This window comes from Balaenoptera musculus, chromosome 20, assembly GCF_009873245.2.
Source record: "Balaenoptera musculus isolate JJ_BM4_2016_0621 chromosome 20, mBalMus1.pri.v3, whole genome shotgun sequence".
NCBI lineage: Eukaryota > Metazoa > Chordata > Mammalia > Artiodactyla > Balaenopteridae > Balaenoptera > Balaenoptera musculus.
The window spans coordinates 22,010,225-22,080,285 of NC_045804.1; the positions used below are offsets into that span (position 1 = coordinate 22,010,225).

General features: G+C 47.6%; 4 protein-coding genes across 15 annotated transcripts in view; 2 read left to right on the forward strand and 2 right to left on the reverse strand.

Annotated features, from left to right (window-relative positions):
- Positions 1–2,803: 2,803 nt before the first annotated feature.
- DUSP3 (dual specificity phosphatase 3) lies at positions 2,804–11,919 on the reverse strand. The gene is made up of 3 exons (XM_036836923.1): positions 11,731–11,919; positions 8,592–8,818; positions 2,804–3,217 (listed from the first exon to the last, which is right to left on the reverse strand). The coding sequence occupies exons 1-3, from the start codon at positions 11,853–11,855 to the stop codon at positions 3,012–3,014; spliced, it is 558 nt and encodes a 185-aa protein (XP_036692818.1). The 5' UTR covers positions 11,856–11,919; the 3' UTR covers positions 2,804–3,011.
- A 1,443-nt stretch (positions 11,920–13,362) lies between these two features.
- CFAP97D1 (CFAP97 domain containing 1) lies at positions 13,363–27,700 on the forward strand. The gene is made up of 6 exons (XM_036836926.1): positions 13,363–13,556; positions 14,055–14,125; positions 14,397–14,515; positions 15,458–15,581; positions 16,124–16,180; positions 27,515–27,700. The coding sequence occupies exons 1-5, from the start codon at positions 13,433–13,435 to the stop codon at positions 16,169–16,171; spliced, it is 486 nt and encodes a 161-aa protein (XP_036692821.1). The 5' UTR covers positions 13,363–13,432; the 3' UTR covers positions 16,172–16,180; positions 27,515–27,700.
- On the reverse strand, positions 24,867–51,598 carry MPP3 (membrane palmitoylated protein 3). 2 transcript variants are annotated; one of them, XM_036836924.1, is made up of 19 exons: positions 51,519–51,598; positions 50,272–50,328; positions 49,910–50,028; positions 49,642–49,719; positions 48,284–48,364; positions 47,907–48,044; positions 44,770–44,851; positions 43,168–43,253; positions 41,703–41,777; positions 38,469–38,665; positions 36,567–36,631; positions 35,113–35,133; positions 34,511–34,552; positions 33,194–33,358; positions 33,019–33,099; positions 29,840–29,933; positions 29,515–29,623; positions 28,012–28,134; positions 24,867–25,983 (listed from the first exon to the last, which is right to left on the reverse strand). In XM_036836924.1, exons 2-19 carry the CDS (start codon positions 50,294–50,296, stop codon positions 25,807–25,809), a joined length of 1,758 nt encoding a protein of 585 aa, XP_036692819.1. In that variant the 5' UTR covers positions 50,297–50,328; positions 51,519–51,598; the 3' UTR covers positions 24,867–25,806. The 2 variants fall into 2 exon arrangements, with proteins under 2 accessions (XP_036692819.1, XP_036692820.1); XM_036836925.1 differs by lacking the exon at positions 51,519–51,598 and adding an exon at positions 51,259–51,287.
- Positions 51,599–68,359: 16,761 nt separating this feature from the next.
- The window catches only part of CD300LG (CD300 molecule like family member g), a 9,653-nt gene continuing 7,951 nt past the window's right edge, over positions 68,360–70,061 (forward strand). For 6 of the 11 annotated variants that reach the window (XM_036835218.1, XM_036835223.1, XM_036835228.1 and 3 more), the window contains exons 1-2: positions 68,360–68,458; positions 69,394–69,720. In XM_036835218.1, the coding sequence (XP_036691113.1) occupies positions 68,416–68,458; positions 69,394–69,720 (370 nt within the window). In that variant the 5' untranslated portion in view covers positions 68,360–68,415. Of the gene's footprint in view, positions 68,459–69,393; positions 69,722–70,044 lie in introns of all 11 variants that reach the window. The other 5 variants (XM_036835217.1, XM_036835219.1, XM_036835222.1 and 2 more) reach the window with 2 other exon arrangements.

The window sequence follows — 70,061 nt, forward strand, 5'->3', positions numbered from 1 at the left end:
TGCGGATTCTTAAAGAACCCTACAGTGTCAGAGCCAAAACGGACCTTAGAGGTCTTCAAGTTGAGTTCCCTTGCTTAACAGATGGTGATTTCTGCTCTCCAGCTCACTCAGAGTGGCAGGGAAACAGACCAGCCGGCGGAAGGTGTACTGCTTTAGAATTTAGAAGAAAACTGTTTGGTGCTCTCATCTGGCCTAGATAGGGGTTTGCTAGTCAAAGAAAGAGATCAGGTCAGAGGAGGGGGTAGAGGCACCCTGAGTTCCTATTCCATCACTTCCCAGGGGTAGAAAGCTATCCAGAAACAGCTTTCCACTCACAGCTGGGCATGTGTTGGCTCAAACAATAGAATTTGATTTTGAGGAGCTACATCTCGTGAAGTAAATATGGCGTTTCTGGGACTAAAGACTATCAAGAAAACCCAAGTTATCAGCAAAAAAAGTAGCCCCAAAGTGAAGGCAGTAATTCTCCCCATGGCCTCTTCTCCGACATACCCCTAACAAAGAGTCCTTCACGAGATCCTGGTCAGCCGGCCTAAGTAGCTGTGGCTGTCCTGTGCAGGGACCACTGCCTGGGCGTGGGGGGGGAGCCAGCCCCAGCTCCTGGGCCTCTTCCGGAAGTGGAGCAGAAAGCTCTGACTTAGGGATGCTACATGTTTCCTAGAAGAAGAGCCACACATTCTGACCCGGTTGGGGACCCACGCTTTTTACTTCCTTGTCCTGGAGCAGAGCCCCGCCGCCCCCGACACCACAGCTTGAACAGCTGTCCTCTGGCCACAAAACTAACTGGCTCTTGTGCACAAGAGCTGGGTCACGGACATGCTCAGGGGCTCATTTCTTGAGGAGGAGTGTAGTATGAGAGAAAGAATTCAGCTTCAGAGAGCAGCCAACCTGAAATCTCGCCTCAGCTCTGCCTTCGAGCTGGGCAGCCCTGAGCGCTACACCCCTACTCACTCTGAACCCCAGTTCCTTTTCTGAAAGGTAACAATACATGAATAAGCCCTACCAAGTTAATAGGTTATTGTGAGGATCAAGATAGATTAAGCGCGAGAGTTATCCGAGCACTGTGAGGGACATAGTGGAGAGAGGATGGCCGTTTCACTTAGGTGGGTCTATTGGGGCAGCCTCGTAGCTGAAAAAGAAGACAGATTCTAGTTTGTTCGGGGCTGCTGAGGTCACAAAGGGGACATCCAGGCTGCGGAGGTGCTGCTTCTGCCACGACAGAGACAATTACACCTGGGTGTGAAGCCCGAGGCACACCTGCTTCTCCTCAACCTAGCTGGAAGCTTGTGGTCAACTCTGGAAAAGGCACATTCCCCACCTCCATACAGTAATAACGCTGCCTGAATTGAAACTTAAAACTGAATTTTAAATATTCAACAAAAGTCCCTGATATTTCCTTTCAGGTAAGACTCCTTTGCAGATTCTTGCAAGTGATCCTACCACCAAGTCAGGCTTCTGGGAGCTTGATACACCCACCAGAACAACACCCTGCATATATTTGGTGCTCAAAAAAAAAAAAAGTTTAATTCCACAAACTTTTATCAGACATCTATGTGCTAAGCGCTGGGGGCAGAGCTGAGGACCACCTCTCTGCCATTAGGGAACCTGAAGATGACAGCCCTGCATCGCCTGCCCTGATGACAATCATGTCAAGTGCTAACAAGACTGTGTTCAAAACAAAACTCCTATATTCTGACAAATGTGCGCACACGCACACGTGTGAGTGTGAGTGCTTGTGCGTTCCAACATCATCCTAAAAAAGTCCTTACAAAGGCTGTTTCTTCTTGTTTGCTCTACCACCAGTAAAGGCTCCATTTGGACGTTCCGCCATGTTTCCTTTCTGCCTGGCTGAGTCATTTTTGCTGCCAAGGCTCCTGGACCTTTTCTGGCAGCAGAGAGCTGTAAGAACTACCTGGGAGTGGGCAGGATGTGAGCCTGGGCCCGTTCATCCCCTTGCTTGTCCAGCCACTGGCTGTGTTGCTCTCTCTCTCTATCACACACACACACACACAGATACGCACACGCGCGCACGTGCACACACGTGCTATAATTGGCCAACTTCCTCCTCCTGTTCTTGGAATAGTAACCGAGACAAAAAGCAGTGAGCACGAGTGGCTTGGGCTCGCCAACACTATAATTCAGGACAAAACCCTTGTAATTCTCCAAATGGTGGGGTTTTTAAATAGGCTGGACTTCAACACCCTGTTTTCTAAAAAAGAAAAATAAAACCCTGCCCAAGGCATCGCTCTTCTAACCGACCAAGTGACCTCTGAAAGCCGGCTACCCCAAAGAGGTGGATTCTGAACTCAAGTCTTCCAAGGAGTCACATTTTTTAAACAATTAATTTAGGAGAGTCCTCCAGGGGCATGTATTTGCCCACTCAAAGGCCTCTTTGTTTCGGTATCTTTAATCCTAAGATTAAATCATTAAAATGCAGTCTCTTCATGGGAATTTCCACCCACGGACAACTGACCCTGAGCCAGCTTCAGACCTCACTACGTGCCTCTGCCTACGAGCAGGGTGTGGACAGCTGTGAGGGGACAGGGGAGGCAGACACGGTGGGGGGAGAGGGGCCCGCGTTTGCATAGTTCCTTTACAGGGCGGGGGTCCCCACTCAGGAGAGGGCCCAGGGGTGGGAGGCGGGGAGGCGGGGAGGGGCCCCTGTGAGCGTCTCAGGCCTTACACTTCCACACACCTCTTGCCCTGGGCCATCCAGGAGAAGCACGCCCGTCACAGGGCTGCCCCCGCTCTGCGCCCCCTCCTCAGGGTGAGGACATCATAAACTGCAGGCACAGGACACACCAGGGAGCAGGAATGCCCTCCTCAGCAAGCTTCTTTATATGCTCCCCAGGGGGAAAGTGGCCCAGGGCTGTGTTGGGACAGACTTGTGGGCAAGTGCCTGGTGATGCTGGGAGCAGGGTACAGTGTGTTTCCTAAACATGGCAGCTTGGGACACCACCACCAGGGCGCCCCCCCCTCCATCCGACCTCTAGAGAAGAGGCAGTGAGGGCGCCCTAGAGTTTCAATTTCCCCTCCTTGACGAGTCTATCATTGAGCTGGCAGAGCTGGGCCAGGAAACCATCGTTGGGGCCGATCTCACGGTTCTGCCTGACGATGCTCAGGGCAGACTTGACATCCATCTTCTGACGCATCATGAGATACGCGATGACGAGAGTCGGGGAGCGGCTGTAGCCCTCACGGCAGTGGACGAGCACTCGGCCTGTGGAAGATGGGGACACAGTGAGCTGGGGCCGTCCCGTCACACCTCGAGTCCAGTCAAAACCCTTCCAGGAAATGCAAATGAAAATTATAATGCAAGGCCATTGTGTGCCCACCAGAATGGCTAAGATGAAAAAGATAAATACAAAACACACAGCATTGGTGAGGATGTGGACAAGCTAGGACTTTGATCTGTGGCTGGGGGACGGGGTGTAAACTGGCGCACAGCTTCGGGAAGCCGTGTGGCAGGATCTACTCAAGCTGAACACATGCGTTCCCCAGGGCCTGGCAGTTCCATCCGAGACCCATGGCCGGCAGGAATGCACGCACACGTCTGCTAAAAGACTGCAGGCAGCACTGTTCACGATAGCCCCAAGATGGAAACTCCCAAAGGCCTGTCAACGGCAGAGTAGATAAATACTAAGTATGAGCAATCTCCAACTTCTCAGAAATAACATGGAGGAAACACACAAACAGGACGTGTATGATCCCATAGGGTAGAAGAGCCAGGGGATTCCCCTGGTGGTCCAGTGGTTAGGACTCCGCGCTGCCACTGCAGGGGAACTAAGATCCCGCGTGCCGCAAAGTGTGGTCAAGAACAAAAACAAAACTTTAACAACAACAAAAAAAGAGACAGCAAAACTGAACTATGCTGTTAGAAGTCTGGATACTGGTATGCGAGGCAGGGGATGTGACACTGGGAGGGAATACGTAGGGGGGTTTCTGGGGTGCTGGTTATGCTTTGTTTCTTGATCTGGGGGCTGGTACATGGGTGTGTGCAGTGCACTGATACACTGTGATATGGGTACTTCTCTATGTGAATCTTCCATTACAAGCAAAAGCAAAATATGACAACCACCCTAATGTCCACCAACAGGTAAATGGATAAACAAACTGTGGTATGTCCATCCAACAGAAGACTACTCAGCGTTAAAAGGGCATTCCTGATGCGTGCAACAGCGCAGAAGAAACTCACAATAATTATGCTGAGTGAAAGAGGCCAGACCAAAAATGCGGACATACTGTGCAACTTCATTTATATGAAAGTCTACAAAATGTACACTAATGTCTAGTGATAGAACGCAGATCAGTGGTTGCTTAGGAACAGAGGGAAGAGAGGGGCGGAAGGGAGAGGTCACAAAGGGACATGAGGGAAATCTGCGGGGTGATGGATAAGCTCATGATCTTGGTTGTGGTCATGGCTTCACAGATGTATACATATGTCAAAACTTACCAAACTCAACTATGTGTAGTTTACTGAATGTCAATTATGCTGCAACAAAGCCATTTAAAAAATAAAAGGTACATGCATGTCAAATAAAAACACAAGAAATCAAAACAAACACACAAACAAAAACACCCTCTCGTGGTCCCCCAAATGTCCCACGAGGCTCTACTAAATCTGCCCCGCCCCCCGCCACTGATGTAATCCCCTCCTCCCTCTCCTCCCTCCCTCCAGCCGGCTGGCAACACCAGCCCACTCCCCATACTCCTTCATCCCCTTCTCCCTGCTTTGGTCCCCCCACCCCCTGACGGGCCACATATCTTTTTCACTTGTTTGCTGTCATCTTCCCCCAAAACATAAGCTCCACGAGGGCAGGGATGTCCATCTGTTTTGCTCCCTGCTGTATCCCCAGCATTGGGTGAAGGAAGGAAGGGATGGTCAGGAGAGGTCAGAGGCATTGTCAACAAGGTTCTTCTAGCCTGAGCTACAAGCCTCGGCTTCTCTTACCCCACCCCCTCCTCACACAGAGTGCTCAGTTCAGGTCCTTGTCACCTCCCAACTGAGCTCTCGCTCTATCTTCACCACCACCAACCCACACTCCAGCTGGAGGAAGCTTTCTAAAATATAAACGTGACCTGCCACCATTAGCCGGGTAGTCTAGTCCCCAAGGTGTGACTTACCAGGCCAACCGCCCATGGCCCCAACACCTTTCCAGGCTTTTTCTCACCTCTGTGCCTTTGCACATGTTGTTCCGCCTACCTGGAACATCCTCTCCCTCTTGGCTACTTGGCAAACTCCTGCTCATACCTTAAGACCCCAGCTCAAGTATTTCCTTTGTCAGCATCGGGACTTAGAACCCAAATCTTTGAAGTCATGTGAATCTGGGTTTAAATTTTAACTTGCTCGTTGTGATGGTTAAACTTGTCAGCTTGGCTTGTCTATGATGCCCAGTTGCTTGGTGAAACACTAGTCTCGAAGAGATTTTGTAGATGTAATGAATACCTCCCATCAGTTGACTTTAAATAAAGGAGATCACCCTTGATAAGGTGGGTGGGCCTCATCCAATCAGTTAAAGATCTTAAGAGCAAAAAACTGAGGCTTCCTGGAGAAGGAATTCTACCTCCAGAAGTCCTGCCCGAGTTTCCAGCTGCCAGTCTGCCCGACAGATTTCAGATTTGCCAGCCCCTATGATTACGTGAGCCAATTCTCTGAAATAAATAATAGCTATATTCTATTGGTTCTGTTTTTCTGGAGAACCCTGGCCAATACACTGGTTATTACTCTATGACCCACCTAAGCCCACTGTGCCTCAGTTTCCTTGTCTGTGCTAATAGTACTCATGGCACAAGGTGGTTGGAAGATTAAAGGAAGCGACACATAAAACCCTTAGGCTAGGGACTTACCTGGGGGCGCAGTGGTTAAGAATCTGCCTGCCAATGCAGGGGACACGGGTTCGATCCCTGGTCCGGGAAGATCCCACATTGCCGCGGAGCAACTAAGCCCGAGTGCCACAACTACTGAAGCCTGCACTCTAGAGCCCATGAGCCACAACTACTGAGCCTGCGTGCCACAGCTACTGAAGCTTGCGCACCTACAGTCCATGCTCCACAACGAGAAGCTACTGCAATGAGAAGCCCGCGCACCGCAACGAAGAGTAGCCCCCGCTCGCCACAACTAGAGAAAGCCCGTGCGCAGCAATGAAGACCCAACGCAGCCAAATAAATTAATTTAAAAAAAAAAAGACTTAGGCTAGTGCCTGGCAGATGGGAACATTCAATAAATAAATATTAGCCAACACTACGAGTCCTCTGCTGGCACCTGGTACCTCCTCTTCTACAGCAGCCTGGCTCTGTGTTAGTGTCGGCCACACAAAGACCGACCCTCCTCTGCCAGAGTGTGAGTTCCTTAAGGGTAAGGACTGTGGGGTACTGATTTTAGATGCCCTACAATCTCTAGCATACACTAGGTGCTCAATAAATATTTGCTGACCAGTTGAGTGAATGAATACCCACCAACACCTCTACACGGGCATTATCCTGAAGGAAATCTGCTGGCCCAGAAACAAACAGAGTGTCTTCCGTTCCCATTACCCTATCCCCAAAACATAACCCCTATCCCCAAAACATAACCCTATTTTCCCAATGCTGATGAGCAGGAACGGGGAGTCCTCCACTTTCCTGCCCATTCACTCTCTGGACAGTGGACCCAAAGTATTCAGAGTGGGGCTTTCCCTGCCCCCGCCCTGGCAACAGGACCCTCTGCAGAGCAGCTGCCTCACCACCTGGAACCAGGAACGGACTCAGCATGCCCAGGGCTCATAGAGCCAGTGCGGAAGGGGAGAGTTCAAAGCCCATCCTTCCAGGCCCTGCCCAGATGCCACCTCCTCCACGAAGCCTCCCTTGATCTTCCCAGATGGAAGTGACTGCTTCCTTCTCTGAGCGCCCCTGGCCACTCCCCTACTCTCCCCTCTCCAAAGTGATGGGCCCCCAGCTCCCCCGAGCCCGGCGCAGTGTTGGAGGCCAGCGCATTTCTGTTGACTCACTTGGCCAGTCAATCCTGGAAGCATTTACACTGGGCATTAGAACCCTTGGAATTCCTTTTTGTCACTGGTGCAGTAATCCAGTGTACCTGCTATGGGCCTGATCTATGTCAGGTGCTAGAGAGACCAGACAAGGGACACAGCAGACCCAGCCTGAGGGCAGGCTTCATGGAAGAGAGGACACTATGCCCAGTACTCAAGCACGAGGTGGAGTCTGCCAGAGGACAGGGCAGGGAGAGGCAGAGAGCGCCTTCCAGACTAATGACCCAACCCACGCGGGCTAAGGCAGGAGGTCACACAAAGTCAGGGTATGTTCCTAGTTGTATGGAAAGAGGAAACCATCAGAGGGCTCTAAGTTCCCTGAATGGATGACCAGTCAATACACAGGAAGAGTGAAATCCATCCCCTTAACTGGGCCCCTTGTTCTCGTCTATACAGGAGCTCAGAACAGCCGCAGAAGAGGTGGGTGAGGTGTACAAGGCAGTGGAGGACCACGAAGGGCCTGATGATAAAGTCTGCAGATTCCCCAGGCAATAAAACTTCCCTCCTGGGCCCCAAACCTCTAACCAGCGGCTAGTAAACTCTGTTCCCTGGAAATCATTCCAGTGGGGAGGCTTCTGGGACAAGAAGCATCAGGGTAGCAGAGACAGGCTAGAATCAGGCGAACAGGGCTGATGACGCCTCAGTGGGGGTCACTCCCCCTGGGAAGGTTTGGGGTGGGGAGGAAGGAAGAGGCTGGAGGAAGCGGCAGGAAGGTAAAGGCAGTTGCTGAGAGAAACAAGCTAAAAGCAGAAAGGGCAAGCGGCCCAGCCTGCTCAGCTGCTGTCTACCCTCTGGCCTTCTAGGATTTCTCTCTGGCACACCTCGCCCGACTGCCAGCACCTCAGCAGTTCTGCTTCAGTCTTACCTTATATTTGGGAGTTGCAGCAAGCATTTAAAAACTGGGCCAAAGTTTGCTGACTTTGGGCCTAAGCTAATCATGACTGCACCCCCTCCCCTTGCCAGGTATTCACGTGACCCATCTCTAGCCAGTGAGATGTGAGGGGCACTCCACTGGGGGGTTTCTAGGGAATGTTTCACTCGCTCTTAAGAAAAGAGAGAAACATGAGGAAGAGATGGCTGCCTCATCTTTTGCTGCACTTTGTCCTGTTGGGAGGTGGTAACCAGATCTGCCGCAGCCATCTTGGGACCATCACGGGAGTCCCCAACACTAAGGGTGGCAGAAGAGTCCTGAAGCCACCACAGAGCTGCTGAATCGACAAGCCCTGGAGCCCCTTCACCTCAGGATTTCTTATCACGGAAAATAATAGATCTTCATTATTGCAGCTATCTGAATGGGGGGAGGGGCTGGCAACTGATTCTCAGCCAAAGTCAGATCAAACACAAGGACCCCGGGGCTGCCACTGTGTGATGGGTTTGTACATCTTGTGTAATGTGAAGCCACCTGATGGGCAGCCAGGTGAGCAGAGAGAGACCTGAAGCTCTCAGTCATTCAACACAAGAGACAGGAAACAACAGGTTTTCCAAGAAGAGGCCTGTCGTGGGCCTGTTTTCTAGAGAAAGTCCAGTCAAAGGTGCCTCCCATAGTTTCCTGGGTGGCAGGTCCCTTACCGTTCTTCTGAGCCAGGGCCTGGTCGATGAAGTCCGCCGCCTTTTCAAAGTAGGCGCTGAGGTTGAACTCCTGTGTGTCGTTGGCCTTGATGCCCAGGTAGGTGATGCCAGAGTCCTTGTAGAAGTTGGCACTGGTATTGACGTGCATGAAGGACTTGCCCTCAGCCGCATTCAGGACATGGGTGATGCCCAGTTTCTGCAGCTTGGGGATGTCTTGAGCCACAGACCTGGACAGGAGAAAGCAGCGGGGGGATGATCAACTGACCACCTGGCAGCCCTCGGGGGAGAAAGATGGAGAAGATCCTAAGCCTCTTGGCCCAGCAAGGACCCTCCATGCTCTGGCCCCTGACTACTTCTCCAGCCCCAGCTTATGACCCTCTGCCCTCACTCCAGCCAGATCTAATTACCTGCCCCAAATAGCCTGGGCACTCTCATGCCCATGCTGTTCCCTCTGCCTGGAATGCCCTTCTCCACCATCTTCATGGAAATGTACCCTCTCATTTCTCACCACCCTTGGCAGTATTTCCTGATCTCCCCTCCATTCAGCATTGTGCTCCCTATACTGTGGTGGTGGTATCACCACGGGGCTAAAAATGGGCTCTGGAGCCAGACTGCCCGGGTCTGATTCCAGCCCTGCCACTTACCAGCCAGACAACCTTGAACAAGCCACTAAACCTTTCTGTGCCTCAGTTTCCCTATCTGCAAAATGGGGGTGATAACAGTACCTACCCCTGGGGTTGTTTTGAGTGTCAAATGAGCTGTTCTATAGACAGAACCTGACACCGTGGTTACTGCCACTATCCTAATGAGCTCCTCGAGGGAGGAACCATGCCTACCTCATGTCTGTATGCCCAGCACGTCCTATGGAACCTGGCACACAGTATGTGCTGAATATGTGGTGAATCAGTGAAGAATGAAATCAGCACATCCCAGGCAGCCTTCTTCCTTGGATTCTAAAGTGCAGCAGCCCCCTCCCATGCCCCAGAGGGATCCTTTCTGCCACAGTCCACTAGCCACGTCTCTGAAGCTCTCTTGGGTGAGTAAGCACTTGGGGAGCAAGTGGCCTCAACAGAACTCTGGGGGTTACAAAACATTCGATCTGAATAGTCAAAGGGCTCCTTTATTTCATCTCACAACAACGTCCCAATTCAAACAGCAGTTTATACTTTACAAAACGCCTTCTCCTGCATGCTCTTGTTTGCCTGTCACAGCAGCCCAGGGAGGAAGGACAGAGCTTAAGCTCTGGCCCGACATGACAGCGGAAGGATGTGCATATGCTCACATGGGCTGCTGCGCAGCAGGGCTGGGAGGAGGCCTCCTTTCTCCTGACGCCAGCCCTGCTGTCTTCCTCCTCACCCTGCCTCTCATGCCCATATCAATTGCAAATCTCAAGAGGCAGAAAATGTGGCTCATCCAGGCTCCTCTCTGCCCTGTGAGCCCTGATCAGGAGGCCTGATTTTCTTAAGGCGCTCCCAACTGCAGGGGGGGGCGGGGTGGAATCGGTACTCAGTCCATCCTCCCTGCTGAGCGCCCCCCACACCCTTGGCTATGTCAAGGGCAGATTTACTTGAGGGCAGATTTACTTGTTCACAACCTTAGTTTCCACTCGGGAAGTGGTGACAGCCCAATGTGCCAAGCCGCCCAAGAGAGCAGGTTTCCGAGAAGGCCAGGGCCACTTGTTGCTTGGGTGGCTGGAGAGGGGCTTATCCTCAGAACTTGGCAATTATCGAGGCCTTTGGCTGAGATTCTGGGACCCTATTTTAGCTATCACGACACTGCACACAATTGTAAAGCAGTGGCTCATTAAAAAGGCACTAAAATAACTAACTTTGAAGAGTCACTATCATTCATCTTCTTTCTCTAAGTCAACATTCAACAACTTTACCACTATCATTGTCATCAATACTGTGAATACTTGTTCAACGTCTGTCACATAGCGATGCTCCAAGTGGTGAATGAGTGATGGATGGATGAGACCAGCCCCCATGAGGCCCAGCCTGCCTTCCAGACCCCCTAGCTCCGTGATGACCCCCATTTCTGTGGCAGTCCTTGACAGACTAGGCATCAGGTCCTGGACTAGGACTACAGACATGAACAAGACATTGACCCTATCCTCACAATCCCTAAAGTGCTCTGGGCCATCATTTCTTCCTGTGTAAAAGAAGAGAACCGGATTAGACATGCAGTCTCTGGGCCCATGGAGCTTAGGGCCTTGGTAACTGGGTCTCAAAAAATCCAACCTGCACCCTCCCAAGGCTGTACAGGCATGGGAATCTATTTTTTTGCATTTGGCTGGTATTTCAGCACCTCTCTGAATGGTTAACACTGGTTTTCTCCTGCTGCTGAGAAATTCTTACTGGTAGTTTGACTATGAGAAAATGAGAAAATCAATTTGGTAAGAACTCCTCAGTGATAAATAATAAATGCATTTCCTGGTGGTGAGAAGGTCGGCAGCCTTTTCTAAGTGATGGCTCAGGTCCTTAGGGGGGGTTTATCATTGGATCGTTCTAGAATTCTAGATAAATCAAACCCTAACTGGAAGGCAGGGAGAGGAGCGAGGAAGCCCGGGCCCAGGTCTCCGGACCCCTAGTTTGCGATATTTCAATTCCCACATCTGGGTCTGCCCGGCCGGGAAAGTTCCACGCCCGAATGTGACGTCAGCCCGTTGCCATGGCAGCGAAGGCAGATATTCCGCGGTGACCTCACTGCAGAACGAGGCAGCTGTCACATGACGAGCGGGCCGGAGACCGGCCGGGGGACAGAGGGCCACCTGTTAAGTGAACCTGGTAGCCCCGACACCGCCCAAGGCCGAGCCCCTAGTGGGTTGTGGCTTCGGGCCTGACGCCGGGCTGCCCGAGCTGCGCCCCGGTCTCCGCCACCCTGCGAAGGAAAGGACAGAGCTGGGCCGGGGCGGGGTCCAGCCCCTCCGCCCTAAGCGCGAGGGTGGGCGGTGACTCCAGCCCCCGCCCAGCCCCCGCCCAGCCCCCGCCCAGCTCCCGCCTTGGCTTCCGGAGGAGCGACCCCGCCCCGACTCCCCCCACCCGCGCCCGCCGACGCCCCCACCCCCAGCCCTCGGGTGGGCGGGGCACCCCGGGGAGGGGCTGTTGGGGTGTCTCGGGGCCCGGGAGCGGCGACTCACGCGTTGCCCACGTAGATCCTGGGGGTGACCTCGTTGCAGGGCTGGCTCGGGAGGCTGTAGCAGCCGGTGCCGTCCGACAGCAGGTCGTTGAGATCCTGCACCGAGAGCTCGAACGGGCCCGACATGGCGGCGGCCGGGCCCTGCACGCCGGGGCAGCAGCAAGCTAAGGGAGAGCGGCCGGGTCAGCTGGGCGGGGGCTCCGGAGCCGGGACCCGCCCCGTCCCGCCCCGGAGGCGGGCCCGCCGGGCGCGGGAAGCAGCGGAGCGCGGGCGGCCAGGCGCGCTCCGCTCCCGGGAAGTATGCGCGCCGCCAGGCGCCAGGCGGACGCGGGGGAAGATCTCTGGGCTTGAGTTAGGGGGCTGAGATGCCGCTACTCCGGAGTTTCGGGGGGGTCCTCTTCCCACCCCCCGTTAAGGCATGGAAGTGCAGTAACTTCACTGGACTAAATGCAGGGCCCAATAGAAGTTTCTCTTGACCGGGGTACACCCTAGTGTCGCTGAATTTTCTCAGGATTACAGGGACACCCGGATTCCGTTTGTGAGCTCTGCCTGCTGCGGACCAGCAGCGTTGGCATCGCCCGGGAGCTGGTCAGAAATGCAGAATCTCCGCCCCAGCTCAGACCTGCTGAGTGAGAATGTGCATTTTATACGCCCCGCTGGGGATCCCTACGAAGGTTAAAGTTTGAGAAGCCCAACTCTGGGGCACATTTCTTCCAGCCTTCAGTGAGAGTTGGCATCGTGCTTAAAGCTTGGGGTCTATACAAGCAAGCATGGCATTCCGGCCCCGGGCAATGACTTAACCTCTCTGAGCCCGTTTACTGAAAAAAATGAGGGTAATAACAGCACCTAACTCCTAGGGTTGTTTGAAAGATTAACATGCCAGGAAAGCGCCCAGCTCTACATAGTGAGCACTGGATAGGCGTTCTCCCTCTCTTCATCAATAAACGTGTAGCGCACCCACTAGGTGCTACACCCTGTGCTAGTGTGGACATGAATCCCGCTCCTTTGCAGCCCTTCCTGGAGCAGCTGCCAGCCCACTGTGAGCCACACGATGTCAGCAACTCATCATTTACTGAGGTCCAACTGCCAGCAAAAGACCATCTCTGTTCTCCACTGCCATGAAAATGGCAGATCCCCCCACCTCTCCAAAAAGCACCTGTGGTCCTGGGAATTCAGGAAACCCCACATCCTGAGCCCAGTTCTGCCACTAACTTGTTCTACAGCAGTTTGGCTGTTGCTCCGGACTTCAGTTTCCTCACCTGTGAAATGAAGAAATTGGATCAAATTATCATTAAGGTCTTTTACTTCTGCAAAAAGCTGTAGTCTCACACCTTCAGGGAAACCATTGCAGTGGAGACTAAACTTATAGCTCAAGGTATGTAACCAAGGCTGGATTTCTTCCCACTCCCACCCCGTGCCATCCCACCCCTCCCAGACACCACACATTTTCCTGCTGCTGTTGGTGGCACCTGCATTCCAGACAGCTGGGAAAGCTTCTGAGCCTCCCCCCTCATCTTGACTGGGTTAGCTCTCAAAAGAGAAGCCCAGGGACAGCCAGGCATGCTCTGGGGCTCCTCCTTCTCCCGGGGGACCTGTCCCTGATGTCATAACTGGATAACTATGACAGCCCGTCATGGGCACAGCTAAGTACCTCACAGAGGAGCCTGGGTGCCTCATTTCTGAAGTGAGACTAGGAAGAGAAGATGAACAATTCCCTGGATTATCTAGCCTACCCTGTAATCGTCTCTAATCATAGACAGAGCACATCATTCAGGAAGAAACTGGACTTTGGCCACTACGTATTTCATAAGAATAGAATACAAATAGGTACGTGGGGCAATTTGAACTGGACACTGCGATTAGGGTTCTGGAAGGGTCCACCTTAGAGATATTGACAGTAAACCAGACCAATAGATGGCTTTGCAAATTTATCTTCCACCAGGGAGTTCATTTGATGGATATGCTCATTTAAACTCTTTAAAGCCAAAGTAAGGTAGACAGAGGATAGGACTTCAGCATCCAGTAGCCAGGCTATTCGTACTGGGAAAGGGTGGGAGAGAGGTTTCTTTCATTCGATATAAAGGATATTTATGTCTGTAAATTTTATTTTTCACAGCCCTCACCATTCTCTCATGTCTGCTCAAAACTCTCCAAAAGATGTCAGTTTGGGAAAGTCAACTAAACCAAAATTCCTGAACTGGATTAGTTCAGAATTCAAACTTGTAATGTTTTAATCAGGGCCATTGTCTAGAATGTAAGCAGGTTTTCTAAGGCTACTAAGAGGACACCTGTGATGTAACATTGCTTTCTTTCCCCCCTCTCTAGTGAAGCCTACTGTTGATACCAAGCCTCCAGTGGTGCACACACATCACATTTTAAAACTGAGCAAACTACAGGTACTTGTCCCTGCCATTATTGATTTTATCTATGTCCTAAAGAAGGCCAGTTTCCCAGAGCCTTCTAAATACCCACCTCACTAAAGATTCATTCATCCTTCTCCTCCCCATACACACCACCCCTGGATTCCTCAGCTTCTCTCCCAGTCTCCACTGTGGCCCCCAGTATGCCCCTTCCGCACAATCCCAGAGGAGGGGGATGCTCAGCCATTGTGTGATGGAGAACCATGTAGCAATGACGTCACCATGACGGGGTGGGGTTTCTCACCAGGGTGAACAAAAGAGAATCGACAAAATCGAATATGAAAACAAGCAACTGTGTCAGAAAATTGCCAACGCCCACCGCGGCCCCGCCAAGGTGGATTGCTGGAACGAATATTTTTCCAAGAGGTAGTGTTCTTTCTCTTCATTTCATTTTCCAAAAGTCAAAATTGACTTCACCTTTCTTGGGTTTTAGTGCCAGAGGAATACTTAAGGGAAGTTATCTTGAGGGATAACCAAAGAGACTAAGTTAAGGAGAAAGAAAACCACCCCAAACAGGGACCTTTCTCTAGCGTTAAAGAGCTTTTTTATCCCTCTAAGAGACTCTTCAGAGTCCTATTCAGAGTTTGTCACAAGAAAGCACTTTTGTAAAATGGTGACCATAGCTGGGACTACAGCACTCTTAAAATTGTTTCCGCAAATATTTCCTGAACTACCATGTGCTAAGCACCAGGACTATAGAGGTGAAATGAGAAGTATATTTCCTAACTCCAAAGAACCCAATGTCAGGTAAGGGGGACATTTATGTAAATAGTTATGCAGTGTGATCAGGGCTACAAAAGGAGTGTATGCAGGGAAAGAAAAGTGGTGTGTGTGTGTGTGTAGGGCAGGGGGAGTGTCAAGAAGTCTTTCCTAATCCTTGTATTCTGAAATTGAGTTGAAAGCTGAGGGGAGTGAGGTGAACCAAAACTTGTCATCAGCCATTTGTGATTTATCTGTAGGCAAGACCTTCATCCTCTAAACCAGAGATTCTCAATCTTGGTTTCACATGATAATGCCTGGGAAGCTTTTGCAAAATGCCAATGCCCAAGCTCCATCCCAGACCAATAAAGTAGAATTTTCTAGTAGGCAGCGGGGCTGAGAACCACTGATCTTAAGCTGAAAAGGCTTTGCACGTTTCCCAGAGTGTGGTCTGGTTCAACAGGTGTAGAGGGCCTCAGGGCTCCGCGGGACAGCTGATTCCCTGCACTTTGGCAGCCTGGATTTATGACATCACGACTTCATCTCCCCCACTCCCATCCAGGAGGAGAACTTTATTCTTCACGCATCTTGGGATTTTGTATTTTTCAGCTTAAACAGAGAAACAAGGAACCGGGAGCTAGTGAGAATCACCATGGAAAACCAGGGCATTCTGAAGAGGCTTGGTGATCGCAAACCCCACTATGACCGCAGGTCGTTGGAGTTAGACTGGCAGGCACGTGGGTACTCTGTGATATTCCTATGCACGCGCAGAGTTTGCGTTCAGAGTAGAGCCAATCTCAGGAGAGACCCCTAAGCGGCTGAGGGTGAAATCATGAGAAATGCAACAATCATTGAAAGAAAAACTACCCAGAGCCTACAAAGCTAACAACAGGAGCAAACCATCCACCAGCTTGGTAGCAAAGCCATTATGCTCCTTGGTAGCAAAGCCATTATGTGTCAGCTTCAGAGAATATCTGGTAGATATCAGAGGATATCAGAGGATATCTGGTATCCCTCATCTCTTAATTCATTCAGGATGAATGGACAAGCAAAGGGGATGAGGGTATACAATTCAGTATGTGGTTGATTTGCTTCATTTAGGAATGGGTCTTCAAGAAGGAAAAAAAAAAAAGCCATCTGCAGTGCTTTTATAAACTTCCACTCCCTGGCTTTGGTCTGGAAGCCTTTTCTAAGCCATCCATAGGATTTAGAACTTCAACTTTCGCATCAGCACCCTGGCATTGACATAAATCTTTCTGATTCTTTTCCTTCAAGAATTCAAGGCGCTATATCAGAAATACAACCAAATATCCTCTCTCCTGAGATGAATAGGTATGTCTTCACATGGCTGCTCTTTATTAGAGAACACGGTGATCACAGTTGATGCCAAAGTCCTAAAAACCGTGTAGATGGAGAACGAGGGGCCCAACTAAGGGGTGGATTTTGCTCTTCTGTAATATTGATTGGCCATCCAGTCAGAGACTAGAGCTCTGTCTTTGTTTCCTCTCTGCATACAAGTAGGAAATGACTGCCTTTTGTCATCAGCTTTGAGGCTTTACGTGAGTCTAAGGGGAAGTGATTTGTTTCAATAAGACATAAACAGGAGGTCTTGTGGCTTTAATATTATGCTAAACTTATATTACAGATCTCTGTCACTGTTCAAAAGTAATATTGTATTGGCATTTTGTATTATTTCATAGTATTAGTAATGACTAAGTTTCCCCGCTCTGCCGCTGCCCTTGGGGAGAAGGATAAATGGACACTCAAGCTTTCCAAAGAACAGTTCTGTATAACTGATGGCTCTCCATTTCTCTCCCTGTCCTCTCCCTGAATACAAGGTTACTCACCATGGAAAAGACAAGAGAAGGCCCTAGGATTTCTTAGCTGCTTAGGATTTCAAGACACTCCTAAGTGGCTGAATGCTGGGTCTTAAGATGCTACAATAAAGCTTGGAACATAAAATGAGTAAGTTACATTTAAAGTACCCATTTAAATGTAAATGTACCCATTAAATGTAAAGTTACATTTAATGAGAGAGAGAAAGAGACAACTTTTTAAAACATACACCATCACCACCACCCCTGGGGGAAGAATAGGTGGGGTGTGATGACCCAGCCACAAGTTCAGCTCTGTCAAAATGGAAAACAAAAGCGTATGAGGAAATTAAGGTTCAGACAACACAGAGAACAAACGCCATTAGTTTCTCCGTGAATACACAGGATTGGAAAAGAATGCTTCATTGAAGTTTCCATGGACTCTGTTTATTTATAGGGAGAAACAAGATTGAAAATGTCAAAAATTTCTCAAAACACATGACAAGACAGTGCTGCATGTCTTCTGTAATTGGTCTAATTATTTTGAAAGAGAGTAGATCTTATATATTATCACAAATAAATAAATGTTTTATTTTAAAATAATTAGATTTACAGGAAGTTGCAAATAAATGTATGGTGGGGCCTCCTGCACCCTTCACCCAGCTTCCCCCAATGTTAACATCTTGTGTAAATACAGTACAGTATCAATCCAGGAAGTTGACATTGCTACAATCTATAGAGCATATATAAATTCACGATTTTACATGCACTCATTTGTATGTATGTGTATAGCTAGTTTTGTGTAACTAGCATGTCTAGTTTTGTGTAAGTACAACCACATTCGAGACAGTTAACTGTACCATTATGGAAATACTCTACTGTACTACCCCTTTTGGCCACAGCCTCCCTCTTCCTCCAGCCCTAACCCCTGGCAATCACTAATCTGTTTTCCATCTCTGTAATTATGCTGTTTCATGAGTGTTACATAAATGGGGTCATGCAGTATGTATCCATTCTTTTCAGATTGGCTTTTTTCACTCCATATAATTTCCTTGAGGTTCATCCAGGTTGTGTATACCAATAGTTCATTCCTTTTTATTGCTGAGTAGTATTCCATGGTAGGAATGTACCACAGTTTATGAATGTACCATTCACCTATTGCAGGACATTTGGGTAGTTTCTAGTTTTTTGACCGTTTTGAGTAAAGCTGCTGTGAACTTTTGTGCACAAGTTTCTGCATGAAAATAAGTTTGATTTCTCTGGGATAAATGCCCAAGAGTGTATTTGTGGGGTTGTATGATAAGAACATTTTAAAAGAAACTGTAAAGCTATTTCCAAAGTGGCTGTACCATTTACATTCCTACCAGCAATGGATGAGTGAGCCAGTTTTTCCACATCCTCAGCAGCATTTGATGTTATCACCATTTTTAATTTTAGGCATTATAACATGTGTGCAGTAACATCTCGTATGGTTTTAACTTGCATTTCTCTAATTAATGAAGTTGAACATCTTTCATATGCTTACTTGCTATCTGTATATCCTCTTTGGTAAAATATTGGCGCATTTGCCCATTTTCTAATTGGATTGTTTTTTTTTATTGAATTTTGAGAGTTTTTTACATATTCTAGATCCAGGCCCTTTGTTGGATATGTGATCTGCAAAATATTTTTTCTGTAATTTATCTTTTCATCTTTCACAGAGCAAAGCATTTTAATTTTGATGACATTCAATTTATCAATGGTGAAACTGTTCTGTATCCTGACTCTCTCATATCGATATCCTGGCTGTGATATTGTGTATAGTTTTGTAAGGTGCTACCACCTGGGGAAACTGGGTAAAGGGTACACAGGATCTCTCTGTATTATTTCTTTCACACATGTCAATCTACAATTATCTCAAAATAAAAAGTTTAAAGAAAAAAATCAATATGTCCAAATGTAAATTCATTTTTAAACTGATTCCAGTTCATCTCAGTTTGAGGAACCATTCTTCTAGACATCCAGGTGAGAAGCCTGGCAGTCATCCTTTACTCCCTCTCTTTCATCCCTTCCTCCTTCCTGCATATTTTTAATCTACCAGTCCTGCTTCTCAGTCTTTGTATGTGCTACTGCCCATTTCAGGCGCTTGTGATTTACAACCGGTATTATTAGTGCAAAAATATGCCCATATCACTTTCTAGCTTAATACCTTCAATGATTTGCCATTCCTTCCAGAATGAGCCACACTTCTTCATATGGCCCCCCTCAATCCTGTTCCTCCTGTCTTGGAAGCCTCCATCAACAGGAATTCTTAGTTCAAGCAACAGAAATTGACTTTGATTTAAGTAGTGAAATAATTTATTGAAAGAATATGAAATAGTTAACAGTATTTGCTAGAAAACTGCAGAACCCAGCTTCAGGCGGCACATCAAGGGACAACGCCCCAAGTCTTGCTGTAGAACTGGTCTGTGGCGCTGTGGCAAGCACAGCTGCCCTTGCTCTATCTAGAACTGGATCTTGCTGATCTGCTAGTGCTGCCTCTGAAAAGTCTTCATTGTCCCCGCCATTTTGTGTTACTATCTCCCAATTCCAAGTCAGTGAAGGTGTATCTGATTGGTGTAACTTAGATCATATGTGCCCATTCCTTATCTGCAAGGGAGGTTGGGAGAATGAGTTATCTGCCTTTTTCCAATGCTGGACATGGGTTCTGCTTCTCAATCTCACCAGAATAGGAAATTTCCCCCCAGTTAGAATGAGGCTCAGATACTAGAATTTCACAAAAATGACAAATGTCTGCAAACTTATATCTCATCATTCCTTGCCTTTTTCAACTAACAGAAGACATGTTTTCTTCTCACCCCATTCATCTGTTGTCCCCTCTAGCTGGAAAATCCATAGTTCTATGTCTTTGCCTGGAAAACACCTATACATTATTTATACAAGAGAGTCCATTCTCTAGGAAGTTCCCATGAACTGCTCAGGTTATATTAGGTATTCTTTTAAATGTTTGGAGATTTTCCTGTTGTCCTTCTGTTATTGATTTCTAGTTTGAGTCCATTAAGGTCAGAGAACATACTCTATATTTCCAATTCTTTTAAAATTTATTAATATGGCCTATCTAGGTGAATATTTCATGGACATTTGAAAAGAATGTATATTGTGCTGCTGTCAGGGGAAGTGTTTTATAATGTCAATTAGATCATGTTGGTTGATGGTGTTCAGTTCTTTTATACACTGGATAACTTTCTGTTCTAGTTCTATCAATTGTTGAGAGTAGGGTGTTGAATTCCCCAATTATAACTGTAGATTTGTCTATTTCAACTTTTAGCTCTATCAGTTTTTGCTTCATGTATCTTATTTATTTTTAAAGCAACTGGTGCTCAATCTTTTTTTTAATGAATTTATTTTTTATTTATTTATTTTTGACTGTGTTGGGTCTTCATTGCTGAGCGTGGGCTTTCTCTAGTTGTGGCGAGCAGGCGCTATTCTTCATTGTGGTGCGCAGGCTTCTCATTGTGGTGGCTTCTCTTGCTGCAGAGCACGGGCTCTAGGCACGCGGCCTTCAGTAGTTGTGGCTCACGTGCTCTAGAGCACAGGCTTAGTAGTTGTGGCACATGGGCTTAGTTGCTCCACGGCATATGGGATCTTCCCAGACCAGGGATCGAACCCGTGTCCCCTGAAATGGCAGGCGGATCCTTAATCACTGCATCACCAGGGAAGTCCCTGCTTCATGTATTTTAAAGCTGTGGTGTTTGGTGCATACACATTTAGGATTGCTATACCTACTTGGTGGAGTGATCCTTTTTACCATTTTATAATGTCCCTCTTTGTCCCTAGTAATTTTCTTTCTCTGAAGTCTACTTTATCTGATAATAATATAGCCTTTTAAAATGATGTTTTTTAAAAAATTGTTTGCATAATTAAGTTTCCATCGTTACTTTCTGACTACCTATGTACACTTGTAGATGACGTATAGTTGGGTCAAGTTTTTTTAATCCACTCTACCAATCTCTGTCTTTTAATTGGCCCTTTTATCCTCCTCACTTTTAGAATATAATTATCTCATGTATTTCCTCTGCATACACGGAGCATCACATCAGATGGGGATACAACTTTTGTTTCAACCAGAAAATATGGATAAAGAAACTCAAGAGGTGAAGAACAATCTATTATGTTTACTTCTATTTTTACCTTTTCAGTTGTTTTTTTCCTTTCTGAAAGTCTCAGCCTTCTGCCATTTTGTTTGGAGAGCTTCCTTTAGCCGTTCTTTAAGGGTCAGTCTCAACAAATTCTGTTAGTTTCCCTTCATCTAAGAATGTCTTTATTTCCCCTTTGTTCCTGAAGGATAGTTTCCTCACATATAGGATTCAAAGTTGACAGTCTTTGCTGTCAGCACTTCATAAATGTTGTGTCACTTTTTCTGGCCTCCACAGTCTCCTTGATAGTAATACTAAAATAGAACTTGTGTTAGTGTTCCTTCCCCATTGTTTCTCCCTGTTCTTAAGATTTTTTTTCCCTTAGTTTTTAGTTTTCAGAAGATTAATTATGATGTATCTTGGTATGGATTTCTTTGGGCTTATCTTATTTTGAGTTTATCAGCTTCTTGAATATGTAGATTTATATCTTTCATCAAATTTGGGGAATTTTCAGCTATTATTTCTTTGAGTACTTTTTGGTCCCACACTTTCTCCTCTCCTTCTGGGACTCTGATGATACAAGTGTTAGCTCTTTTGTTATTGTTTCATGGGTCCTTGAGGCTCTCTCTTTTTCTTTTTTCCCAGTCTGTTGTTCAGATTGAGTTAATTTTATTGATCTGTCCTCAAGTACCCTGATTTGATCTTCTGTCATTTCTACTCTACTATTGAGTTCATCTGAGTTTTTAATTTTACAATAACTTTTCATTTCTATAATTTCCATTTGGTTATTTTTCATAGCTTCTATTTCTTTGCTAAGATTTTCTGTTTAAAAAAATTTTTTTCAAGAGAATTTGTTATTGATTGTTGAAGCATTTTTACTACAATTGCTTTAAAATCCTTGTTAGATAAATTCCAACATCTGAATCATATCATATTGGTATCGGTTGATTTTTTTTTTTTTTTCTTATTTAGTTTGGGGTTTTCCTGGTTTGGGATATGATGAGTGATTTTCTATTGTATCTTGGATATTTGGGTAATTATGTTAGGAATCTCTTAATGCTATTTACATCTTCTATTATAGCAGGTAGGAGTCCTGTTTAGGTGTAGTGTATAAGTTTCTGCTTCTTTTATGGGTTTTATTTCCAATGACATTATAGTTTTCTGAGCCTTCGCAATACTATTCTGGTCGGCTTGTTCTTTGGGTGCTGCCAGGACTCCCACTCAATCCCTGCTGGTGTCTTCTGCAGTGTAAGAAGGTGCTTCCCTGGGCTGCACAGTGTTGCTGGACCACCTTCTGCAGAGGGGCAGGCAGACACTGCTGGGCCTGGGTCTCCTAATATCACTGGGTGGAGGGCAGGGAGACATAGGGCTTCAATCCTGCTCTGAATGAACTGGGCCACCTGCTGGTACCCAGGTGTGGAGCTAGGGCTGGAGCTCCCCAGTAGGTCTCTACTAGGCTTCCCCTTCCCTGTCCTTTGGCAGAGAAAGCAAGCTTTTCTCCCTTCCTCTCTCCCTCCCTCCCTCCCTTTCTTCCTTCCTTCCTTTTTTCTTCCCTGTCTCTGTCTATTGGTGGTTCTGGGTTGCAGGCCTCTCCAGAGCCCAGTCGGGTGTGGGAGATGAAAAGAAAACCCAGTAAAGTCACCACATTGTTGTTCCTCAAATCCTGAGGTTCCCTAATCAATCCACCATCTTCTTTCCAGCTTTCAGAGTCCTTTTATCATTGTCTTTTTAATAAATTTCCAAGGTTTTAAGTTGTATTTAGAGTTGAGGAGGAGGGAAAAATGATTCTACATCACCTTGTTCTGAAACCACAAGCCTGACTTTTAAAGGAAGCAGTTTGAGACTGTATTCAAAGGGCAGGAAAAAAAAAAAAAATCCATATCAACTCCACCAGTTAGAGAAATGCTGCTTATCAATTCTAAACTATATGATTCAAGAATGGGTTTTGTGCATATGTTGGTCTGTAGTTATTAAATAAGTCACCAAATGCTTTCATTTTTTTGGACGCATGATCCTGTGATTGGTGGCATAAATGATGTAACCCTGGGTAAGTGGATGTAAAACTTTGATGGGTCACATGTCTTAAAGCACGTATGTTTTCAAACATACAATGGTAAAAGCACAATCGGCTAATGTTTAACATAGCTAAGCATTGCCTGTGAAGGACAGATGGTTATAATTTTCTTAAACCCATTTCCTTCAGGGAGTGGAGTGGATGGTAGAGAAGATTACAAATTTATGGATCAAGGATGGCAAACAGGATAACTCACTTGCCAGTTCTGCTCAGTTGAGACTGGATACTATATCCTGAAAGATCCAAAGCAGTGCCTACATTCAGCAAGAGAGCACTGTGATCAGTTAGTGCTGTCTGCCACGGGTATAAGAATGGTTGGTGGCAGCACATATGCCCCACCCGTCTAACATCCTTGACCTAGAAAAGCCCTCCAGAGCTCACATTCTCTCTGGTTGTAGACACAGGCAGAGAGCTTACCGGCATTTGGGGGCCCAAGGGGGGAAAAAAGGTACATTTTGAGAGGTATGAAATAAGCAGATTTCTTGGTGTGAGACCCAGAGTGATGGACTTTTGCAAAAATTCTGCCCAGGGGGTCAGAACGTATGTGCTACTGGCTGGAATGGGACTGGGAATTGAATTTACACACATTCCACCAATATATATCTGTAAACAGGTGCTTTTTTTTTTTGTAAATAAGACTTTTCTTTTTATGAACAGCAAAAACACTTTACAAATGACCTGTCTCTGGGGCCCTGTCCATTCTACTCACAGATTTCGTAGCAGCCAAACAGCTGTCAACACAGCTTGCCTTAGAGGTTGAGAAGGCTATTTTGACAGGAAATAAAGCAGGCATCACATTTTAATGCCTTGCTTCACAATACACATGAAGGGAATGATTACTATTTCATCTGACAATTGTGCGAAAATATTAAGAAGCGGAAAATGTCTGTTGTAGTATGAAATACAAAAATAAAATCATCTGTTATTCAACCACTGTGCTCCTACAATGGGGGAAAAAACCACCCAGGTGGGACTTTAGAGTTGGTGAGCATCTCCACCAAGGGGCCTCCCTAGGTGATTTTTCTGGAGTAATTTTAGCTTATGTGTTTTTTGCCTGAGAGCTGAGTTTAGACCCTGGCTCTCCTGAATAATCCACACAACTTGGCATATGCCATTCCACTTCAAAGTGCAGCTGCCCTCCCTGTGCTGGTTCTATGTGGAACAGCTCAAGACTAATTTCACTTGATAAGAATCCAGTACTTTGTAAGTGCAAAGAGGTCCTCATCCTTTTGCTAGAAAGGTCTGAAGAATGTGATCCTGTTAGGTGGACCTACCAGGTTCATGAGCTAGAATGTGGCATAGGTATCCTTGTGTAAGAAGGCAAAAATGGAAATTTCTAAACGGGCAGCAGATCTTCTCCCTGGTGCTTCGCCCTTCACCTGGCCTCCTTTTTTTTCTCATGAGGAAAAGAGCTTGAAAATTTACACGTGTAAGCAGCCTATTTTCCGTCTTAGAAGCTGCAACCACACTGCATATTATTGTAAATTCTAGCTGGGAGCACATTCCTCACTTCTAAGTCCATAATTTAACAGGTAGCCTCAATTATGGGACCACAAAAGAAACAGGCAGTAGAGTATAGTGATTAATGACCATCTCTGGTATTACGAAGACCTGGGCTCAAATACAGTGGCTCTGCCATTTTTTTAAAGCTGTGTGAGCTTGAACACATTATTTAAACTTTTTAGCCTTGTTTTTCTCGTTTGTATAATAGAGATGATAAGAATCCTACATCAGGGAATTCCCTGGCGGTCCAGCGGTTAGGACTCAGCACTTTCACTGCAGTGGCGAGGGTTCAATCCTGGTCAGGAAACTAAGATCTCACAAGCCACGTGGTGCGGCCAAAAAAAAAAAAGAATCCTACATCATAGGCTTGGTGCATCTGTCAAAATCACGTATGTAAAGCCCTTAGCATAGCTCCCGGCACAGAATAAAGATTTATATACATTGGCTATTAATAAGAAATACAATTCTCTGAAGCTAAGATATATCACAAATCCTGTGTGACATTAAGCACTTTTGCTCAGAGACAACCCATCAGGCCCACACTCAGAGTCTATATACTTTGATTTTGACGGTCAGGACTGATTTATTGTGACTTAGGCATAGTTATGACAGGGGGGAATCATCTGGTTTCCCATGATGCAGCAGGATAGGAGCCCCTATAATCTGAAGGTAGGAACAGGTGAGAACCAGGAGAGCTGTCAGTAACAAGAAGGACAAGTGATGGAATAAAATAAATCAAAGCAAGCAAGCGTCAAGTTTCAGAGTCTGAGAATATTTAGAAAAGGCACAAGCAGCCTTACATTCCGCAAGAGTCCCTGAAAACACCACTGTATCATAGAAGAGTACAGTAAATCATGGTGACAGGGAAGCGTGCCTTAGTCTGCCAAAAAAGTTGATGAATCCTCACTATTTAAGAAGGCAGAGAACCACGTTTTCCATTACCAGGCAAACACACACTATCGAAAAGGTTAAAAATCAACATTTTAGTGCCTGAAGACAGGGGAACTTCAATTGCATGGAAAATCCTCTTGGGTAAAACAACTCAACTTCCAACAAAGCTGGATAAATGAAATGTCACTCTGTTTATAAAGCTTAAATACCTCTGCAAATTGGTACTGTATACATTCACCACCACCACCCTCCAAAAGACAGTGGCTACTCAACTTTGGTACAGAGAATCAGGGTCAACTTGCCTGTGATACTTTAATGAATGACATGTGTTATTTTGTGATATGCTCCCTTTCAACTTGTATTTTCGGCTCCAAAGGGGTGCAGTGAAAAGCCACAGACAAAAACCAGCAACAAACAAGACTCCCCACATAGACTCTTCTTGATGATGAAGTTTATGGAAAATTCTGCCCCTCTCGCTTGAGATTCCTTGATGGTAACATGGGGGAGCCTGGACCAGGTGGTCTTCCAGGTCCCCTCCAACCTGGATGTTCTAGGATACAGTTACCTGACCCAACTAATAGGTACCCAGTGAGTGTCCTTGCTCAGCCTCTCTAAGAGCACTCTGAGCTGGCTGTACGCACTCTGGAGGTCCTCCTTCACCAACACAGCGTCTACCAGGTGCCCGTAATGCTGGTCTATGAAGGCAGCAGAGGCGGCCATCTCTTGCTGCTCCTCATCCTGCAAGGAAAAGGGGCAGTTAGGGAACAACTGGGTTGTTCTCCCCCCAAATAAGAAACCTACAGCCTTTGTCTTGGGCAGTGTTCCAACCTCTAATGTTTAGGTGATGAGTGGATGACTACGGCCCTTGAATAACCAACTGGGTTCACAAGAACAGAGCATAGTGATGTTAGCCTATCAAACTTGCAAGAAAGTTCATGGGCGGCAGCCATAATCGTTGTTCAGTCATTCACAAGATATCTACTGAGGACCTGTTAACTGCGAGCCGTGCTTTGGGCGGATGCTGATTCTATATCTGCATGTCTATATATGTCAATATCACACTTCCTGTCCGAAGGTATTTCCAAACTAGCAGTACTATTCTGTTGCATGGCAATTTGGTTCAATAATCACAGGAAAGAACTAAAAATAGTATTCACTATATAAAAGCAAAGCAAGCATTTCGGGAATCAACTAGGGGAAAAAGAAGGAGAATAAGTAACTCAAATGCCCTCTGAAGACTCCTAAATTCATCATGTAGAACTCAGTTCTTCTTTTCATTTCCTCAAACCAGAGCCAAACATTAGCACAGTTGACAAAGCAGAGATATTTAAGAAAGTGCTGGGACAACCCTGACCCAATCCCCCATTTCCTTAGGATACCTGGCTTCTTTAATCAGATTGCTTTCCTGACACCTAACCCTAAGGTATAGACAGCCAATGATCCCTCCTTTACCCAACCTACCCAGTGTTTGCTTCTTCATTCAAAAATACCTCTAGTAAGTAGAATTTCAAGCAGGTAGTTCACTGACTATTAGCTTGGGTTTTGGAAGAAAGGAAAGTGGCAGGATCCACTCTGAGTAAAACTGCAAAGTGAACTTTGTTGCTGGCATTCACCCACCTCCCTTTCTATCTCCTAGTCCTCTGCTGCCTTCTCGCCTCTGCTTCTAGGGGCTCAGTGTTTTTATGCTGCCATGGAGGGGGTGAGATGTCTTCCCCTAAAATGACCCATATTCCAAAATATTCCCTCCCCCTCTCTGTCACCAATCAAAACCAGACTCCTACTTTAGTGAGAGCATCCATACTTTCAGAAAATATGTTCTAAAGGTCTAGGAAACAGTTTTTGCATGCTACCGCAAAGACAGAAGGGACCTACGGGAAGGCTTAGATAACTTCTTCTCCTTGCTTCTTTCCCCCAGGAGGGAAAAACCTAGATTAAATTGGGCAGAGCTTCCCAATTCTATATGGTATCTTGCAGGGCTCCTCTCCTACTCAAAAGCACCCTGCAGTGTCCCACTGCTGCCCCTGGATCTTCCATCCCACTTCCCCCACCCCCTTACACACATATATCCTATAGACTGTCTGCCGCTACTGGAGTTTCCCCTCCTTCAGGCACCCTCATTGTTCATCCTAGAAGCATTTATCTATTTGAGAAATTATAGAAGGAACATTCTTTTCCCCCTAAATCCCTCAATCTTCCTAATAAATATCTGCCCTTGAAAGAACTCAAGTAAATCTCTAATGGAGTAAAATGTGTGACATTTGTTTTGCAGCTGTCAGTCCCCTGAACCCTTTTCCTGCCCTGTAAAGGTGGAACTCAACCACCTGCAGCTTCAGCAAGAGAGTCACGGTCCTGAGCAGCACATAGGAAAGATTCCCCCGTGATGCCCCTTGCCTCCATCTTGGATTAGCTTGCTGAATCTGAAGTTGGTGTTTCAATTAAAACTTATTTGGGTTTGGCTTAGGAGTTCAACAAATTTTTGTGGTATGTCACACTCAGATCAGGTGCCTGATAGATGTCAGTCCCTTAACTTTCCAATGGGGTCCTTAGGTGAGGGAGTGGAGGGTGGGGAACCCAGGCAAAGCCACTCCTGTGTGAATTGGGAGGCACTTCTGGCTGCCCCACCCTGAGTCTTCAGATCACATGACCATCTGAGTCTGGCCAACAGGCAAAACGGACAGATGGTCTTGTATAGAAGGTATGGGCACCCACATGCAGCTAACGGCCCTTTTAGGCCTTCGGAAGAGAAATGATCAACTTTAAACTTACAATTGGGGCTGCTGCATCCTCACAAGCTGGGGACATGGGTGGCGTCTTCCTCTTTTCCTGAATTGCAGGCTTTACAAATATAACGTAGGGTTTAAACTCTGAGGTCCTCAGTTGTTGCAGTGCCTGAGAAAGAAAGTTCAGGAATATTATATACTTTGAAAATATTTTATTGTGAAACGCACTTCTTGAATACTCAGTAATGGTGTGCTTTGTCACATAACCCCAATGGCAAAGGTCCTGATTATACGGTCATACGACAATGGCCTTCATCCGTGCAGACCACCTGCTCATTTTCCTGCCCTTCACTATGATGCTGGCCTCAGCTGGACCCTGAAGGCTCACTTGCCGAGAAAGGAGGTTCCAAAGCCTCAGCTCCGAGAGTTGCCATCTTTCTTAGCTCTGACTACCCTCCACCAAGCTCTAATTAGCCTTCGTACATCCTTCTCTGCCTGCCTAGTCCTGATGGAAGAACCAGCAGGATTTAATGTGTATATCTATTTAGTCAAACGTCATCAATTTGGACTAATGCAAATTTGTGCTATCACACAGGCCTCCTTATGATATTCAAAGAAGAAAAGGTTTGCCAAGCAAATGAAGAGACTAAGAGATGCCTTGAAGCAAATTGTAAAGACTTTAGAAGGTTTTCAATATGCAAATCGTCCTGTTTATTAGTGCATTTTATTTATGATGTAAGGGCCTGTGTTTGGAAACACTGGTATTAAACTGCTATATGTACAGCTTGCATCCCCTCTAAACCAATAAAATCACTTTTCAAAAAAATTTTTGAAATTCAGACTTTTAATTTCCACTACCAACTCCCAGTAAGTCCAAATTAGTGAGGATTTTCCTTTCTGGACATAAGGTGCTTTTTGGAATCCATTTCAAGCCAACTTCTGTAAAATAAAGCCTACAGTTTATGTCATAAAATCAGAGCTCAGCCCCTATTGAGTTCAAGGCTTACAAATTTTTCTCAAAGACAAGGTTAAAAAGACGGTTAAGTCCCTGTGGGGTGTGCAGGACTGGAAATGTCTCTGAAGCACTTCACAGGGTCAAGTCCGCCCTTTTTCCCTTTCAAACTGCTCTCCTGACCACCTCCCTCAGTGGTTCTCTAAGTGGTTCTCTGATTTCACTTGTCCTCGTCGGGGAAGGGATGGCCCAGCTTCCACTGGTGCATTTACATCTAAGTCCCTGACTGTCAGGTCATAATGGACCAGTCGGTGCCACCATCTCCTGCATGATTTACTCCATGCAGAGGTTACTATCTTGGGCCTGTGGGCCACCAAGAGGGTCCCTCCAATTCATGTCATTTTTGTGTGTAGAGGTGCACATTTTGGGGTACAAAAGGTTTCATTAGATTCTCAAAGGGAGACCCAAGGAAATATTAACCACCAGTGCTCTGGAATAAAAAGTGCCTGGACTAAGGTCGAATGTTCTGTAAAATGTACAACCCCCTAGTTTATAAATTCCATTAACAGGAAATGCCGAACTGGCCCAGGAACTCACATCTGGCTCCACGTCCACCAAACACACTTTGTTTTTGGCCATCACAACCTGAATAGCTTCCAGGCTGGTTCCATAGAGGTTTTCCTTATATTCACCGTGCTCCAGGAACCTAGAACAGCACCACAGGAGAAAAGGCCTTCAGCTGCTGAGCTTGCCTGAATTAACACAGAAGGTGAATGGCCCACCGTGACTCCCCCCTCCTCCTCCCACCCTCTGCTTCCCCTGACTTTTCCAGAAGCCCTCCCAGGAGGTCAAGTGGAAGACTGGACAGATGCAAAGACACACAGCTGCATGGAGGCCCCACTGGTCCATCAAGGAAACGTACTTGTTGTGATGCAAGTCGGCCTCAAATGCTTGCTTAGAGACGAAGTGATATTCCACCCCATCCTCCTCATGGCTCTTCCTGGGCCTGGTGGTATCTGTGAAAGAGAGGAGGAGGGTAGCTGGGCAGAGATGTCACAGCACAGCGAGCCTGTGCCCTCATTCCTGTCAGGAGCTGGTCGCTGATTTGTGTACAAACCACCCACCTCCCTCCATCGAGGGTCCCTGTGTGCAGGCACGTCACTGACTTGCACAGCTCTGCGATGGAGGCAAAAGGAGGCCTGCGGTTTTGCAGGTGAGGAAACAGAGGTGCAGAGGTTAAGCACCGTGTGGATGTCCCACGGCTGGGAGCAGAGCCGGGTCTGAACGCTCTCTGTCTCAGGCCAAGCGTATGCCCTTAACCACTCTGCCAAACTGCCTCACTGATGCAGTGGCTTTTAAAGAATCGCCTAAGGATTCCTAGTCCTCTAGGTTTTATTTCCTAATTGTTTTTCTTTTTGAGAGCCAAGGGGGCAAAAACTCAGTTGACCCTGCTGTATGTTTTTAATTTTTTATTCAATTATTTCTCATCTGGGGAGAAAAGACATGAAGATAGAGAGTCCCCTTGTGGACTAGATGTTTCTGCAAAGCTGGCTCTCACATAATTATTTTAAAAATTGATTTATTTATTTATGGCTGTGTTGGGTCTTCGTTGCTGCGTGGGCTTTCTCTAGTTACGGCGAGCGGGGGCTACTCTTCGTCGTGGTGCGTGGGCTTCTCACTGCGGTGGCTTCTCTTGTTGCAGAGCACAGGCTACAGGCACTCAGGCTTCAGTAGTTGTGGTTCACGGGCTCAGTAGCTGTGGTTCATGGGCTTAGTCGCTCCGCGGCATGTGGGATCTCCCTGGACCAGGGCTCAAACCCGTGTCCCCTGCATTGGCAGGCAGATTCTTAACCACTGCACCACCAGGGAAGCCCCCCTCACACAATTTTTAAACACATAGTTTTTTCCCTCTGATTTCCATAGTAGAATCGAAGCACGCACCTCTGGGGAAAATCAGATCCTCCACAGAACAAGAGCACACACGAAGCAACACACAGCTTTTTCCAGAGCATTCCAAAAGAAAAGAGGGGGTCTCAGAGGACAGTGTTTTCTCCCCTGGGGGCCACCCAGGGGATGCTCTGTGTGCTGTGTGACATCTTTGTCCAACCTCTGGCAGAGCTGCTAGGGTCACCTTTTCTGACCATGTCCTTGCTTTAAAACTTTTATTCACCCACTGATTACATTCTAAACACCTTAGATGAGTATATGAGACCCTCTCAATCAACCCAGCCTCCCACTCAGCTCATCTCCCCCGACATCACCCACACTAACTTCCCCAGTCCCTCCCATTGCTATACTGGGTCATATTTTGTCCCTTTGCACATGTTGTTCCCTTGGTATAGAGAACTCTTCCTTCTCTGCCTGGAAAACTCCTACTTACTCTTCAAAACCCAGATAAAAGTCACTGCTGCTGGGAAGCCTTCCCTGACTCACCCGGTTCCTAATAGCAGGGAGAAAGTCACCTATCTGTGGGATTTCTGGAAGCAGGTAGGTCTAGCCATCCAGGTACCCCACCCCAAGAGGATGGGTCTGGAAGTTTCTGAAGGATCCATGTGTGAACAACTTCCACACGTCATGTTTCAGTCCATCGTTTCAGCCTAGAAGGCTGTGGCCCCCCCCAAAGTTCTCCCAGGTCCATCACAGGTGCTTCCAGAATGGCCTCCCCAACCCCCCATGACCCCGCCACCACATCCCTGCCACTTCAGGTAGGATTCTGGAAGACAATTCTCATAACCCATAGACTGAGCTATGAGCCCTGAGGCCCAGGGGAGTGATACGGCAAAAGAAAGAATACATAGGTGCGCTTCCTCAGAACACTCCAGAAAGGTCCCATTACTGCCACCACAGCATCCTTTCTCAGCGGCCATCAGGTGCCCACATTGTATCCCTCTGAGGAAGAGGACTGAGAGTCCCAGAAAGGAACAGCCAAGGACAGGAAGTGGCAAGCAGCAGGTGAGAGGCTGTTGTGTGGCCTCATTAAGAATGTGACTGCGGGGACTTCCCTGGTGGCACAGTGGTTAAGAATCCACCTGCCAATGCAGGGGACACGGGTTCGAGCACTGGTCTGGGAAGATCCCACATGCCACGGAGCAACTAGGCCCATGCGCCACAACTACTGAGCCCAAGCACCACAACTACTGAAGCCCATGCGCCTAGAGCCTGTGCTCTGCAACAAGAGAAGCCACCACAATAAGAAGCCTGCGCACCGCAACAAAGAGTAGCCCCCACTCACTGCAGCTAGAGAAAGCCGGCGCATAGCAACGAAGACCCAACGTAGCCAAAAGATAAATTAAATTAAAAAAAAAAAAAGAATGAGACTGGGGCAGGTTGCCTGGGTTTGAATCTTGGCTCCACCACTTACCAACTGTGTGACACTGGGCAAGTTACTTAACCTCTCTGAGCCTCAGTGTCTTCCTCTGCAGTATGGGATGATGATGATCCTCTTCTCAGGGATACTGGGAAGGCGACCAAGCTACTGCACATAAAAGCTGTTGGTAGAGCTCCTAGCACTCTTCAGTCTCCTCATCACATTCAGAACCAGGACCTCTGCCTACTGGATTTCAGCATCTCCCGCTGTCTCTGGACTCAGGAGTGTACACAGCCACCCTGCCGGACTGGATCCAGCTGCAGGCGGAGTGCCCGAGCAACACTGCTCACGGGCTCTCTGGTTTCCCCAACCTACTCTCTTGCCCAAGCAGAGAGCAGGGGCCATAGGAGTCAGAGTCATTGGGAAGAGGAGGCTGAAATACACCCACTGCTGGGGGCCCCTTGGTGTTGGGCTGAAGCTGCCACTTTACCTGCAATGAGCTCTAGGCTCACCTCCCATCCCAGGCAAGAACCAGGCAAGTGGTCCTCCAGTTACTGCCTCAGAGGGTCCTAGTGGACCACTGAGAGGGGGTCTCTTCCCATCATGCCTAGGTCCCCTGATGTGCCTATAGCAGGCAGTGCCTGGCGGTCCTTCAGACCCAAAGTAAGGATGAAGATGGATACATGGAGTCAAGTCCCCAAGAAGTTCATGTGCAGACATGCTTGCACACACACACACACACACACACACACACACACACACACACACACACACACACACACGGGCCCTCTTACGTGGAACGGCAACACCAAAGTGCTGTGGGTTCTCTGCCACCACCTTCTGCTTCAGCTCGTGCAGTCGGGCTCCCAGAGACCCTGGGAAACAAAGGGAAGGCTGCAAGGTCCCTGCTGAGCTCCCTCCCCACCCCTCCAGGGAGGAACCAGCCCACTCTCTGGAGACGTCACCTACCGATCAGAACCACCAGGCGGGGCTGCTCGCCGGGCTGGTGCTGGTACCTGGTCACCTCCTCGTAGGTCGGCAGCTCCGGAGACTCGGCCACTGCGGATGTCTTTCCTTCCTGCGGGCTTCCCAGTCTCTCCCTGCGGCCCAGCCGGAAGCTCCTCCGAAGACCAGCTTGGGGAGAAGGGCAGGGGGACACTGCGGCATTTGTCCCAGTATCTCCCTATAGACTTTCTCTACCTAGTCAGACCTGGAGGTGGGACTGAGACCCACAGGCCTCTCCCAACCACCTCCTGCTACAGGAAGGGGTTGATCAGGATGGACAGTAATATGACGAAAGTGTGATTACCTGGCATCCAAAATCTAGGGTTCAAAGCTACTGTTTTACTTGGTATGTGACTGACCTCAGGCAAGTCATCGCCCCTCTGCGCCTCAGTTCCCTTATCCATGAAAGGGAATCCAAATCTACAAAGGCAATGGGTGCTCCTAGATTGGATCCTGGATAGGGGGAAATGCTCTAAAGGACATTATTGGGACTACTGGCAAAATTTTGATATGAACAGCATATTAAACATTAGAATTGTATGCATGTTAAATTACCGGAATTTTTTAAAAAAATAAATTAATTAAAAAATAAATTCCCAGAATTTGATAATAGCCCTGGGTTATACAAGAAAATGTCCCTGTCCTTAGGGGACACATGCTGAGCTATTTAGGAGTGAAGGCACATGATGTCCACAACTCTTACATGACTCGGGGGAGAGGGGGTTAAATGTGTACATGCAGAAAAAGGGAATGATAAAGCTAATATGGCAAAGTGTTAACATCCGGTGAATCTGCGTGTAGAGTATATGGGAGTTCTTTGTACCATTCTCACAACTTTTTAGAAAGTTTGAAATTGCTTCTGAATGAAAAGTTTAAAAACTCTTCCCCTGTCTCTAAGGCCTTTGAAAAGATTTGCCAAAATAAAAGAAGTGAAGGTACTTTGGAGATTGATAAAAGGCTCCATTGCTGTATGGGGGTGGCAGAAACACTGAATAAACTACAATTGAGATTATGGTAATAATGAAATCAGGATTAATGTAGGGGTCCTGCCAGGGCACTGCTCCCAGTGGCTGGGTGAAAGTTGGGGTGGGGGACCCCAGGCCTGGGCAGGCTCAGCCCAGCCTCTGGCAGACACAGACTGAAGGAAAATGTGGGTCCCACAGACTCAGCTGCTCTTGAGGGGTTCCTGGGCCCGGATCACCTCTCCGTAACCCAGGAGCCCACGGTGGTCTGTGCATGGGCGGGGGAGGGGGTCTCGGGGGGAGAGCCCCCATTACTTACCCACGTAGTGTCCTTTGAAATACCCCTCACAGTCACAGGTCTCTGGGGACCAAACAGAGAGAGGGAGGCCTGTGAGCCATGCTGGACACACGCCCCAGCCCAGAGGTACCCGGGCCCCGGATGGCCAGGCAGAGCCCTCTGGGATGGAGTCTCGGGGGGCCCAGGACAAATGCCATGTGCCGGCCACCCCAGGTAAACAAGTTCCTCTGTTTCACCCAGTTCTCCATGCTTAGGCCACAAACAGCCTTTCCAGGCCTGGTTGGGGTTCTGGGCCAGCAGACCTCGTTCCAGCCCCTCTGAGTTAGGATCAGTGAGAATAAGGAGGGGAGATTCACTCGCCCTGCTCTACCGCTACCCAGCCAGGTCACGTGGTCAGCCCAGCCAAAGGCCGGGGAGGGCCGGGCCCCATGTCCCCACCAGCTCTGCATGCCTCAAGGAGCAGGTCGGTCCAGCTGGCAGAGCAGGGAGAGGGGTGCCAGGAGCCAGAGGGGCACAGCGACCCCAGAGCGGGGTGGCAGAAGGGAGAACAAGCCCCTCCAGCCCCAGACAGTCTACAGAAAAGGGGCCTGTCCATGCGCACAGGGGACAAATACTGGGCCTACCTTTGTCACAAGGCTGATCATCTGCGGTTTGCACAAAAGACAGATGGAACAGCGTTAGCGGAGGGGAACCGCGAGGCCCTGTGGCCCAGAGGCAGCCGCAGCCTCGGGTGCCTCAGGAGCCCTCCATCTGTCCCCTCTTTCTTTCCTCCAACAAACCTGTGATCTGAGCTGCAGTGCATTATTAAACCAAGACTTGCTCTAATTAGTCCTCCTGTGTGTGTCTCATTAGCGGCCCAAAGAAAGCCAGATCTTCACTGGCGTAAGCAGCCTCAGGGCCAGTTTACTCAGCAGCCCCTCCGACTTGAGAGCAAGTCTGGAAAGGCGGCTGTTGGCAGGCCACCCAGCCAAGGGAGCAGCTCGCCCTAGGATGCCTGCAGTGGGACCAGGACCTGCTCTCTCTTCTCTTGGGTTTGAGACTCTCCTGGGCAAATGCAGGTGCCAGACGACAGAGTGGCACAGCGCAGGGCTGCAGGCCAGCTGTGCTCCGTTCATCTGGCATTGTTCTGGAGCCCCACTTGGTTCCAAGCCCCCCCCTTCCCCCCTACTCCCCGACCCCCAGCTAGGGAGGCCATACCCTGGGGAAGCTTCCTCTCCATACGGGGCTCTAACCTGGGGGCTCTGATCACAGGCCCTCTGGAAACCTGACCCCAGCCCCACTCCCTTGACTTCATGAGCCTCTGTTTAACCATCTTGGAAAAAGGGATGCCCTGACTCCACTACTACCCAGGGCTGTTGTGATGATTAAAAGGCAAGAAGGTAGGTGAATGTGTTTTCTAACAGGTAAGTGATGCACAGAGTAGGGTTGCTAGACAAAATACAAGACACTCTGTTAAATGTGAATATCAGATAAACGACAAATAATTCCTTAGTATAAGTATGTCTCAAATATTGCATGGGAAATACTTATACTAAAAACCTATTCATTGTTTATCTGAAATTCGAATTTAACTGGGCAGCCTTTATTTTTATTTGCCAGGTTTGACTGCTGACTCAGAGGCACGGGATCGCTCACAGCCATCTCCATTCCCTTCCAACATCAGTGGTTCTTAAACTGTCAGGGTCAGAGAGCCCCTTGGGGATCTAATGAAAGCTGTGGAGCCTCTCCCAGACACAGACTCACAGATACACAACACACACACACACACACACACACACACACACACAGTTTGCACAAAATTTTGGGAGTGGTGTTACCATGCCCCCACAGTGTCATCTATGGGCCCCAAATATAGTAGCTCCTCTCCAGGGAATAGCTCTCCGCAACCTACCCCCATTTCCCTTCCTCATCCCTCTCCCCATCCCCTCCTCCCTCAGGAGGCCTGAGAGCTCAGACAGGACCCTCTGTGCCCCCTCCAGCCCAGTGCTTGCTTCTTCCCCACACGAAGCCCCAGAGTCCTAACCCCAGCCCCTCCCTGAACTGCTTCCCTGAAGTGCCATCCTGCCAGTCTACTCACACGGGGGCTTCTTGAGGCTCTGGGGGCTCGGCAGGGTGCCCGTGGCTCTCCGGTAGCTTAGTCGCCTGTGGGGACACAAGGGGATGGGCAGGCCCATGAGCTGGACCAGAGAACCAGTCATAGGGAACCTTCTGGAAAACTCAGGGAAACCGAGGCCTGGAACCCACAGGTGGGGATAGCCTGGCACTCCAAGGGCCTCCTGCTTCACACTGAGTTCCAGTGAAGAGGGACATTTTCACAGGTTCTCACTGGTTCATGAGGAAGAAACTGAGTTTCTTGCTCTGGGAGAAGCTTTTCCAGCCCAAGATGGTCACACACAGGGGTACAGCCCAGTGCCCATGGTCAGCAGTTGGTCGTTACTTGCCCATGGCTGATTCTCAAGGAAAGGAGGTCCCTTCTCCAAACTCACCCGGCCTCCCCATCTCTGAGGAAGCTGGAAAACAGCAGAACGACTCCCAGGAGAAGCCGAGGGTGAAAGTCACCCTAACTTAATGCCCTTCCCCACCCACCCCAGCCCAACGGAGAGGTCAGCCTGGCACATTATTCACTGCGGTCCTGGGTGGAGAAGCAACCTCCAAGGCCTCTTTGAGCTGAGAAAACACCCAGGGCTCCTAGAGGTCTCTAGATTTCCATATATAAATGCAGCTAAAGAGCCTTCCTCCAAGACCTGTGAAGCAAAAGATGCAGATGGGTCTGAGGCTCCCCTGAGGAAATAAAGCAGCAGTTCTCAAACTTCAGCCCCTCAGAATCATCTGGAATATCTGTTAGAACACAGAGCTCAGAGTCTGCCCCTGGAGTCTCTGATTCAGCAGGTCTGGGGCAGGGCCCAGGCAGAGACCGGCATTCTAACAAGTTCCCAGGGGACGCTGACGCACCTGGCCTGGGGACCACACCCGGAGGGCCACTGAAACAGATGAACCCTGAGGTCTGTTGCTACAGCATCATTCCACACCCCAAAAATGGAAGAGGGCTACAAACCCCAGGAGAGGCTTGCAGGTGTAAGTGCCACACCCTCTGACCCAGGATTTACACTTTTGGCAAGCTATCCTAAGGAAACAATTTGAAATATAAGGAACAGTCTATGTGCAACATAATTATTTGCACATAGACTGTAGCAGTGAAACATTAGAGAAAGCGTCAAAGTACAGCCACAGGGAGGAAGCAAAGTCACTTAGGTAGGACCCTTCCTCAGTGAAGCCTTCCATGCTTGCCCGGACGAGGGCCAGCCCTCCTGCTAGGACCTGGCGGGGCCCAGTGTCCTCCTCCCTCACACCCATCACATTTATATAAAGTGTTCGTCTGAACCATGTGTGACTTTTCAGCTAAACTGTAAGCTCCTCCAGGGCAGAAACCATAGTTGCTGCCTGTGAATGAACAGTACATCTCCTGATGAAATATTATATTACCATTAATTAATAGTATAGAATGATATTATTCTATAGTAATATAAGAAATGCTCATGTCAAAATGTTAAGCTACAAAAAAAAAAAAAAAAAAGCAAGACCTCGAATTCTATGTGCACCACTCACATAACAGGCACAGGAAGGAAATAAATTATGTTGTTTAGATAGTAGTGAGACTTTGGGTAATTTTCTTTTTCTCGTCCTCCTCTTCTGTATTTTTATATTTGATTTCTCAACTTGCCCTAAGTATGCATTATAAAATATACATTAATTTAATAACATAGATTTCCATATATCAATATTTATTGAAATCTCAAACAGCCATCACCACTGATGATGGGAGAAGAAGAGCCAACACAAGCATAATTGGTACTTAGCCCAGAGAAGGACACCCAGTGGGCCCCTCTGGCTGTGCTGGCAGAGATTTGGGGCTTTGTCATGTACTTATGCCTCTGGCCACTCCAGAACCACACCCCCTTACAACACACCCCAGACCCACCTTTCCTGGAACTGCTTGGAGGGGATGAGGCCAGCTCGAAGGTTGGTGTCCCCCATTCGCTTGGCCTGCCACCACGTGGGGTCGTCCTGGCTCACCACTTCCAGGACCTGCCTACGCTGGAAGGGCAGGCCTGCCTCCTGGCAGGGGATGGCCCGGTCCTCCCGAGGGTTGTAGTGGAAGAGGGCCCGCATGAACACCTGCAGGGCGAGGGGCTCAGTGAGACAGCCCTTCACTGTGTAAGCACAGATGTGTCTATGCCACACGGAAAACCAAAGGACAACCACCATTCACAATTAGGAAGAACAAGCAGCCTCAAGAATAGAAAGCTGGGACTTCCCTGTTGGTCCAGTGGTTAAGACTCCGTGCTCCCAGTGCAGGGAGCCCAGGTTCGATCCCTGGTCGGGGAACTAGATCCCGCCTGCCCCAACAGAGAACCCGCACGTGGCAACAAATATCCCGCCTGCCACAACTAAGACGCAGCACAACTAACTATTTATTTATTTATTTGTGTTTTTTTTAAAAAAAAAAAAAGGAATAGAAAGTTAATCAGAAACCCACACACCGATTTTCTTAGTGTTCTTCAACCATTTTCAATGTCCCAGTTGGGAAATCCATCAAGAATCAGAAAGTGAATAGCTGGGCCCCATGAATTTCCCTTTCCAACCTAAACATCTCCTTATTGACCTGATCTGCTATCCTTACAACAGCCTCTCAGCCTACACAAAGCAACCATTAGTCCCGGGAGCAAAAAGTAAAGTCAAGCACAATTTCTAACTCAAACGTTATTTCTGATACGCTAACTGCCCCTAATGATGTCAGCAGCCATCTGTAAATAAGTAATCTAGATGTTTTGATAAGAACACAAACATCAATGAAACTACTGTTACCGATTCCTCATCATCACTTTTCAGTGGGTAATTGACAGCTACATATTTGACAGCTCAATCCTGCCTCATCTGTCACATACTGAGCCAACTCCCAACTCTCCCCTTTACCCTGAAGTCATCCCTCTAGAGAAGAGGATGGGAAGACATAGCATTTTGTCACACTTCTTCGTTCTCTTCTATAATTCTGTGGCATGGATTTATTTATTTCTATCTCCAGATTATTACAGCCCAATAACTTTAACAGCAAATAGGAAAAAAAAAGGCCAGAGGGTTTCCTTAGACAGATCCAAATCATATTCCTCTATGTGCCAAGCAGAAAAGATGCAGTTTGACAATAGTAAGAAATTTCTGGCCATATATTATGAGGACAGATACCCTCGTTTAGCCACAGATGTTACCAGGGTCCTAGGCACTCAGAAGAAAGCATAATCTTAAATGGCCAGCCCTGATCAAGCATCTAGCTCAAAGAAAAATATTTAGAAAGGATGGACTAAGAGACAGGCTACCCATTTTGTCCTATAGGAAAACCAAGTCCTCTCCCTGTATCAAGTTAGAACCTGCAAAAGCTGCATATGGAGACCATATTAGCTTGTCCCAGGAAGAACCACTTCCATCAGGTATTGGGTGTGCCCTGTGATTCAACTGAAGGTGCAAATAAGAAACAGTCATATAAAGATGATTTCTTCATTTGCCATAAAAAACTGTCAAAGACATTGTCCACTATTAATCGCCATTCATCAAAATATTTATTGACATCTACTCTGTGCCAAGTGCTGTAATGTCCCATCTTTCATGTGGGCTGGGAATTAGCTTTCTTGAAAAATTGGCATGCTTCCTTCCATACTCTGATGAATTACGTTCATTATTGTAATTCATTATGTTCTCCTTTTTGCCTTGGCTGCCAGAAAGTGCAGATCCAAATTCACTGGGAAATAAAAGTAATGCCCTCTTGCATCCTCCCTACCACCACTTCAGCTCAGGGCTTGACAGTCTCTCACCTGGGCTTTCACAACAGACTCCTACCAGGTGCCCTGGCCCCGGTCTCCACCCTCCTCTACTCACTGCCCCAGGGAGCTTTCCAAAACACAAATGTGGGTGCATCACTTCCCTCTTAAAAAAAAAAAAACCTTTAAGAGCTTCTCACCGCCTATGGGGTTGTAACTTGGGCTGTGGGGGCGCCCCGTATCCCCCGGGGCCTTACTTTTTCAGGGCACCCCAGGCTGACTGCCTAATGGCTTTCTCCAACCACTGGGATCTGCTCTCCCCTAACCTGGCCGGCAGGAACTGCTGGGAATTAACCCCCGGGATGCAGCCTGGCGGGAGTTGGTGTACAGATCCCCCAGATCTCCCAGCTCTTGGGAGGGATGACGGAGGCACGGTCTACAAGGGATGCCAAGCTCTGGAGCAGGATTAAGCTCTGGTTGCCCCCTGTGCTAACTTGCTGAGAACACACCCTTTGTTGCACTGGCTGCCTTCCTTTCCCCACTCCTGTACTGGTATTTCCTGGGGTCACCTCCAAATAAACTATTTGTAGTTGAATCCCTGTATCAGAGTCGGCTTCTGAGATCCTAAACTAAGCAGGGATTATGCTAAAACCCTTAACAAAGCATTCAAGGCCATTCAGAAGGTAGCCTTGACCCACCTCCCCAGCACACCCCCCCATCCTCCCCCTGGAGCCCCACCACCGTGCACTTCCTCATTGACCCCCCCCATACTCCTCTCTGCCATATCTTTGAGCCCCCGCATATGCAGACCCCTCTGCCCGCCCTTCCCTCCGCCTCCTCTTCACCATCTCCATCTTCCTCAAGCCTCACTTCCAACACCCCTACTACATGACACCTTCCAAAGTGCCTCTCACTCTGTACAGAATCTTTCCGAAGCACTTAATCACATAGCAAGGAGAGAATGGCTCGCCAGCCTCCCCTTCTGACCCAGGAATCCTTGAAGCTACTAATCATCCCGGTCTCCAGCATCTGGCTGAGCGCCTGGGCACAGAGGAGGTGCCTACCAAAGGTAGGCTCCACAAGGAGTTAAACAAATGGCAGTTACTTAATTGGTCCTGAAGCCAGAACATTTGGTACCTTCTCCTCCTCTTCACGGCCCTGCTTCTCGACTTCAATTAGAAAAACCTTGTCTTTTATTAGTAAGCTACGTCAAATCCTGTTTAGAAGAGGCCGGGTACAAACAAATAAATCACTCTGTGACTGAATTACAGGTCTCTACTGAGCGCTTGTTCCGAGGACCAGACGGATGATCTCTTCCCGGATGACTGTTTCAAAGGCTGGGCTGGAGTCCGCCGCCCCCGCTGCCCCCCCGCCCCGCCCCGCCGCCTCCAGCTCCCCCATACCTTGCTGTCCTTCAAGCGGTCCTCCTCCTGGGTGGCTGGGATGATTTTCAGGGTGATGGACCCCTGGGATTGCGCCTGAAAGGAAAGAGCACACAGCCGTATCATCTACCAGATCGAACCCTCCATGACGTCACGTCTTACTTCCCAGATCTGGAAACTCACATTCAGAAATAAAGGGGACGTGCTGCGTCCCCTGTGACCCACCCTTCTATGGTGGGAGCCGGCTGACTTAACTAAAGCATTTTCATGCGACAAAGGGACAGAAGACTTAAAATGAGAACCCGAGGACAATGCATGCACCAAGTACAGCTCTCCATCCCTCTTGACCGCTAGTGCCCCAGAGGGCTGCCCTTCTTTCTTTTCTCTCGGGTTATTTTAATAACCTAGTTCAGTTTCATTTTCCTCCTTCCTGCCTGATTTGGGGCTGGTTCCCAAATAGTACTCCCCTCTTTGCCTGCATCTTCCTCAATCTCAGACCACTGCTACCTTCCCAGGGGTTCCCCTCCCCTCTACTGGAGAGAGGCCCTGCACCCCATGTGGGGGGCCCACGGGAAGCACACTGTCAGTCCATGAGAGCGCATCTCACCCAATGCCATCCCTGGCTCCGCATCACTCTGGAACACGAGGAAGTCGGTGCCCAGAACCAGGGAAAGGGGAGTGGGGGCAGGAAGACTGAAGTGTCTGCCTGTAACCAGGACCCCCTACAGCAGGGGCCTTAAAGAGTGGGCCTTGGAGCTTCAGATCTCATCCCGTTTCTGCCCCCCAAACCATCAGAAGTTAGCAAAGACTGTTGTGTTGGGAGAGGATGCCTGAGGATAAAGAGGACAGAACTATGATGGGGGCTTTCTATAATTTCAGTTTTGACTTGAACCCCCAGAATAGACTGAGAAGGTTGTTTCCATCCCAGCACGTGATCCCCTAGAATGCCCTTGCAGTTGTAAAGTGCTATATCCTCTTCTGGATATTTACATCCTAACGATAACTATGCATTGGTTGAGAAACCATCCCTATCCCTGCTGTACAGGAAGGGAAATGGAAACTCAGACTGATTTGATGACTTGTTCAAGGTTACTCAACTGGAAAGTGATGCAGGCAAGATTCGAGGCCAGGACCAACTGATCCCAAAGCCCTTGCTCTGCTGGACTACAGCCTTTTACTCCATATTCCTCAGCCCTTTGGAAGAGGGGACCCTTTTGAGAGGGTCTTCCAGACGGGTCCTCAGGAAAGAAGGCTGGGGGTAGGGAGGACAGCTGTGCTGAAGAGGGGGTCTGAGAGAAGCGGGTGGTCTGGGCGCTCCTTTCCTCCTGTCCCCCACCCTCCATACAGGGCACTCTGTAAGGCCAGTTGGCTTGCGGCCTCCCCGTGCAAACAGGGACACTGGGCCAGATCAGCCCTGGCTCCAGGAAGCGCCCTGCTCTGGGTTTCTGAAGAACCACCGCGTTCCCAACATGCGCGCAGCACAGACCAGAATCTGGCTAATCTCGTCAGGCCGCTTGTGCAGGACCGTGATCCCGTTCACTTCCCGGAGCTCGTCTCCAACGTGGACCAGGCCTAGGAGACACGGGGGCTGACCGTCAGCACGGGAAGGGGGCTGAGGTCCCCAGAGCACGGAGTTCTGGGCACCGCTGGCACCTGCCTGCGGAACCCACTGCAGGGGAGACGCAATATTTAAAGACAGTGGACGGGACTGGGATGAACTGAATTCTCACAGGGTTCCAGGTGCCTCACTTGGCATCCCAGTCTTACAACCACGTGGTGAAACCCCCGGTTTACAAACTGGCAGCTGAGATCCAGAAAAAAGATGCAGCTTGCCCAAGGCCACACTGCTAAGAAAAAATGTAGCCAGTGCGCAGACGCAGTTACTTTGCTGTAGAAACCCTGTGTTCTTTCTGCTATAACCTCTGCTTCTTTAAAAATATCATTAACTCTTCACCTTCCTGGATGTACAGACCTAACTCCAAGAATGTCCCTTCTCAAATTTTACACGAAAACTTAAGGGCACCAGGGAAGATGGTGTCAAGAGTGTTAGACACACCTGTCTGTTGGCCTCTGCTTTAATGACTAGCGTCTCTGCATATCGGCCCCTATTTGCCATTCAGTGCGGACACTGGCCCAGAAGCAGCAGCAGCATCCAGAAGGCAGTAAAAGGTACAGAGTCTTGGGCCCCCCTGAGACCTGCTGAATCAGAATCTGCATTTTAACAAGACACTCAGGCCATTTCCATGCTTGTTAACGTTTGGGAAGCACTGGTCTAGGGGTCCCACCACAATGATCCCCAGAATTCTGGGGCAACACTCCCCTATACCAGGAGATTTGCCTCCCAGTTTAGTTCCTCCATATACCGGTGATTCTTTTTTTTTTTTAACTTTTAATTTTATATTGGAGCATAGTTGATTAACAATGTTGTGTTAGTTTCAGGTGTACAGCAAAGTGATTCAGTTATACACATACATGTATCTATTCTTTTTCAAATTCTTTTCCCATTTAGGTTATTACAGAGTATTGAGTAGAGTTCCCTGTGCTATACAGTAGGTCCTTGTTGGTTATCCACTTTAAATATAGCAGTGTGTACATTTCAATCCCAAACTCCCTAACTATCCCTCCCCCCACCCTTCTCCTCTGGTAACCCTAAGTTCGTTCTCTAAGTCTGTGAGTCTCTTTCACACCAGTGATTCTTAACCTGTGTTCCACCTAAACACATCTGGGACATGAACACCCTCCCCTCAGTAACTGTGGCTTGCTAAGGCAACTGGGGTGTCGGAGAAGGGTGTCCCTGCCCCCCCAGTTAGGATTTACACCAAACTTAACTACCACAGTCCTCAGGTTAAGCCAATGCTCAAACCCTCCTGATCACCCTCAAAGTACTCCATGCCTGAGATATTTCCAAACAACTAAATTTTCTACCGAGCTTAGGAAGGAGAAGAGAATTCCAGCCCCACTCCCAGAAAGCAAAGCACATCCCAAACAGGTGAGTGGACAGGAGAGGGAAAGGAGACCCATGGCCAAAGGGGGCAGGCTGGGGGACCACGGCCGTCACCTCAGCTAGGCCAGCACTGATGCCACTCACCGCTCCGGTCTGCCGCGCCCCCTCGCATGATCCTGGCCACCACGACAGCCCCTGAGTGCTCATCCCGCCGGATGGTGGCCCCCTGCATCAGAGACAGAGCAGGCAGGCTCCTGAGAAGCAGCCCCGAACCTCAGACCCCGACTCTCTGGACCCAGCAAAGCCTCCCCCCGCCACCGCCCCATTCCTCTCTCTGCCACTCCAGGGGGCAGATCGGTGGACACCTTTCCAAGGCTGAGGATAAAATAAAACCCACATCTCAAATTAGTTTAGCACAGCACTTTACAGTTTAAAGAAAGCACGAGAATGCTGTCACAATCTCGTTTGAGAGATGAGGGACTGGGGCACAGAGAAGGAAAGCAACTTCAAGGTCACCCAGCTTTCTGTGATGCCACACCCACTGCTTTCTCTATTGTACTGCAGCCTTTGCCTCTTGCAAAGACATTTAATAATGAGGAGAATATGTGCCAGCAAATTCCCAACCTTCCTCTAACCAAGCACGGGGTTACCAGGCCTTCTGTTGTTGCCAAGGGGAACCAATTATGCCCCAGCCGGAGCTCCGGGACCAGGATGGGGCCCACGAAGCACGGCAGAGATGATATCTAGGATGAAAAAGGCACTAGCAAGCCCTCAATTTCGTGCACCACACAGACTGGACTGTGGCGGGGCAGGGCAGCAGTCAGGAGCTGGATGGCCCTACCATTTACTAAGAGTGTGTGCCCTTAGCGAGGAAGCTCCTTATCTTCTCTGCGACTGTTTCGTCTGGGGTGTGGGAAAGCGTTTAACTCACAGGGTTGTTGCAAGGTTGACATCAGGTAATGCATGCAACGCACTTAGCACACGGTAAGTGCTCAATAAATGCTAACCACTTGTTACTGGCTGTAAGTGCAAACCACTGGCACACTCATTATTAACTTCATTCAAAGTCCATAAGATAAATATTGCTGGAAAGAGAGACCAGCAGCTAAAAACCCTACGGCTTCTTGCCGCCTAGACTTTCAAACTTGCCAGCATCTCTATCCATCCTTTCCTCCTTTCCCCCATCTCAGGGGAGGGGCTCCTCCTGGCTAGGCTGCCCTCTATCCCTTCCCTCCCTCTCCTACATTCTCAATGCCCCCTCCCCACTGGCTCCTTCCCCTGGTCCTAAAAATATTATCAAGTCTCTCCCATCATTAAAAAGCTGGCAACCCCATCGGGCAGTCGCCGGTCTCCATTCCTTTGGAGCAAGCTTCTCAAGGAGGCAGCGCGCATCTGCTCTCTCTGCTTCCTGCCCTCCGACTCACTCCCCGCCTGCCTCGAACGCACCAGCAAAGGCACCGACGACCCGCCAGCTGCCAGCTCGCCACCCTCAGTCTTCTCTCTCTCATCTCCTGTCTGATTCACCCTCCCGCTGGAATGCTCTCTTAGCCTGGGCCCTGGTGACACTTCTCTCCCAGTGCTTCTCAGTGACAATTCGTCTCCTTTGCTGAGTCCTCCTCTATACGCCTTCTAAATGTTGATTAAAGGGCCAGGGTATACGCTTTACCCAGGTGGTCTCAACCTCTCGGGCGGGGTGGCAACCCCTCCTGGAAGATGGCAGCTGCCAAGTCTGTATCTCTGCACACGTAAGCCTTCACCTCCTGGATATTTCCACTTGCGGGCACACAGGCCTCTTGAATTCAACGGACCCTAAGTTCCTCCTTGTAATGGTCCCAGTGTCCACCCATCATCCTAGCTGGACACCTGGGCCTTACCCAAGATGCCTTCCCAGACTCCTGCCCAAGCTGGGGCGGGCACAAAGTGACATTAATTTTATTTCTGAAATATTTCTTGGATTTCTCTTCCCTCTTCCCACAAACCGAGGTCAAGCCCTGTTTCTGAACCTCACGTATTTGGCTCCTACCCTCAAATTGGTCCGCCGCTTCTGGTCTCACCCTCCAGGCCACTTTCTACTTCGTAGCCAGGATGATACTTCTAACTGCAAATCTGGCCATTTTGTTCCTCACTTACAACCCTTCAATGGCTCCCCACTGCCTTCAGGATCCAGCCAAGCAACTGTGTGTTGTAATCTGGACCTTTCCGCTCTCCCACTGATCTGGCCTCGCCTCTGTCACACTTTACCTTCAACTCGGCAAGTTCCCTGAATATAGCAGGCCGTTTACCTTCCCATGGCTTTGCTCATGCAGTTCTATGGTGGAATGCCTTTCTTCTTCCTCTTCCTTCTGGAAAACTCCTGTTCCTTTTTTTTTTTTTAGAATTCAGCGTGGGCATCACCTCTTCCAGGAAACCCCCAGTCACTACCTCCTGTGAACTCCCAGAGGGCAAGGACTAAGTCTTAATCCTGCCTGCACCCAACACAGCGCCTGGCACACAGGAGCGGGGGAGATCACGATACGTTTGCTGAGTGGATGGATGACTGGCCCATTTTGAAAGTAAGGAAACAGAGGCAGAGGAGAAGCGGCTCATCTGAGGTCACTTGGTGAAAGTTGACAATAAAGAGGGCCAGCTGTGGTATTCTCTAGGGCAAGCCCTCAATTCTCTGAACTGCCATTACTTCCCTCCATCTCATAAACAACTCTGTCCCTTTGCTCAGTAAATCAGTGCTGAACCAGGACCAAAATGATAACAATCTGTCAGCTGAGGAGAAGAATGGCTGCTGCCCTGAGCTTCCTCGGAATTCAGAACAAGCTTGGCCAACTTTTTCTGGAAAGGGCCAAATGTAAATATTTTATGCTTTGCGGGCAACACAGTTTCCATTGAGTCTGCCATTGCCACGTAAAGGCGGGGCCCCAGACAATATGTACACGAACGGGATGGCAGGGCACCAATAAAACTTTATTTACAAACACTGACAGTGGGTGGGGTTTGGCCCTTGGACCGTAGTCTGCCAACCCCTGGTTCAGAGCTGATGACCAGGGCTGCCCTGCACAGCTGTGCAGGTTCTTGACTGCACAAAGGAGCTTGACCACTGTGGAGGGAAGCTGTAATCACCCAGAGAAAGGGATACTCTGCACACAAAGATGTCACAGGGACTAGTGGCAGCCCTGACAAAGCTGCCATCACTCACTCCGAAGACTTCAGGAGGGTCCTTTCCGGGGTTTCTGGGTGGGTGGAGGTGGGAAACAGGGAGAGGGTGGGGCATAGAGGTGGGGGCCACATACCAGGGGTTCCTTGTTTTTCACCAGGCGGACAATCTTCACTGATTCTTCATCAAAATCCTCATCAATAGTATCGGGCAGAGGGGGGAGAACAGGGTCAAAATTCTTCTGGGCAACCGTGTCATGTACCATGAGCATGGCCTGTCAGGAAAGCAAGAGAAAAGAAGGGCTGGCCCTAGAGCTTACATGGGTCTGGGGGACCTGGCCAGGCAGTGGTTTGGGGGGTCTCGAATCTCATGCCAGAGAGACAACCACCCTGGACGCTGGCACTGAGGAGCGCTTGCTCAGAAATTTCCTCAGTCTCACGGCCAAGCGCTCCCTCCTGCCCTCATCCCAGGAGACACAGATGTGTGGGTGGCCAGGGACTGCGGCGTGACTACCCTGAGGTGAGGGGTGGACAGCAGGTGGAGCAGTTCCCTCTCGTCACTGTGCATGGAGGCGGCCTGCAGCTCCTCCATCACCTGCGGGGAAAGGAGAGAGAAGGCCACAGACGGCTGTGGGCGCTGCGAGCCTGCTGGGAGTCGCCCAGGGGAAACCCTGCTCCCTGGGCCTCAGACCCAAGGGCCCTCCCAGCCACTACCACAGCACCAGGGGGCACTGGACCCTCAGCCACCCCAGGACTGACACTCCCAGGGAAATCACACCAGAGATCAGAGACCCTGAGCAGCCTCTAATCCTAATGGGAGCTAATTTACTAAGCTCTTCCTGGGTGCTGTCTGCCTTATGTGGATTAACTCTCACAAGGAACTCGACGGAGCAGGTACTATTGTTCTGCCATTTCAGAAGTAAGAAGTAAATGAGACAGATTACATATCTTGCTCAAGGTCGCAAAGCTGGTAAGTGGCACAGGCAGGACTTGGGCTTATTTGGCTCTATTGTCTGTGCGCTTCACCACATTTTCCAGATGAGGAAATTGGGGCTCAGAGAGGTTAAGTCACTTGCTTACGGTCACAGAGCTAGTAGCAGAGGCAGTGCTGAGCCTGGGAGCCTGGCAACCTAACCAGCTCCTAATGGCATTCCACAGCCAAGAAAGGCAGGGGATCTGCCCCAACCCCTCGCTAGGCCATCTCCTGGGGTTATGTGAGTTTATTCAGAAGCCAGCCTTAGTAATCAACCGGGACAGCTTTTCCAACCACACAACACAGCGGACAGGTCCACAAGAAATGAGGAAGGATTCCTTTAAAAAACAAAGCCTGGAAATTCCCTGGCGGTCCAGTGGTTGGGACTCGGCACTTTCACTGCTGGGGGCCCGGGTTCTATCTGGGCCAGGGTTCAACCCCTGGTCGATCCCGCAAGCCACACGGGTACAGCAAACAAACAAACAAACAAACAAACAACAACAACAAAACCCCAAGAAGCTGCAAGTCCCTGGACGCAGGACTTCACATTGGGCCTCCCCAAAGCACAGATACACAGTGTGCATGTTTGACCTGTTCTTGTCGCCAGTTCTCAACCGTTTGGGAACTGCCCTCATCTCACAGCTGGGGAAACAGACTTTCTCCGGAACACAAAGTAAGTGGGCGTCACCATGTCACCATGTCCCCTGGCCCTGTCCAAGGCTCACGAGTTCCTCTCTGCCTGTTAGGAAGCCCGGGGAGGAGGGGAAGGGGAGGAGACGCTCTTCACCTTGGGGCTCCTGAGTCCCAGTGTCCCCTTACTAAGCAATGGCATGCAGGCCAGATGAAGGAGCTACAGGTGGGAGGGGGGCTGAGGCCGTAAGGAGAAACCTGGGGCTTACATCCTCGGCAAGGGCCACAGCGCTGTGCAGAACGGGGGTTGGACTTTGCCTCTCGTAATAGCGAAGCTTCTCGTGAATCTGCAAAGACAGCCGATCTCAGGCTGGGGCCTCCCAAGCCAGCTGCCCAGGTTTACCCTGGACGTCACACACCCCACCCACGGCTGTGGGGATGCCTGGGGCTGCAGAACGGGTCATCCATGGGGCAGCATAAGAGAAAGCCCTGCACAGTGGGCCAGTGAAGACCTTCCCGGGGCAGGGGGGCCTTTACCTTCATTAAATAGCTGAGGCTTTTTTCACTGAAAACATCCCTCAGGAAGCCCATCTCTTCCTTCTGGTTGGAGTCAGGTCTGAGCTGAGAGGTCAGTAGTGCCAGGGTTTCATGCAAACCTGAGGAGAGAGTAAGAAAAACACAGTATAACCAATGCAGTGGGTACTTCCTGCCCTGTGGGACCCCCGAGCGGACCCTCCAACAACACTTCAGCCCTGCTGTGTGCATATTTTCTCCCCCAGCTCTCATTCCCAGGGCTTGGAGCTGACACTAGATAGCAGCTGCTTTCTTTGCTGCCCCAGGTTGCTAGGCAGGGTCTTGTCTTCAAGACTGTGGCAGGTCCAGCCCCGGGAGACACTCACCAGAGTCCTCGGACAGCACCGGCATGTCTGTGCTGGTCAGATCTCTGCCTGTGGATTCTGGGGGAAAAAAGGGGGGTGAAATTCCATCAAGCATATTCATTCAACAAACAGTGATTACACATGTACTGTGTCTGTCGGGGATCAATTTCAGGTCAGAGGGGATGGGAATAAATAATTCTCTGCTCAGTTTTTTCAGAGAGGAAGGAAAGAAAGCAAAGCTTTGCTGAGTGCTCCCAGTGTGTCAAGCATTGTCCTGGGTGATTTCATATGACATTTTTCTTAATCTGTTCAAAGCCCTGAGGAATTGACACTAATATTCCTATTTTACTGATGAAGAAACAGAGGCTTGGAGGATTCAGTAAATTGTAGGTCAGAATCCATACTCGATTGGCCCTTCCAGGCAGGTCTCAGAGATGAGAAGTGGCCCCTGCTTGACCGTGGGTGCTCTCCTCCACAGCGCACCCCTCCCCTGTTACCTTCTAAAGGGCCTCACTCAAGTCCCTTGACTGTCAACAAGTACCTGGCTGGGCCTACAAGCCCCTCCTTCCCCGCCATCCCCAAGCCCCAACCTAAAGGGAGCCTGCCCCCAAAACAGAGCGTATAGAGAGGAGGTGGAGAGATGAGAGTCAGTGTCTACTATGCCGGCGGGGGGAGCCCTATCTCGGCAGGCCCCCCGACGTGTTCTGCAGCACGTGGACCTCAAAAAGTCCTCCTTCAGAAGGAGATAAGGAGAGTAATGATTCATTCATTCCGCAAACATGGAGCCAGCCCCACAGCGCCCGCCCGAGCCCCGCTGACACCGAGATGCATAAGAATGGTCCTCGGTCCTCCAGCCAACGCCCCGCCCCCCTGCGCCAGACTCATCCTCTGGCTCCTTCTAGCTGTGCCCCCCACTCCCCCAGGCAGCCAAGCAGAGACTCCAGCTCGCTTTGGGGAGGAACCTGTGGGACCAACAAGGAGCGCGGCTGGGCGAAGGCGAGGCGAGACCTGGGGGACGCTCGGGGCGGTCTCGGAGGATGCGGAGCGGCAGGAAAAGAGAAGGGCGCACGGAGGAGGGGGTGGGTGCGGAGAGGAGGCCAGGGGCCGAGGGGCGGGGACTGAGACCCCCCGCCCCACCATCACCAAGCTGGGGGCCCCGTGGGCCGCGTGGCTGCCTGTGCATGAGAGGCGGGTCTCAGCCCATCCTCCCCTCCCGCCCGGCCCCTGCGGCTCCGAGTCCCTGGTCCGTCCTCCGCGCGGGTTCCTACCTCGGCGCGCCGGAATCTCAGCTCCAGACCGGGAGCCGAGCGGGTGCCGGGAGCCTCGGCCGCCGCTGGCTCCGCCTTCCCGGCCCCTCCCTGCCACGGCCGCTCTGGCGGGGGTGGAGGAGCCGGAGGAGGCGAGGCACGGGGAGGAGGAGGGGGAAGGGGGCGCGCCGGGAGGAGGGGGAGGAGCGGAGGGGGAGGAGCGGAGGGGGCCCGCGGCGTCTGGCACCGCCAGCCCTCTGCCGGCCCGGGCTCCGCTCTCCCGCGTAGTACCCCCTCCTCAGTGTCCTCCCACCCGAGCCAGGAAGAGCTCCCTGCCTTATGTCCGCCACCCGGGCACACAGCCAGCCTTCCCTCCCCCCCAATAGCCCGCACTTACCACCCCCCGCCCAAACGCGTGCTGAAAGGTGGACGCTCGCTTAACGCAGAATTCGGTTTTGCAAACATTTACTGCGCGCCCTCCAAGTGCCAGGCACTGTGCCAGGGGCTGGGGGTTCCGAGACCACCAAGGCAGAGATCCTGGATTTGAGGAGTCCCCAGGCCGGGGCGGGGGACCAGTCAGATGCGAGGGCAACTCGTTGTAACAATGCAACGGTGCTGGGAAAGATTTATCGGTGCACCGGCTCCTGGGGGAGCGGGGAAGGGAGAGAGGAGAAGTCGAGTCGGCAAGACTGCAAGGTTCAATTCTGCCCCGCGGTAGTAGGCGGGGATGGATTTGCCAGGGAAACGGCGGCTTGTGGGCAGGGGCTTCTCCTGGGGGACCGGCTCTGAAACAGCTGTGACGATCACTGACTTTTATTGTGCGGTCTCTATGCCCGAGGCACTCCTCGGATCACTTCGCATCGCATTAACTCCTGAGATAGTAGAGACCATTATTATCTCTGCTCTGTGATTGAGGAAACTGAGGCTCAGAGGGAAGGATGTGTACGGAGGAGGGGGCAGGAGCTGCTGGATGAGTGAGCAGGTGGTTGTGGGTATTCGAGGGTGAGGACTGGGCCGGTGAGTCCCCTCCCCTCGCCCCCAGCACGCAGCACGCCGCGGGAGCGTGGACCCAGGGATTAAGTATGGGAGTAAGTCCAGTGAGTCAAGGAGAACAAATGGATCCATAGGCCCCCACAGCCTGCGGTGCTTGGGGAGGCTGTCAGTGGCAGAATATGTCGTGATCACATTTCCCCTCCTTCCTCAAAAATTATCTACACCAGTGCTTCTCAAAATGTAATGTGATTATGAATCATCTGGGGGTTGGGTAGGGCTGGAGTGGTGCCAGATTCTGCATTTCAGCTCCCAGGTGATGTGATACCTCTTGTCTTAGGACCTCATTTTGAGTAGGAAAAGCCTAAATGAGACACATTTTTTACCAGGGGTGCTTAGAGTTAGACAGATATCAAGAGTCATCTGATATAGGGTCAGATGATTTTTGACGAAGGCACCAACCAATGTGCTGGAAAAAGTAGTTATTCTGGGGTGGGGGCGGTGGGGGGGGGTCAATCCCTACCCCACACCACATACAAAGTTCAGTTTAAAAGGGACCATAGGGGCCGAAGAGTCTGGAATTCAAGGGGGAGGGGGGAGGCGCAGCATCATAACAATGAAATAAATTACAGAATTCAAAGAGCCCTCAGGAATCCAAACAGAGCAAAATATTATGTTTAACGTAGAAACTGAACTTCAAATAATTCTTCTCTGTGTTTAATAACAACAGGTATGGCTCAGCTAAGCCAAGTCAGCTAGGTCCCCTCAGCCAGACTGCCTGGCTTCTCTTAGCAAAAAGATAAAGCAAACGAGAGCTCTTGAAGTTTCACAGAATCTCTCACCTCCCTAAGAATGCAAACTGTATAAATATTCAGGTTTTAAAATAAAATCCCCCAAAGCCAGCTTTGCCAAATGAGGTCAGCTGGGTCTGGCAGGGCCCGCTGGCTCCTCGTCCGGGCCGGGTGGCAGTGCATCCTGTGACCAGGACATCCGTGACATATTGACACAGTCTTTGCCTCTAGATTGTATATTGAAACCGTGAAAGCAGAACTCCCATGGTTCAAGTTTATAGAAATACGTGACAGTGTTTGAAGTAGCTGAGCAGAGACTAAAACAGCCTGACATCACAGCCTTGGGGAAGATGATGGAAATTTCTTAATTTCTTTGGAAAATTGAAAAAACAGATTCTTTTCAGGTGTTTGATTGGCCACCCAAGCGCAGCTCTTGGGCTGCTGTTCTCTGGTTTTAGAAAATCACACAGAAATGCAGAGCCTGTGCTGAGGACGTCAGCCACATTTTAGGATTATGGTTATCAGACCGTGCTGGGTATTTTCCATGTCCCTCCCTCCACACCCTGCCCCCGATTCTTTCTCTATCCTACTCTGCTTTGCTCTGTGCCCTTGGAGACTGACCCTGATGGATTGTGTTACCTGGGCTCCCCTTACTTTGGACTTCCAGTTGGATTTGGCCAGTGGCAGTCACAGCAGGAAACTGGCGGGAGGGAGGAGAGAGAGGTCAGGGACTATTCCCCTCCTTTGCCACACCTCCAGCTGCTCAGGCTCGCCCACACAGTTCCCTCCCATTGGCCCTTTTTTGGTAAAAGGCAAGAGTTTCCCACTGTCACAGACCCCTGGGTGACTCACCTCATTCCCTTAACCTTGCCAAGGGACCTATGTGTCTCCTGAAGGGACCCTGGGTAATATGCAGACTTGCCCCTTCGCCTTTAGCTTCTGGTCAAGAGCTTCTGTGTCCTCATCTTAATTTGATATTGTAACACTACACTGACCGTGTGGAGGATGAATGAAGTACACTCATATCATTAAGAACAGAGAAATGGGGGGGGGGGGGGCTGATGAATTGGGAGATTGGGATTGACATATATACACTAATATGTACAAAATGGATAACAAATAAGAACCTGCTGTATAAAAAAATAAATAAAATAAAATTCAAAAATTAAAAAAAAAGAACAAAGAAATATATGAGAATTTCTTTCCATCTCTCAAAAATAAATAAATGGGACCATAGGTCCAGATGGAGAGGTTTGAGGAGCAGGTGTATGGGGAAAAGACTGTATTTGGTTTGATGATCAAGTAGGTCATACACAAGAGTATCCACGAGGTGAGGAGACATGTAAGTATAATACACACTGTGCAATACTACAGCCACTAGCATGTTGAGCATTTAAATGCAGCTACTGTGTACTGAGGTGTGAGTAACTATAAAATACACACCAGATTTAAAGACTTGATACAGAAAAAAGAATGTAAAATACTTCATTAACAATTTGTATGATGATTACATGTTGAAAAGATAATATTTTGGACATAGTGGGCTGAATAAAATATTTTACTAAACTTTTTAAAAATTAAAAAATAAAAGGGACCATAGGCATAAACATAAATTAAATTGAGAAAGCTTCTAGAAGAAAAACATAGAAGACTATCTTCTCAATCTTTTGGAAGCCAACGATTTCCTAGAAAGGACATAAAAAGCATGGACTCTAAAAAACAAAAACAAAACTGACTTCATCAAAATTTAAAATTTCTGTTCATCAAAAAACACTGTCAAGAAAATAAATAGGCAAGCAGCAGACTGAGAGGAAACACAACATATATATATATATATATGACGAAGGATTTGTATCCACAATAAAGAACTCCTGCCACCCAATAATAAAAGAAATAATAATAATAAAAAGAAAAACAACCCAACCAAAAATCAGGCAAAACATGTAAACATATGCTCCACAAAAGATGATAATTAAATAGCCAATAAGCAACATATGAGAAAGTGCTCATTCAACATTATTTGTTAGGGAATTGCAAAGTAAATCCACAAGCAGGTACCACTCTGCATACACTAGAGTGTTAGACTGAAGAACACATAAGGACTGGGAGCATCTGAAACTGTCAAACTGCCATGTGAGTATTACACGGTACAATCACCTAGGAAAACTGTCTGGCAGCTTCTTTAAAAAGTTAAACATACATCTATCCCATGATCTAGCAATTCCACTTCAAGGTATTTATCTGAGAGAAATAAAACATCTATCCACAACATCTGTACTAGAATATTCAGTGCATCTTTATTCAAAATTGCCAAAAAAAGGGAAACAATCCAGATGTCCATCTACAAGTGAATGGATAAATAAATTGTGGTACGTCCGTACAGTGGTATATTGAATCATCAGTGAAAAAAAACTAATATTCAAAGATTATCCCCACCGTGCAACAACATGGGTGAGTGTCAAAACGTTATACTGAATGAAAGAAGGAAGACACGAAAAATACTCACTGTATGATTCTTGGGGGGTTGTGATCTTGATGCTGTCACTGCACTCAGAGGCCTTGACCTGGCTGGTCCAGAAACCCAGTTTATTATTATTATGCAAGTTACCCCAGAAGAGAAATACTAACAGGCTGATTTTAATAGAGTAGAGATGTCAAAGAATTGCTCCTTCAAGAAACACCAGATAGTTCTGCAGAAGAATTCTACCAAACATTTAAGGAACAGTTATCTTGAACTCTTCTAGAATATAGAAATAAAAGGAAATCTTCAAAGTTCTTTTTATGAAGTGAACATAACATTGATACCAAAACCTGTCAAAGAAAGCAACATACACACACACACACACACACACACACACACACACACACACACCCCAACCCTACAAACCAGTCTCACTTATTAAAAAATCCTAAAAACTATATTAGCTGACAGTGTCACCAGAATACCAGAAAAATAATACAAATGATCAAGTAGAGTGTATTCTAAAAATGATTTAATATTTGGAAATTAAATGGTTTACTCTCTGGAGATCTGTTACTATAACTCCATATAAAGTAATCTATTAATAGAATAAAAAGTGAAATTTTCATATTATTATGTCCACAGATGCTGATTTTTCAAAAATGAAGGTGAACAAAAGGTAAAACATAGAGTTTTCATATATATCCTCTCCTAGATATATACCCAAGAGAAATGAAAATGAAAACACAAAAACTTACACAAGAATGTTGAAGCAATATTACTCATAATAGCCAAATGTGTAAAAAATCCAAAGGTCCATCAATTGATAAAGGGATAAATAAAATGGGTTATAATCATACAATAGAATAGTATTTAGCAATAAAAAGAAATGAAGTACTGATCTGTGCCACAACGTGGATAAACCTCAAAACATAATGCAAAGTGAAAGAAGCCAGTCACAAAAGACCATATATTGTATGATTTCATTAATGTGAAAAATCCAGAATGAGCAAATCTATAGCGGCAGAAAGTACATTAGTGGTTGCCTAGGCTGGGAGAGATGGAGGTTGGGAGCGATTGCTAGTGGGCGTGAGGTTTCTTACTAAGATGATGAAAATGTTCTAAAATTAGATTATAGTGATGGTTTTACAACTCTGTGAATATCCTAAAAACTATTGTCTTGTACACTTTAAATGCATGAAATTTATGTTATGTAAATTATATCTCAAAGTTGTTTTTGTAAAAAGTAAATGGTCTAAATCCTCCAAATAAAAGACAGAGATTGTCAGGATAGATTTAAAAAGAAAGACTTAACTATGTACTAGCTAGAAGAAACTCACTTTAAACACAAAGACACACATGTTAAAAGAAAGTGAGTGAAAAAAGACTTACATGGAAATACTAATTGAGAAAGCTGAAGCGACTACATTAATACAAGGCAAAGTAGACCTCAAAACAAGGACTAGTGCCAGGCATAAAGATGAATATTTCATAATGATGAGGCAATCAGTTAATCAAGAAAACATATCAACCCTAAATGTGTATGATTGTAATAATCAAATCTCAAGGTGCCTACCATCACCAGAGTCATTTAACAACATCGCTCTGGGTGTGTTGGCTAATATGGGTAGATGAGAAAAAGAAATAACAGGCATAAATACTAGAAAGATGGAGACGGTACAGATGACACATGGTATACCTAGAAACCCAAGGCAACTGACTAAAAATAGAAATAGAAATGATGAGAAAATTAAATGAGATGGCAGAGTACACAATTGATATTAAAATTCAATGACTTTCCTATGAACAAAAATATTTATAAAGCATAATGTAAGAAAAAAATTCCAAACTAAAATACCAATCAAAAGATTAAATACCAAGTTATAAACTGAATAGGAAAAGTAAAGGACCTATTGATATAGATGGGGGGACTTTTAAAACACTGGTAAAGGACATATACAACAAACTATAACTCAGGGAAAGGGACCATTGAATACTTTAAATATGTCAATTCATTCTAAAATAATCTCCAAACCCAATGCAATCTCAGTTAAAATATAAAGAGGATTTGCAGAGGGAACTTATTAAGTGGTACAGAAGTTCTTCATGAAAAATAAACATTGGTGAATAGCAGGAAAATTCTGAAAAAGAAAAGTTATGGGACCAGATTGGGGGGTGGGGAGGCATTAGACCTATCAGATATGAAATATTTCTGATATGAAAACAATTTTTTAAAAGTTTTATACAGAAGAAACCATCAACAGCTAGACAAATAGAACAGAATAGAAAGTACAGAAATATTCCTCATGTATATGCTAATTTAACTTTTAAGAAAGATGACATTATAAATAAGTTGGGGGGGAGAAATTACTAAAAAAAAATAGTGTAGCTACATGCAAAAGAATCAAACTGGACTACTTTTTCACACCATATACAAAAATTAACTCAAAATGGATTAAAGACTTAAATGTTAGACCTGAATCCCTAAAACTCCCAGGATAAAACAAAGGCAGCATACTCTTTGACATTGGTCTTAGCAATATTTTTTAGATATTTTTAGATTTTTTTATTTTTTAGATATTTTTTTGTTTCCCTTCTCAGACACAGGAAACAAAAGCAAAAATAAACAAATGGGACTACATCAAACTAAAAAGCTTTTGGGACTTCCCTTGTGGCACAATGGATAAGACTCCGCACTCCCAATGCAGGGGCCCCAGGTTCGATCCCTGGTCAGGGAAGTAGATCCCACATGCATGCCGCAACTAAGGAGCCCGCCTGCCACAACTAAGACCCGGTGCAACCAAATAAATAAATTTTTTTTGTTAATCTTAAAAAAAAAAAAAAAAACTAAAAAGCTTTTGCACAGCAGAAGAAACTATCAGTAAAACAAAAAGGCTGCCTACTGAATGGGAGATATTTGCAAATGATACATCTGATAAAGGGTTAATATCCAAAATATACCAAAAAACTCATACAACTCAACATCAGAAAAACAAACAACCCAACTGAAAAATGGGCAGAGGACTGAAATAGACAGTTTGCCAAAGAAGACATATAGATGACCAACAGGCACAGGAAAATGGGCTCAGCATCACTAATCATCAGGGAAATGAAAATCAAAACTACAATGAGATATCACCTCACACCTGTGAGAATGGCGTCTGTCAAAAAGACAACAAATAGCAAGTGTTGGCAAGGATGTAGAGAAAAGGGAAACTTCATGCACTGTTAGCGAGAATGAGAATTGGTGCAGCTGCTATGGAAAACAGTATGGAGGTTCCTCAAAAAAGTAAACGTAGAACTACCATACAATCCAGCAGCTCTACTCCTGGGTATTTTTCTGAAGAAGAAAAAAACCACTAATTCAAAAAGATATATGCACCCCTATATTCAATGCAACATTATTTACAACAGTCAAGATATAGAAGCAATCTAAGTGTCCATCAATAGATGAAAGGATATAAGAAGATGTGGTACATATATACCATGGAATACTACTCAGCCATAAAAGAGAATGAAATCTTGCTATTTACAACAGCATGGATGGACCTAGAGGGTATTATGCTAAGTTAAATAAGTCAGACAAAAACAAATACTATATTATTTCACTCGAATGTGGAATCTAACAAACAAAACAAAAGAACAAACCTAAAACAGAAAAAGACTCATAGATACAGAGAATAAACAGGTGGTTGCCAGAGGGGAGAGGGTGGGGAAATGAATGAAATAGGTGAAGGAGATTAAGAGGTATAAACTTCCAGGTACAAAAATAAATGAGGGGCTTCCCTGGTGGTGCAGTGGTTGAGAATCTGCCTGCCAATGCAGGGGACACGGGTTCGAGCAGTGGTCTGGGAAGATCCCACATGCCGCGGAGCAACTAGGCCCGTGAGCCACAGCTACTGAGCCTGCGCGTCTGGAGCCTGTGCTCCGCAACAAGAGAGGCCGCGACAGTGAGAGGCCCGCGCACCACGATGAAGAGTGGCCCCCACTTGCCGCAACTAGAGACAGCCCTCGCACAGAAAACGAAGACCCAACACAGCCATAAATAAATAAATAAATAAATAAAATAAAATTTTAAAAAAGCAACACATTTAAAAATAAATAAATAAAAATAATAATAAATGAGTCAGGGAGATGAAATGTACAGCATGGGGAATATAGTCAATAATATTGTAGTAACTTTCTATGGTGACAGATGGTAACTAGACTTATTGTGGTGATCATTTTGCAATGTATGGAAATATCAAATCCCTATGTTGTGCACCTGAAACTAACATAGTGTTAGATGTTTGGATGAATGAGAGTTTAGAGCTGGAGAGCTGAGGAGAGGGCTGAACCCCAGGACAGAGAAGATAACTCAGGGCGGCGTTGGCCAAGATGGCTGGAAGCCCAGGCAGGGTCACCTCACCCACCCAGGGCTTGGTCAAGGTGCTCCAGCCAGGGCAGCCACAGATGGAATAGGAAGATGAGCTTGATGCCAGAGGAATGAATGACTAGGGGGTCCATCTTTGCAGGGAGAGAAAGTATAGGAGGCATGCTCTGGCAAAGATAGAATGTCAATGGTCCTTGATCCTCCTAGAGGTGACAGAATCTCTGCTTCAGGCTACAGGTCTGCATCGTTTGGTTTGGCACTCAGCCCAGACACCGAAGAGAATGAAGAATAATTCCAAGAGAAGAAATGGGCTCACTCCCAGACAAAGAGAGTGAGTCAGAGGGTCTGAAGAAAGGGAGGGCTCAGCCTATTTACATCTCAGTGAGAACTAGGGAAAGTACTGTAACCTTGGGTTTTTGTTTCTGCTTTGTTTTGTTTTTTGAGATTTCTGATAACTTTTCCTATTTCTTGTTTCTGTTACTCCATCTCAAAAAGAAAGTTTAGATTTGTGATATAAAATATGCTCGCAGGAAAGGGCATAAACAAGACAATTTCACAAATTAATAAAAAACGAACACCTGGGTAGCCACAACCCCAATGAAGAAATAAACCCTTCCAGCCCCAGAAGCCCCCATGTGACCCCTGAGAGCACAACATCTTCCCACAAAGACATCTGCTACCCTGACTTTTATAGGAATCACTTCTGCTTTCTGGTTTTACCCTCTAAGTATATATATCACAATACAATGCCATTTCGTTGGGTCTGTTTTTAAATTTCATCTAAATGGAATCAGTCTTTTATATGCCTGGCTTCTTTCACTCAACATTATCTTTTTTTATGATCTATCCATGTTGTCTGTCATGTGCGTTGCTGATCCTTTCTCCCTCTCTGTGGGTGTGTCTCTTCGCTCTTCAAGGCATCTTTTGATGAACACTTTTTCATTTTAACATGGTCTAATTTATCAGTCTTTTCCTCTGTGGTCTGTGCTTTCTGTGTCTGGTTTTAGAACTCTTCCCCTACACCGAGGTCATGAAGATATGCTCTATTATCTTTAAAAAGCTTTATCATTTTGCCTTTTACATTTAGTTTTGTAATCCACCTAAAACTGACATTTGTGTGTGATGGGAGGCTGGGGTCAAGTCTCATATTTTTCTGCACGGGTACCTAATTGTCCCAACACTGCTTATTGAAAAGAACACCCTTCCCCCACGACTCTACTGTGCCACCTTTGTCATCCGTCCAGTGTCCATACTGTACCTCTCTTGGACCCAGGGAAGATGGGTCATGCCCCAGGCCACAGGCTTATCATCCCACATATTATAAACACACACACACACACTCTCACGTATTAAAAAACACAGACTGTGTTTCTTCACATTTGGAACATTATTGCTTGTGTCACATCTTCTGTTTTCTTTCCTTCTATGTCTCCAGTAAAACGTATTGATTCCCCATTTCTATTACCCTTGTTTCTCTATTTCCCATCCTTCTGTTTCTCTGTGCATCATCCCAGATGGTTTCTTCTGATACATCTTTCAGTTCACTATTATCGTTTCAAATGTGTCTAATATGAAACTCACCTGTTGGATTCTTCATTTTAATGATTGTATTTTTTCAGTTCTAGAATTTTATGCCGTTCTTTTTCAAATCTGCTATGTCATTTTTTATACTTTCTGGTCACCTGCCAAAAATTTCCAGCCTGACTTTTACCTCCTCTTCTCCTTGAAGAATAGTTGTGTTAAGGCCGTTCCTGCTATTTTCAATATCTGGACTCTCTGGGGGTCTGTTTCTGTTGTCGGCTGTCCCTGAACACTCTCACTAGTGGATTCTTGTCTCCTCGTACATCTGGTTATCTTTGATTGCATATTGGATTTTATTTGAAAAGAAAACGATTTTTAAAATAATTGGAGTCTTAGGCTGTTGCTATTTTCCTCCAGAAACGATGTTTCATTGGTATCTTTATGATACCTGGAGGTAGGGGCCGGGAGGGTGTTACCAGACCAGGACAATTTCATTATTGGTACTTATTTATTTATTTAGAGTTGATTTACAATGTTGTGGCAATCTCTGCTGTACAGCAAAGTGACTCAGTCATACACATAGAGACATGTTTTTTTAATGTTCTTTTCCATTATGGTTTATCCCAGGAGATTGGATATAGTTCTCTGTGCTCTACAGTAGGACCTTGGTGTTCATCCATTCTAAATGTAATAGTTTGCATCTACCAAACCCCAACTCCCAGTCCATCCCTCTCCTTCCTCCCAACCTTGGCAACCACAAGTCTGTTCTCTATGTCCGTGAGTCTGTTTCTCTTTCGTAGACAGGTTCATTTGTGCCATATTTTAGATTCCACATATAAGTGATATAATATGGTATTTGTCTTTCTCTTTCTGACTTACTTCACTTACTATGATAGTCTCTAGTCACATCCATGTCGCTGCAAATGGCATTATTTCATTCTTTTTAAATGGCTGAGTAGTATTTCAGTGTATATATGTACCACATCTTCTTTATCCATTCTTCTGTAGATGGACATTTAGGTTGTTTCCATGTTTAGGCTATTGTGAATAGTCCTGCTATGAACATAGGGGTGCATGCATCTTTTTGAATTATAGATTTGTCCGGGTATATGTCCAGGAGTGGGATTTCTGGATCATATGGTAATTCTATTTTTAGTTTTCTGAGGAACCTCCATACTGTTTTCCATAGTGGCTGCACCAACCTACATTCTCACCATTCCCTTTTCTCCACACCCTCTCCAGCATTTGTTATTTGTAGACTTTTTAATGATGGCCATTCTGACTGGTGTGAGGTGGTACCTCCTTGTAGTTTTGATTTGCATTTCTCTAATAATTAGTGATGCGAGCATCTTTTCACATGCCTACTGGCCATCTGTAGGTCTTCTTTGGAGAAATGTCTATTAAGGGCTTCTGCCCATTTTTTGATCGGGTTCTTTATTTTTTTGTTGTTGAGTTGTATGAGCTGTTTGTATATTTTGGAGATTAAGCTCTTGTCGGACCAAGACCATTTAAAATTCAAGTTCAAAGTTTGAGGTTTCCTGGGACACCCAAAAGACAGGAAGCTGAGTGAAGTCCATGTGGCTTGGTTTATTTGCAATTCACCCTTCTCCCAAAGTGCAGCTCTTTGGGGTCCTAGCCTAAGGTGATAAAAATTTACATATATACCAGATTTCTCACCCTTGGAGGGCCCCGCACTCCTAGCTCATCCCCTTAGTTGCTTCCTCTGAATCAGTAAATGCTCCCAAGGACAAAGGTACCTTGCCTACTCAGTTCATCTTTCTGGGGTTTTACTTGCAGACCTCAGCCGGGTAATCCTTCACACTCTTGTTAGCTCTTCAGTGCTTTTTTTAAAAATAAACTTTATGTTGGGGAATAATTTTAGATTTACAGAAAAGTTGCAAAGTTAGTACAGAAAGTCCCTGAATACCCTTCACTCTGTCTGTTTCCCCTAATGTTAACATCTTACATAACCATGTACGTTGGTCACATCTAAGAAATTAACACTGGTATATTCCTATTAACTAAACTCCAGACTTTCTTAGTATTTTGCTAGTTTTTCTAATATCCTTTTTCTGTTCTGGGATCCAATCCAAGACACCACATTGCAGTTAGCCTTCAATGTTTCTGAGAATATTTTAAAATATATGTCTATTTCATCCACCTTCTGAGGGAGGATTGTCCTATTTACTTCGTCTTACATTGCTGCCCTCCCCCATTGTTTCACTGGCATTCCTAGAAATTAAAAAAAAAAAAGTCCTTTAAACAGTCAACATAAAAATCTCGAAAGCAGTTTTTAGATTTGTATAGTGGAGGAAGTTGAACAATTGAGTTTGCCACTGGCTGGGGATGGGGGAGCTGTAAGCGGAATAGAGGATGAAACGTATGTGAGAAAACAAAAACTTTGTGTTGGCTCAGGCTATGCCCCAGAAACAAACTGCAAAATCTCAGTGGCTAGGGACTTCCCTGTTGGTCCAGTGGTAAAGAATCCACCTTACAATGTAGGGGACGTGGGTTTGATCCCTGGTCAGGGAACTAAGATCCCACATGCTGCGGGGCAACTAAGCCCACATGTCACAACTACCGAGCTCGCGTGCCCTGAAGCCTGCGTGCCACAACTAGAGAAGAGAAAACCCGCACACCACAACTAGAGAGAAGCTCGCGCTCTGCAATGAAGAGTCCGTGCGCCACAACTAAGACCCGATGCAGCCAAAAATATAAATAAATAAATAAATAAATAAATAAATAAATAAATCTTAGAAAAAAAAATCTCAGTGGCTAAACACATAAAAGCCTCTCTTGCTCATAAAAGCAAGTCTGTTGCTGGCATGGAAGAGAGTCAGCTCTCTTCCAAGTGGTGACTCAAGGATCAAGGTTCTTTCCAGCTTTTGGCTCACCCATCTTTGCTGGGTGTAACACTCTTGGTCTCTCCCCACACCTTTACTTATTTGATTGATGAATTGGAAGGAGGAACAAGGCATGTGTCACCCAGCCCTTTTTACTTCCCTTCCTCCTGGGAGCTGGCTCGCCTGCAGAGACTGTGTGTTCTGCACTGCCTGTGAATGCATAGTATGCCTAACTCTGAGGTTCAGGAGTAGAAAGCTCACTCTCCTACATCAAAAACCTGGTTACTGTACCTGTGTAAACACAACTTACACTGTTTTTTTCCCCAAAGGTTCATGCATCATCTAAGGCAGTGGTTCTCAACCCAGAGTAATTTTGCCTCCCAGGGAAATATTTGACAACATCTAGAGAGATTTTTGATTGCCTGTATTTGGGGGATAGTGAGGAGACTGACGGCATCTAGCGGGTGATGGCTAGAGATGCTGCTACACACAGGACAACTCCCCACAGCAAAGAATTATCCGTCCCCAAATGTCAACAGTGCTGATATTGGGAAACCCTAATCTAAGTGGAACAAATGACCATCTTAGATCAGCAGAAGTGACTTTGTCCGAGCAAATCCAAACTGGAGGGGAATGGTTGGGGGTGACAAAGTGGCACCTGTCAAGCTAGGCCCTTTTGGGGCCAGATTTTGTCTGCCCTGCCACCAGCCCTTTCTAAACCCTTCCCCGCAGCTGGGACTTACGTTCAGCCCGGGTTTTCTCACGTGACTCAGAGCAAACTCAGTCTCTTTAGGGTTCTCTCTGCTCCTTCTTTCTCCCTGAAGGACTCTAAATCCTGGAGGTCTTTACTTACCATCAGGGCCTAGAGCACCAGGGGGCAGCCTTCCTCATTGTCTGCCTGTGCTAGCCTCACTGGGCTCTCCGATTTCCTGTGGGCTCCAGTGTGGCTGTTTCCTCCTCCCCATGTTGGCTGCCCCATCCCCTCATCCCAGCCATGGCACCACCAGGCATGGCCAAGCCACTCTTGGGCACATGGATGTCACGAGGATGTGGTGAGGCTGCCGCAATCCCATTGGTCCAGCAACCCTTTTGCTTCCCTGTTCTCCCATCCTGTGATGGCAGGGCACCTCCCAGTGCTCCAGGTAGGAAGCAGGACACAAGTGTCCCCTCCTCTCAGATCTCCAAACCTACTGTGTATGGGGGGGGGTTTCTATCCATTGCCCCCCTACACACCATGGGGCAGGACCAGGTGCAGGGCCCAGACCAGTGCCTCACTCCAGGGCCTTCTTCCCAGCTCTCGCACCAGTTCTGGGCCTGGAGGATCTATTTCTTTTTCTTTTTTTTGGCTGCGTTGGGTCTTCATTGCTGCGCACGGGCTTTCTCTAGTTGCGGAGAGCCAGGCTTACTCTTCGCTGCAGTGCACGGGCTTCTCATTGAAGTGACTTCTCTTGTTGTGCAGCACCAGCTCTAGGCGCGCGGGCTTCAGTAGTTGCAGCACGCGGGCTCAGTAGTTGTGGCTCGCAGGCTCTAGAGCACAGGCTCAGTAGTTGTGGCGCACGGGCTTACTTGCTCTGCGGCATGTGGGATCTTCCCGGCCCAGGGATCGAACCCTGCATTGGCAGGTGGATTCTTAACCACTGTGCCACCAGGGAAGTCCCTGGAGGATCTATTTCTTACGGAGTCTTCAAACCTCACTCCTGGCTAGGTGTGGGACTGGTGGGGGTGGAGGGAAAGGACCTCACAATACACATGAAGGCATCAGGGGTGATGCACAGTAAACCCCACACCCTCTTCATAAAAACAAAAATTTGGGTAACGCTTCCTTTACTCTCCCGAAATGGCAATCATCAATAACATGCCTTCTCGCATACTTAATTTTTAAAAATCACAATATAGTGCCTGTGCTGTAATAGAGGGGGAAAAAATCGAAGGAAAACGATTTGTAACCAAATAACACATACTCAAAGTGTCATTGCTGAGGCCTCATGGCCCTAGAAAACACAATAAAGTGTCAGATGCTTGCCCCTGCTTATAACAAATAAGTTAGGATTTAAGAAAAGCAAGAAGATCAGAAATTATTCTGTATAAGAACCAAAAAATAAAAGAGCAGAGATATACTATTAAACACTAGAATAAACATTATTTTAATCTGTGTTTTTAAAACTGTGATTACCGGGACTTCCCTGGTGGTGCAGTGGTTAAGAATCCGCCTGCCAATGCAGGGAACACAGGTTCGAGCCCTGGTCCGGGAAGATCCCACATGCCATGGAGCAACTAAGCCCACGCACCACAACTACTGAGTCTGCGCTCTAGAGCCCAAGAGCCACAACTACTGAGCCCATGTGCCACAACTACTGAAGCCCACATGCCTAGAGCCTGTGCTCCGCAGCAAGAGAAGCCACTGCAAGGAGAAGCCCGTGGGCCACAACCAAGGGTAGACCCCGCTCGCCACAACTAGAGAAAGCCCATGTGCAGCAACGAAGACCCAACGCAGCCTAAATTAATTAAAAAAAAACAAACTGTGATTACCTTTTGTGGTCTGAGATAATAACAGAGTTTTCACCCATGTGAACCCCTGTCCCTGCCAGTTGAATGCCAGCAGCGCCCCCCAACCCGCCAACATTGTGAAATTCAAACATATCTCCTACATCACTCACACACACACACGCACACACACGCACACAATCTCCCCTCCCAGAACCACTGAGCTAATGCTTCAAATATTAGCCCAGCAAGTGGATAAAAATTCCACCTGTATATATGGAAGTATATATGCCAAAATATTAACAGTGGTTTTCTAAGAGAGGAGGAGAATAACAGGAAACGTTACCTTTTTTTTTTTTTAACACATCTGCACGGTGTAAAATTTTGCTTGCAACCTGTGTAACCTTTGCAATCAGAAAAAACAACCAACAGAACTATTTTGGAAAAACGGTATGTCAGGGCTCCCTCTAGTGTGCGTGTTTGTTCTGTTCCTTTCAAGAAGGATTCAGTTCAGCTGTGGGAAGCCGCTAATTAACTTTTTAAAATGCAAGACAACTCAGCGCGGCTGCGGAGCCCAGCCTTTCTGCTCGGCCTGCTGGTGGCTCCAGGTACCCGGCTCAGCCCAGCCGGACAGCTTCCCTCACCCTCCGCCTGCACCGCCGCCCCGTGGCCCAGGGCGGTACTGCGCCCTCCGGGAGGTGATGGGAAGGAGGGGCAGTGGGCGCTGCCTGTGGACCCCCTAACTTCTGTACCATCGACCACTCAGCAGTCTGGTGAAGCTTATGCGCCACGTCTCAGAATGATGGTCTTTCTAAACATATAAGATAATATACACATGCTTAAAAGAAAACCAATAATAAATGAACTGGTTATCAAAATATAATTGTGTAATACCGTAATAAATGTGATTTTTTTTTATTAGCACTTTAAATAACAACTCCAGTGGCAGATCTAACAACTAATGATTTTTCCAAGTAGTGAGGTGCGTACACAGTATTTCAAGCTATCGGGGACAACTTGAACTGCTAGTGTCTGTGATTTTTCATTGGTGACAGTCACGGCACTGCGAACACTACTCATAATATAAGGAAAGATAAATGTTACTTAAAGGTTAGTGAAAAGTCAAGATGTACTATTTTCCCACCCAGATTCATGGACTCCCTGAATTCTACACACAGGTCCTCTGGGGTGCGCGGCTGGGGGCACGGTTAAGACCCCCTGAAAGGGCATGGGTTTGGGAGAAGCGCTCGGTGGGTTTTCGGGTGCGGGTCGCCGTGAACCAAGGGTAAGTACTGAAGGGAACAGCAGAGGCGCCTCCCCCGGTTGGGGGGACCCACACGGCCCCTCCCTTCCCTTCCTTCTCTCGATCTCGCCTCTGGAGGAAGTTAAAGTCCCGCGTGGCCCGGAGAGGAACTCCCCGCTCCCGGCGTGCACTCCCGCTTGGCCAGCGCTCACCATGCGGCCCCTCGTCCTGCTGTGGGGCTGCCTCGTGCTCCCAGGTGAGATGGGGGGCGGGGATGGAGGGATGTGGGGCTTATCCCCAACGTCCTTATTGCTTATCCTTATTGCCCGTTGCGTCTGCAAGAGAGGACCTCCTGAACCTACATTTCCTTGTGGGGGTGACCCAGCCCAGCCGCCCGATCCTTCCAGGCTTCACCCCACCCCATTCGTCCTTAGCCCTCAGAGGGTGAGGGCACTTGCTGTTTCTGGAACCCAGAGCCAGGTCTTCCCCCAGACCTGTGGGCTCCAGACCCTTCATGTCCAAGTGGCTGTGAGAGTACCTTTACCTCTTTTGTCTTCATTTCCTGACTCTGTGCCAGCCTGGGGGCAGACAAGATGCCCCTTATTTAATGTTGCCCCATTAAACTCAGCAAGTATTTCTTGAACCTCTGCTGTACCACTCACAACAGCCCCAAGAGATAAATTATCCTGTTTCATCAATCCACAAGCCTGCTTTTCTTTTTTTTTTCTTTCTTTCGTTTTTTAACCTTTTAACATAAAAAATTAGGATGCATCTTATAACTGATGCCAGTTGTTCAAATGACAGTGTTTTTTTCTTAATGTTGTATAAAATTATGGTGGCTCTTACATATGATAGCATCTTAATTCAATGAAATAGGACATTGTCATCATCTACAGGTGAGAAAACTCAGAGGGGTCAAGCAATTTCCCCAGGGTCACACAGCTACTAAGCGGCAGTGCTGGGATTCAAACTCTGGGCTGTCTGAATCTAGATCTTCCCCATCACCAGCCTTCAATATGCCAGGCTTAGGGAAACAGCAACAGTCCTGTCCCAAGGTCCCTCGGTGGCAGAGTGGAGTACCAGCTCCTACCAGGGCTGCCCCAAGAAGGGGGTGACTGAGGAAAGCCTTCTGGCCTTGATCCTGGTACTTGAATCAGGGAATTCCAACCTTCACCCCTGCTGTGGTTTCAGGTTACGGATCCCTGGTGGGCCCGAAGGAGATCAGCGGCTTTGAAGGTGGCACCGTGTCCCTGCAGTGCACCTACGGGGAAGAGCTGAAGAAGTACAGGAAATACTGGTGCCGGGAGAGCGGGTTCTTGATCTCCCGCTGCTCTGGGACTGTCTACTCTGGAGAATATGGCCAGGAAGGCAGGGTGTCCGTCCACGACAGCCCCCGGCAGCTCAGGTTTGAGGTGATCCTGAGGAACCTCACCCTGAAGGACATGGGGCAGTACTGGTGTGGGGTCAAAAGAGTGGGCTTCGATAAGACTTTCTCGGTTTCTTTGCTCGTCTTTCCAGGTAACAAATGTCCCTCCTTCCCTGGGAGGGGTTCAGGGTCATGGAGGTGGGGGCTGGAGGATGGCACCTCCCCACAATAAAGGACAGGCTGCAGCTCAAATGGGGGGGGGAGCTGAGAGCCACGCACAGGTTTGGGGTGTTCCTGAGATATGACCTGCTTGCTCAGAATGGCTTCCTCAAGGCCTCTGTTTGAGGTGTAGCTGGGGAAGTTCTGAGAAATTGGTCCTGGGGAGATTAGGGTTCAGGGGTCAAGGGTCAGAGGTCTGGGAATGCTGGGAAGCGAGGATCAGGGAAGGTGCTGAGGCATTGCTTTTGGACTTGTAGCTTCTGCTGGTCTCCAC

Bases quoted from the DNA above. Each gene is read 5' to 3' on its own strand.
- DUSP3 (XM_036836923.1), bottom strand. From the start codon at position 11,855: ATGTCGGGCCCGTTCGAGCTCTCGGTGCAGGATCTCAACGACCTGCTG. The intron at 8,819-11,730 runs GTGAGTCGCCGC...TCTCCTGTCCAG, and splicing joins AGGATCTACGTGGGCAACGC to GTCTGTGGCTCAAGACATCC. The intron at 3,218-8,591 runs GTAAGGGACCTG...CATCTTCCACAG, and splicing joins GGCCCTGGCTCAGAAGAACG to GCCGAGTGCTCGTCCACTGC.
- CFAP97D1 (XM_036836926.1), top strand. From the start codon at position 13,433: ATGAACAATTCCCTGGATTATCTAGCCTACCCTGTAATCGTCTCTAAT. The intron at 13,557-14,054 runs GTACGTGGGGCA...CCCCCTCTCTAG, and splicing joins TAAGAATAGAATACAAATAG to TGAAGCCTACTGTTGATACC. The intron at 14,126-14,396 runs GTACTTGTCCCT...GTTTCTCACCAG, and splicing joins TAAAACTGAGCAAACTACAG to GGTGAACAAAAGAGAATCGA.
- MPP3 (XM_036836924.1), bottom strand. From the start codon at position 50,296: ATGCCGGTGCTGTCCGAGGACTCTG. The intron at 41,778-43,167 runs GTCTGTGCTGCG...CTTTCCTTTCAG, and splicing joins ACGAGATTAGCCAGATTCTG to GCGCAATCCCAGGGGTCCAT. The intron at 29,934-33,018 runs GTAAGAGGGCCC...TCTCTTTCACAG, and splicing joins CTTTGGTGTTGCCGTTCCAC to ATACCACCAGGCCCAGGAAG.